This window comes from Acinonyx jubatus, chromosome C1 (assembly GCF_027475565.1).
Source record: "Acinonyx jubatus isolate Ajub_Pintada_27869175 chromosome C1, VMU_Ajub_asm_v1.0, whole genome shotgun sequence".
Taxonomy (NCBI): Eukaryota; Metazoa; Chordata; class Mammalia; order Carnivora; family Felidae; genus Acinonyx; species Acinonyx jubatus.
The window spans coordinates 60,571,832-60,643,920 of record NC_069381.1 but is presented as its reverse complement, the minus strand read 5'-3'; the positions used below and the strand labels follow the sequence as shown (position 1 = coordinate 60,643,920).

The 72,089-nt window shown below is 35.8% G+C and overlaps 1 long non-coding RNA gene across 1 annotated transcript; it reads left to right on the top strand.

The window, feature by feature from the left end:
* The first annotated feature begins 42,311 nt into the window (after positions 1-42,311).
* LOC128313893 (uncharacterized) lies at positions 42,312-50,241 on the top strand. Its single transcript, XR_008294969.1, has 3 exons — positions 42,312-43,279; positions 43,604-43,681; positions 48,179-50,241. It is a non-coding gene; the product is annotated as an uncharacterized LOC128313893 (long non-coding RNA).
* Positions 50,242-72,089: the final 21,848 nt, after the last annotated feature.

Here is a 72,089-nt window from a genome sequence, read left to right as displayed (position 1 = left end):
TACAAATCAAAACCACACTCACATATCACCTCACGCCAGTCAGAGTGGCCAAAATGAACAAATCGGGAGACTATAGATGCTGGAGAGGACGTGGAGAAACGGGAACCCTCTTGCGCTGTTTGTGGGAATGCAAACTGGTACAGCCACTCTGGAAAACAGTGTGGAGGTTCCTCAGAAAATTAAAAATAGACCTACCCTATGACCCAGCAATAGCACTGCTAGGAATTTACCCAAGGGATACAGGAGTACTGATGCATAGGGGCACTTGTACCCCAATGTTTATAGCAGCACTCTCAACAATAGCCAAATTATGGAAAGAGCCTAAATGTCCATCAACTGATGAATGGATAAAGAAATTGTGGTTTATATACACAATGGAGTACTACATGGCAATGAGAAAGAAGGAAATATGGCCCTTTTTTAGCAACGTGGATGGAACTGGATTGTGTGATGCTAAGTGAAATAAGCCATACAGAGAAAGACAGACACCATATGTTTTCACTCTTATGTGGATCCTGAGAAACTTAACAGAAACCCACGGGGAAGGGGAAGGAAAAAAAAAAAAGAGGTTAGAATGGGAGAGAGCCAAAGCATAAGAGACTCTTAAAAACTGAGAACAAACTGAGGGTTGATGGGGGGTGGGAGGGAGGGGAGGGTGGGTGATGGGTATTGAGGAGGGCACCTTTTGGGATGAGCACTGGGTGTTGCATGGAAACCAATTTGACAATAAATTTCATATATTGAAAAAAAAAGTGATGCTTATGCTAATGTATTGGCAAATTGTCACAGACTTTGGTACTGACTTCAGGCTTGCTGAAAGCACTCATTCTTTAACTCTTTGGATTAAATTCAAGTTTCTATATTCTTTTAAGGATAGACATGGAAAAAGAAGCTATTTGAAATTGTTTTTATTAAATGAGAAAATTTCATGTATAAATAAATAAAAACAAATTTATCAGGGGAAAATAAAACCTCTTTTAATAAAAAGAGACTAATGGACATTCTCTAGATTTGAAAATAAACTATTCCCTGAAAACAACATAGTAACTAATAGACTATATCTTTAATACTGAAATAGCAGGGTAAAGAAAAATTGGATTGTGTCTAATGAGAATTACCTTACAAATAATCAGAAAGATTTAAAGGCACTGTCAGTATGGCATATGATAAAATATTTGGCTTAAAAATGGAAAGCATAGGGGCGCCTGGGTGGCTCAGTCAGTTAAGCAGCCGACTTCAGCTCAGGTCATGATCTCACGGTCCGTGGGCTCAAGCCCCGCGTTGGGCTCAGTGCTGACAGCTCAGAGCCTGGAGCCTGTTTCGGATTCTGTGTCTCCCTCTTTCTCTGACCCTCCCCTGTTCATGCTCTCTCTCTCTCTCTCTCATTTAAAAAAAAAATGGAAAGCATATTCAAATGAGTTATTTGGCATTGAGGACAGCTTTTGAGTGAAGATTTGAACAGTGCAGTTCTGTCTTTGGACTAGTGTGCAAAAGGTAAATCCAAATCAGTATTTGGGCTACTGTGTTACCTTGAAAATCACAACAGTAAAAATATAATACGGTTACGGGGTGAAAATGGTGGCAAGTGAAATACCACTGACTGGTCTCACCCAAGGATGCAGGGGTTTTCTCTGTCTCACCCTGCCTTAATTTTCCATTCTCAATTTGGGGGCCCCAGGCGTTGTTTTGGACCATTCTCGGGGCTCAGTTTATCCGTTGGTGCATAGTAAATCTTTGTGCACGGTGTGTTCTTTCTCCTGGATGATTTGTAGAAACCAGGCAGGTGTTGATGGTTGTTCTCCCAGATAAGAGCAAGGACAATCCTTTACTAAATACTAGAGTGGTGTGAGGGCTTGAAATTTATAAAATTTTGGTGTGAAATTTAGTTTCATTCCCAGTCTAATCTTCCCTTTTGCTATAAAACAAACTCCATTCTTGACTTCCCACTAGGCCTTCCCTATTGGTTTCCTATAGCTTTATTTGGAAGCTTAAAAAAAAAAATGACCTTTTTTTTCATTCCTTTTAAAACAATCTTAATGCTCCTCTAAATAAGGAGCATTAAGACTAGACTAGAAGAAGGGTCACAATTAATAAAGGGCAAAAATGTTAAAAATTTATGTTTTAAGAGATTATTAAGATTAAGGGAATTGACCCTACTATAGATTCTTAACTAGGATCTCTTGTCCTCAGAGAATATCCTCTTCACCAAACAATGAAAGATAGAAGGATGATTCTCATGTATGAAACCTCAAAATATAGCTTTTCTTCTGTTCTACCAATAGATACATTTTACCTTTACCTGGTTTCATGTTGTCAAATAATTTCTTCAGGTTTTTAAATATTACCAACTTCAAATTTTATCTATTTTTCTTTCAAAGTCAATTTAGCAAAATCCTCTGAAAAATACATGGAAGACCAGATAAGGGATGTAGGGGAGCAAATTTTGCCACCCCAAGATATGCCCTTTGGCATATTGATCATTTTAGGTTGGTTATTTTTAAGAAACTGCAAATAGGAGGGCCACCTGGGTGGCTCAGTTGGTTAAGCATCCAACTTCAGCTCAGGTCATGATCTCACTGTCTGTGAGTTCAAGCCCCAAGTCAGGCTCTGTGGTGATAGCTCAGAGCTTGGAGCCTGCTTAGGATTCTTTGTCTCCCTCTCTCTGCCCCTCCCCTGCTCACACTCTGTCTATCTCTCTCTCTCAAAAATAAACATTAAAAAAATAAAAAAAAAAAAGAAACTGCAAATAGGATTAGCTCTGAAGATGGAGTAGAAATAATAGGAGGTACTTACAATAACTGTTGATTGATTGACAAATTTATAGGTATTGTATTAGGTTATTAAAATTAATTATTTTCTCATTTTTTAGCTAAAACCTTCAAAGTTGAAGACAAATGATAGTAGTGAGTATTTTTATATTCTTTTGTGAGGTTCAAGACTATCCTTTCAGAACTTGCATCAGAAGATGGTCAAAATGCCTATGGTGCCACAGGTTGCATTTGAATGGAAGTAGAATTAAAAATATGCCTTTTCTGGTGACAGTTTACAAATCTCACTCAGTCGATCTTGCAATTATAGTATGAAATCTTTTTTTTTTTTCTATTAGTTGTATGCTATTACTTTCATTTGACAGATATGGAAACTGAAGGTTTAAAAGGTTAAATAACTTGCAAATTTCCAAAATAATAATTATAAATATGATAGCAGAAAGCTTCTTCTGTGCACATTGCTATTCAAAGAACACTTATGCCATTTTTCTAATCTTGTACTTTTTTCTTACAATGCATTTGTTAAAAAAAAGATAAATGCTTTTAATAATGTTTAGTAACTGAATGATGCTACTGTAACCTGAGAGCTAAGGCTAAATGGATTATTTTGTGATATATCCACTGAACCTGAACATAAGTGCCCTCAGACATTGATAAAAAGAGGTTTATATTTCATATAATAGATAACATACATAGGACACATGTACTGCTTATAATAAATTTGTGGAATTTATCACAGGGACACCCAAGCCTGTTAAGACCTACTAAATATAACTTTAAAGTAATGTTAATTCAGAGAGGGGGGAAAAAGTATGCATCATCTGTCGACAATTTGATAGCCTGTGATATGTGTAACCAATTGTTCTTATTTACATTAATTTGCATTGTGAAAAGCAATTTTACAGTTTCAGTCAGACTTAATAGGCAATTTGCAGCTGAGTGCCTAATGGCATAGTTACTTAAGCCTGCCCCAGGAGGGCTTTCTAGAACTGATATGAGACTAAACCTTTTAAATGTTCAATTGAACATCTTAAAAAGTCAAAAAGTCTTTAGCTATTAGACCCAGTTTGCATTTGCTTTGTCATATTCAGTGCTGCTGCTAAAGACTACCTTACATTCAAAGACCATTTCTCTCTGTAGGCAAGAGATTAGATTCTACAAAATATTTAGTTTTTCTTCAAAACAACAATTAAAACAATACAGACACGAGGTAGGTCACAAGTGTAGGAGACATGCCTTTGGTTCATAGACTGGAAACATTTTTCCCCCTTGAATAAAGCATATATTAATGTGCCCAAAATTATATTTCCTCTCAAGCTCAAGAAAATAAACCTTCTGCAGAAATAACTTATGTTTCCACATCTTTCTCACTTACAAAGTGTTTTCAGTACTCTATCTCATTTAGTCATTTTTATAAATCTTCCTTTACGGTTTGTCTCCTTTGTTCTTATTGAGTCTACCAAATTTCATGACACACAGTGGACATTCAACAGTATTTACTATAATTTTTAATTGCTGAGAGTTAGAACAGGTAGTGTGCCATGTCTTGAAGAAGAGGAAATTCAGTTAAATATTGACTTTGTATTCTACGATATTAAATTGGCTTCATTGATGCTTTATACTCAATGGGGAAAAGCTTATTCACTTGAAGAGTGTGCTCTGTAAGCTTTTCAGCTGTCAGGATAAGGCAAACAACTGAGGTCGCTGGGCTCAGGTGAATGCATATCTTTCTGTGTTCCACTCTTGTGTGATGAGCAAAAGGAGGAGAACTTGATAAAGCTAGCACCAATTTTTAAAAATTATTTATCCGAAATCTGCATAATATTTTCAGAAAATTCTCATAAATAGGCTAGGCAACTCAAATTGCTTCGCTCTACTCTGCAGTGTTTGGTACAGAACACTCATGGGAGAGAAGACAGAGAATCCTGGGCGTGAGTAGGATTCACTAGCAAAGATACTGATATGCTCCAACACTAGATGCTATCTTATCTGCAGGTATTCCTATAGGTTTCATGAAAGAGAGAGAGAAGGCAGAGTGGCTGGACTTGCCTTTGGCTACACAGCTCCTAGAAAAAGTGGATTGCTTCAGACTTCTAGTAGCACATGCTGCTTGGGATTCTCACTTGGGGGTATACTTTTCAGTGTACCGCTAGAAGTAACAGTGACAAATGTTTTTGCAAAAGTTGTCATGGATGTCACAATTCTCCTAAATCAGGAAGTAGTGTGTGAACTAGGAAATATATAAGGTTTAAGAACAAATGTCTCATTTAGAAGATATAAGAGTTCACATTCTGCTACTATGGAGAAATTGATCTTGAGAAAGTCACTTTCCTTGATAAACCTGCAAATGAGGATATTGATGAAGTTTTGGAGTGATGGGGATTCATGGGGTCCAGAGTCAACAGCCAAGAAAGAATTCTTGAAGACATCTTTGGTGCAGAAAGGTGATTTTATTAAAGCACGGGGCAGGACCTGAGGGCAGAAGGAGCTGCACTGTAAGTGTGGGAGGTGACTGTTTTTTTATGGAGTGGGAGGAGGTAAAGTGAAGAGGGAGTTTCCAAAGAGACTTCACATGCTAAAGACTTACTGGAGGCCTACTCATTGTCAAGCTAAGGTTGTTTTTCCCTCTAGCAAAGCCTTAACGTTAAGACAGTAGAGAGTTCCTGGACTTTAGGCCATTGATGGGATTGCCTTTTTCTGGTAAACTGGTGGAGACTCTTATCAGTTTAACAATTTTTTTTTTTGTCCTTTCCTGTTTTTGGGTAGCTAGGAGTGTCCAAGGAATATCCTGCAAGTCCTACCTGAGATGGGGTTGCTTTGCCCCTCAGCCTGCCTCATGCTCCCTCATCAGGTATTAGCATCATTTCATGAGGACATATGAGGATTAAATGAGGCTTATGCCATAGTATTTGGTGAATGATAATAAGCAAGACATATACCTTTTTCCAGTATCTCTTACATTGCCTGGGGCAAAACCAGTGTTGTTTGTTAAATAAATGAACAGAACAAAGGACAGAAGCCAGAGGAGTAATTCCCCCCTGTGCTTCTCCATAAATACGTAGAGATCACTGTGGCCTCAGCAAGTTTGTGAGACATCAGTTTAAGGAGTAAGGCTGGTAGCAACTGGGAGATGGAGAATTTGAGGAGCAGGCAGGAATGCTTCAGGAATAGTGCTGGAATAGTGCAGGAATAGTCCTGGAGTTAGGGGTAGGATGTAGATTTTACTACTGAAACACTTTTCTAAATCCATTGCATGCTTTTATAGTTGTTCCACATATTTAACTAAAAGAAATTGAGGACTACTTACACATTTATAGAATTTTAAATTGGGGTCTGTTAATTTATCAAGAGAACTATGTAAAGAATTTCATTTTTTTTTTCCAAATAATGTTCATGGAAATAAGTTGTTGGCACATAGAAGAAGTGGTTGTGTGACCACTTAAAATGAGTCAGAGCTAAACGTGTAGGTGCTGTTGAGACTTGGCCCTGAATCTGCTCCTGGAATCACCTCTAAAATATCTTCCAGTGCTCCTGAGAGTCTGTGCTCTGGGAGGGCCTGCATCTGTAATTACCAGCATTTCGCCCAAGGAGGGCAAGTGTTCTGCATCCTAAATGTCCATAGACCCCCAAAGCATTTCAGCTTCCTGTGTTTTTCTCTAGATGTGTTTTTGAACTCTTTGTTTCTAATAAGATGGCTATTCTAGTTTTTCAGAACACAGTAATGACACAACTAGAGTTTGGATAAAAGCAGCTTTGTTGGGGTCCCTTGGTTCCTTTTTTTTTGTGGCGGGGAGAGGCAGAGGTCCTGTTATAAGACTTGGGTTTGATACAATGGGATATTACTCAGCCATCAAAAAGAATGAAATCTTGCCATTTGCAACAACATGGATGGAGCTAGAATGTAATATGCTAAATGAAATAAGTAACTCAGAGAAAGACAAATGCCATATGATTTCCCTCATGTGGAATTTAAAAAACAAGACAGATGAACATACGGGAAGGAAAAAAAGAGAGAGGGAAGCAAACATAAGAGACTTTTTATTGTTTATTTTTTTATTTTGAGAGAGAGAGAGAGAGAGTGTGTGTGAGCAGGGGGAAGGGCAGAGAGAGAGGAGAGAGCATCCTAAGCATGTATCAGCATGGAGCCTGATATGGGACTCAGTCTCATGAACCATGAGATTATGACCCGACCTGAAATCAAGAGTTGGATGCTTAACTGACTGAGCCAACAAGACGCCCCAGTAAGAGACTTTTTTTTTTTAATTTTTTTTCAGTGTTTACTTATTTTTGAGAGAGAGACAGAGTGTGAGTGGGGGAGGGACAGAGAGAGAGGGAAACAGAATCTGAAGTAGGCTCCAGTCTCTGAGCCATCAGCACAGAGCCTGACATGTAACTCAAACCCACTGATTGTGAGATCATGACCTGAGCTGAAGTCAGAAGTGTAACAGACTGAGCCACCCAGCCGCCCCAAGAGACTCTTAACCATAGAGAACAAACTGAGTGTTGGTGGAGGGACGTGGGTGGGTGATGGGCTACATGGGTGATAGGTGTTAAGGAGTGAACTTGTTATGATGAGCACTGGGTTTTGTAATAACTGATGAATCACTAAATTCTACTCCTGAAGCCAATATTACACTATATGTTAACTAATTGGAATTTAAATAAAAATTTGAAAAAAGAAGGGGTCCCTGGGTGGCTCAGTCAGTTAAGTGTTGGACTCTTGATTTCAGCTCAGGTCATGATCTCACGGTTTGTGAGTTTGAGCCCCGCATGGGGCTCCAAACTGACAGTGTGGAGCCTGCTTGGGATTCTCTTTCTCTCCCTCTCTCTTTTCCCCTCTGTCACTTGTGCATGCTCTCTCTCTTTTTCCCTTTCTCTCAAAACAAATAAATAAGCTTTAAAAAAAATGAAAAAAGAAAAAAAGGACTTGGGTTTGAATCCAGCTTTGTCATTGTGACTGGTCTGCTGACAGTTTCATAATTCATAGAATATACTGTAAGCAAGCACATGGTACATGATGTTCAATATACATGATGTTTATTTCTTGAGGGCAAAGAAGTTGGAGGAATAGTTTAAAACTAAGTTCAATTTGGGACACCTGGGTGGCTCTGTCAGTTGGGCATCCGACTTCGGCTCAGGTCATGATCTCACGGTTCATGGGTTTGAGCTCTGCATCGGGCTCTGTGCTGACAGCTCGGAGCCTGGAGCCTGCTTCGGATTCTGTGTCTCCCTCTCTTTCTGCTCCTCCCCCACTCATGCTCTGTCTCTCTCTCAAAGATAAACATTAAAAAAATAATAATACTAAGTTCAATTAAATATAACAAAAACAATAAGTAAAACAAAGTGAATTTCAATAGTAATAGTGGGTAAAGTTCTTTTATTTATTTACATAGGTCGTCCTTAAATAAGATTGTCTGAAGAAGTTGAGGAACTTTTGTGATTCTCTCCTTAGCGCTTCAGATGTACTTTCCAGATCAGCAACAGCAGACTGTCTCCAGAAGACTGTTAGAAATGCAGAATTTTGGGCCGTATCCCAGATCAGTTGAAACAGAAGAGCATCCTAATAAGATCCCTACAGGATTTATATACACACTAAATTTTGACAACTCCTACTGTAGACCAAACCCTTTTACTTTATAGGTAAGGAGATTGAGACCTAGAGAAGTTAAACCACAGCCCGAAGGACCAGTCAACTCATCTAGGATCTAGTTGTCTTTTTTTCCTTTACAGCCATGAACATTCTAATGGGTCTGAACTTCACCCCTGTTGTGTTCCGTGGGCCTGTGTCGGAAGTCACCGTACAGGGTAGGACTGGGATGACACTAAAGAGACAACTTAATTCTTTGAAACAGGAGAAAGGATTTTGGTGCTCCAGTCAGCTGAGATGATTTGCTCCGGAGGGAATGAATAGGAAGTGCAAAGAGTCTGCAACAGACAGATTTAAGGCAAGCAAGTGTTGTAGCCAGGTAAAACCACTTTGGATATGGAATTCAATACAGAGCTCCCTTCACTGGGTGAAGAAATAGCAAATCTCTCAAAGAGGTCTGCATTGGTGATTGGTTATTTCCATGAGAGAACAAGGGATTCCAGTCTGAACCTGCATAGCTAAAACCCCTTCTTCCAGAATGATTAGCAGGCAGTATGGGATTGCTTGCTTCAAATGCCTTAATAGAATGAAATCAGGGATGTCATCCCCCTTTTTTTAAATGCTGATATCCATAGAGAGATGTAAATCTAATATTTTGACATGTTGAAATTAATAGCTACAATGGTTATTCACTGATTATTTGCATATGACTGTTTCATGTCCTGGGACCTTTTTAAAAGCTCAAAATATTTCCTGAGAAAAATTAGAAACCTAAGGAAATGGAATTTGGGACATGGATGCATTTACTTCTGTACTTTCATGTCTTTTTACTATAGAACAAGAGAACTTATTTACAGAAAATGGTTTTGCCTTTACTCCTTATTCATTTATTCATTCATTAACTCATTTATTTTTATTTCATAGTTTTTCTCCATAGGATTTTAGGCAATTTCCAGGAATACATTTAATAGAAGATAATAAAATAATTAAGGAATTGGGGTCATAAAGAAAAATGAAAGTGGCAAAATAAAGCAGGGATGGGGCAATCCTCAAAATGTTAATTATAAAGTATTGTATATTTAATAAAACTGACATATAAATGTGTCTTCCAGCTCCTTGTAACCAAGAAAAAATTACTATATAATCAATAAGAGGATTTATGGTGTCTGTAGCAAAAAAAGATGCTCTAAAGTCAAAACAGCTTTTCGTGATTTTGTGGCTAGAATATTCTGACGTTTTTTCTATGAGAGGCACTTTGAGATCAAGCGTCTTATCCTTGGTCGTACAACTCTCTGAATGAGCAAGTTTAATGTAACTAATCTTTATTTTTAAATTCACCATAAAATAAAATTAAGACACAAAATTCACGTATAGAATGAATGCTGTATCTAGGAGAATGATAGAATAGTTTATGAAGTACTAGGAATTTTGTTTGGGATAGGTAGACCTTTCACTACTAAAAAAAAAAATAAATTTAATTTACAAATTTGCTATGAGGAGCAACTGATCCATGATAAGCAGTTTACCTAAAAGGAAAAGGTATGCAGGACACCCACATGGCAATGGCAACAAGCATAAACTAATGCATCAGACCTAACTACCTAAGCAATGTGAACGATCATTCTTCAGTGCACTTAGGTGCCATGCAGCCATTAATTGGCTAGTTGGCTTTCACATGCTGTCAATTAATCCTTAAAACCATTAAGGCCTGGCATGGCACTGGAGGAAAGCAATCACAGTAATCTTTCAAACTGGGAAACAAAGATTATTCTACTAATTAGTATCTTCTCTTTGCTGAAAGCAATTGAAATCTATGTTGGCATAAGTATGCAACTTTCAACAACTCTCCAAGGGCCTGCTTTCAATTTTTTTAAAAAATATTTCCCTTTCTTTTTTACATTTTCCTGCTCTCTGATCTTTTCTTAAATCTCTGTGTGTGTTTGTTTATTTCCAGTACAAAACATGGTATTTTTTGTCAGCCAGAAAGGAGTTTAATGATCACCAGAGATTCTTACTGAAAAGATTTAGATACTAGAAATTCTGTAAATCTCCTGAAATTTTAAACAAAATATTTAGTGTATGTAGATGTGCTAATTCGGTAAACAGCCATGAATATTACAGGCAAAGCACAAGAGTAAATGTAGACAGATGTAGCCATTGCCCTCAGATTAATTTCTAGCTGAGGAAGTCAATATGAAACACATGATTACCTAACTACAAGGAGTGATTTAAGCATAAAAAGCGTAATGAAGGTGAGGGATGAGTGCTGTGGGAACATGCAGCTAAAGGCAAGTGGGGAAATGCTTCCTTAGGAAGTGCCATTGGATCTGAGTTCTGATGAATGCTTGAGGGTTAATGACAGGAAGGGCTGTGTGAGGGAATAGGGGAAGGGAAGAGTTGATAGGGTGTGAGGTAGGCAATAGTAAATTAGATGCAACAGCATCTCTGAAAGGTCTGAGAAGGAACATTTCATGTTCAAGGGTCTGAAGGAAGGCCAGTTAGGTGTAGGCACAGTGTCTCTTAGGAAAAAAGAAAAGAGGGGTGCCTGGGTGGCTCAGTCTGTTGAGCATCTGACTCTTGATTTGGCTCAGGTCATGATCCCAGGATCATGGGATCAAGCCCAACATCAGGCTCTATGCTGAGCATGGAAGCTGCTTGGGATTTTCTCTCCCACTCTCCCCCTTTCCTCTTCGCCTATCTCCCTCTCCTCTCTCTGTCTCCCAGCCTCCTGCGTGTGTGTGAGCTCTCTCTCTCTTTCTCTCAAAGAAAGAAAAAAAGAAAAAAAAAAAGTATCCCACTGAACCCAATGTTATTGATTGCAGACTTTCTGTTAAAGAAAAGTAGGATCTAGTGATATCTGCTTCCTCAGGAATCAGTTAGACCTGATAAGGCCACAGACCAGGATTATCAACTCCCAGCGTAGGTACTTGCCCTTTTCTATACAATCTACCAAGAACTGCTCCTTGAATTTCCCCACTCTCTTTTCTTCCCTCTCCTCTCACCATGCACAGAATATCATCAGTTAGTGTAAAATTATAATTAGAGAAATAGTAACTGCCCCAAGGAATGTGAAACACACTTGTCTCTGTAAGAAGCATGTGAAGAGGGAAGTGTCTTTCTTACTGCAGCATGTTAGCTTTCTGTAAATACAGTAATTGTGGGGGAGGATAAAGGGACTAAAAGCTAAGTCTCTATCCTGCTTTTTACAATGATGGCCAATATGATAGCTTGTAAAATCTCAATTAACAAGATGAGACAGAGAGAGATGCTAATCAATTTTATCAAAGAGCCTGGTGGGACCTTGTTTTGTATCCAAGATTAGCAAGATTAGCTCTCCAATAGTAGAGAGCTGGGATCCTGTGTATTCAAGCCACTAAATCACATTGCCCACTGGCACATAAAATGTTCTGGAACTGGTCCTGTACTGGCAAGAGGTTCGTGCAGCTTTTTAATGCCTTTCATTTCAGAAACAGCAGCTCATAGTTGTATGCTCATAAATACAGTGTCTACAGACTATAAAGCCTCTATAAAGTGGGATCCGTTAAAAAAATAAAATCCAGCTATTTAAGCCTGAAGCCACGTTTCAGGAAGTGAAAATTGGAAAAGTAACCTCTTTTTTTTCCTAACAAAAGACAACATAACATTAAAATCACTGGATTGCTTAAAAATTGATTTATTTTAGGGGCACCTGGGTGGCTCAGTCGGTTAAGTGTCCGACTTCGGCTCAGGTCATGATCTCACGGTCCTTGAGTTCAAGCCCCGAGTGGGGCTCTGTGCTGACCGCTCAGAGCGTGGAGCCTGTTTCAGATTCTGTGTCTCCCTCTCTCTCTGCCCCTCCCCTGTTCATGCTCTGTCTCTCTCTGTCTCAAAAATAAATAAACGTTAAAAAAATTTTTTTTAAAAATTGATTTATTTTGCCTCTGCTTGTTATTGTTGTTGTTAATGAAAGGGAGATACAATGGACAATATTCTTTTCACCTGAGCTTTTGTGGGAGTGTTTTTGTGGAAAGTGCATAAATTAGTCTTGCCCATGTAACTATTGAGAGTCAGGTAATATTTAGTTGAAAGACCTTATCCCAGAATGTGTTGCACACTGGAATATTGAAATTACTAAAGGTGGTTTATAGGATTTAATAACTTTAGGGGTAATATGTCAAAAAACAAATAGGAAAGTGAAATGAAGTCACACACTGGAATACGATATAGCAGTTGAAAGGAATAAGTTCCAGTGAAGGCAACTATATGGCTGAATATTAGCAACATAATAGTAAATAAAAAAGTTCTGAAAGATTAAATACTGCCTGAAAAAGCTTAAAAATTAAAAACAATGAGGGTGCCCAGCTGGCTTAGTTGGTAGAGCGTGTGACTCTTGATTTGGGGGTTGTGGGTTTGAGTACCACATTGGGTGTAGAGATTACTTAAAAATAAAATCTTTAAAAAAATGTAAAACAATTGAAACTAACTTTGTATATGCAATAAAAAAATAATACAAAAATAGATGCCAGAGAGGGACAAACATGGGATTCAGGATGATGGTTACTTTGGGTTGAGGAGAAGGGCAGTGGGGTGATTAGGAAACCATATTGTTAGACATAGGTTGTTGCCAGAGTACTGATTATTCTTTTGGGTGGTGGAGTCCCAGGTATTTATTTCATTTTTTTTAGAAAATAATCAACTATAATAGATTAATTGTAAAAATGTCCTCAGTTCTTTCTCTATATATTTATGCCCTTTGCAGCATGACTTTGAAACTCCACTCAGCAAAGGCAAAGAAAAAAGATCCATGAGAGTTAACAGAGTGAGACCCCTGAGTCTGACTGGTCATTTTAATTGTGCCTCTGCAGAGAGAAGAGAAACAAGCATGGTCTATTTACCATATTGCAGCATAAGGACAGCATGCAGCATTCTGGAAGGAGCTTAGAGGGTCTCAGACTACCTGTTAACTTCCAGTTGAGAAAAGCCACTGTGGCAAAAAGGGAAGCATAGGCATTCCACATTATGAAATTTTCTCAGATTGTTTCCTTACCTTTCAAAGCTGTGTGGTACTTGAAAATTTAGGATTTGTTGAGTGAAACTGATGTATGGCTGTGATAGAAGGAGTGAACTACAATTGTATCGTGTTGGGAGAGGCCTTTTAACAACAACATGATTTAACTTGTGTGTATTTGTATTATATCCCAGGTCTTCAAACAGTTGATCCTGATATTCCAGCTGATATTGAGTGATTTTTTTTCACTATATCAATTGGGGAAATTTGTGGGGAAAAAAAATCTAGCCATATTAAAAATCTACCTGATTAGAACCCAAGGTGGGGTAGTGCTAGGTTACTTGCAGTTTGGGGAAAGCTCTCTGCTCTCGACATATTTCCTATTACAGCTAGTGCAGTCCTTCTTCCACTGTACCAGTCAATGATTCTCCCATTAGCTTCTTTCTTCAGCAGGGTTTATATAATTTTGAGGCATGGGGACTTCTCTGCAAATTATTATGCTTCCCAGGGATATGTGCATTTTACTAAGAAACTTTGAACAATGACCCTGTTCAATACACCTTTTGATAATGAAATGGCAGATATTGGTGGCAAAAGAGGAGCTAGTTTGAATAGAATTACCTACCCAGTATCATTAAATTATACTACATGTGGATGTATATGTACTCTGTTTATATCTGAAGTCAGCCTGTAAACGGGCTTCAAATATGATATTCCAGCTGTGGTACTTAAAAGCCATATTGGTGCTATTTGTACTAAAATAGTGTTAGGGGTGTTACTTCTAAAATGAAGTGTGGAATTTTTATTTTATTATCCAAACCAGCCTCAGAGCTGCACTGTTCAATAGGAAGGCAGGGACTCAGCACATTGTTCTGGCAAGGATCCAGAGAGAAAGATAATAATTCATTGTGTTAGATCCCTATTGCTGGTTCAACCAAACATGAAGTCAGCTCAATTATCTATGCCGATGGAGGGGAAAAGTGACCTAAGTGATCGAAAACTAGGAGGAAAAAAAGAAAAACAACAGTGGATTGCTGTGAAAATACAGAGACAATATTTTTAAAGGAAAATTTAAAAATTACTCAGTTGTTTTGAATTCAACTGTTTTCTGCTTAAGCCAATTGGATGGGGGAGTTAAGCATCACTTTGTATAATGTGAAATAGTAATGCTAATGGCAAAAACGCATATAATATTTAGCATCTATTAACCTGTTTTGTGTCAGATATGTGGGTAAAAAAGAAGATTTGATTATTTCTACTTCATTTCTTCAATATGTGGATTTCTTTCTAGAGTAAAAGCTAACAAAATTTGCTTACATTGACAGGTTAAACACAATCATTCCATTGGACAACTACATTTTCAGTAGTAAATGAACTTATCCATTTACTACATACATAGTACTTATTTTTAAAAAATCAAATAATGTTAAAATCTTATAATGGGTTATAAAAATAATTATAAGAAAAAAATCATAGTAATTCACGTCCTTCCACAAATCTAGAGTCCCGCTCCACAGATAAAATGATTTTGTAATCTTTCAGGTATTTCTTTAGGCATTTATACCAACAACAAAATTAAAAAATAAACAATACTATTCTATTTTACTTTCTATTGTGGAAGACTAGAATTTGCAGTTACCCTTCATATTAGTTGTTTATTACTTCATAACAAACTACCCCAGAATCTAATAGCTTAGTACCAGAAATATTTATTATCTCACAGATTTTGAGGGCCAGGCATCTTGGAGCTACTTAGCTGGGTGGTTTTGGCTCAGGGTCTCACAAGAAATTGCCGTTGAGCTATTCACTGGGGCTGCATCATTTGACGCTTTGACGGTGGGGGAGGTTTGAAGGGTCTGACTCCAAAAAGGCTCACTCCTGGGGTTGCTGGAAAGAAGCTTTAGTTCTTTGCCACACGGGCTACTCCACAGGACACTGAGTGTTCTTAAGGCACAACAGCTGACTACTCCCAGCACAGGCATAGGTGTTCTTGGGTTACAAAAGATACGGTACATTTTTATAACCTAATCTTGGGCATGGCATAATATCATTTCTGCACAGATGAACTTCAGCATAATGCAGGAGGGAGTCACACAAGGAAATGAACATCAGGAGGTAGGGCCACGGGAGCCCTGCTAAGAGGCTGCCTACGCCCTCACAGTTTGCAACACTGTCTCTGTATCTCTAGCCACTCCCAATTTCTCTTACCTCAGTCCATCCAATATGGTTATATTACAATCTTATTTGCATCAATGCTAAATTTAGATCTTTATGGCTATGGGAAGTAAAATTTTGAGATTTCACATGTCTGTGAATATCTATCCTAACTCAATTTGTCTGGGCATAGAATTCTAGGATGAAAATAATTTGTCCCATGGAATTTTAAAGATATGACTCAATTTTTGATTATCTTTTGTGGTTGCTTTTAGGTGTCTTTCTTATTCCTAATTATTATACATTACTTTCTGGAAGATTTTAAGGTTTTTCTTTTATTTTTGGTATTTGAAAATTTTTAGTGTTGTACCTCGTAAGCCTGCAGATAACATACAGAACACCCAATTAAATTTGAATTTCAGATAAATAATAAATACTTTATTATAGAAGTATTCTTAATTATTGCATGTAACATATTATGTTAAAAGATTAGTTTATTTGAAATTTAGATTTTAATAAACACCATGTATTTTTATTTGCTGAATCTGCCAAACCTAGTACCTCAAAATAATAATTAATCTTACTTCTTTCTTGCTTCCTTTCTTCTTGCCTTCCTTTCTTCTTTCCTTCCTTCCTTCCCTCCCCCACTCTGCCCCTCTTTAATCTCTCTCAGCTATGTAGAATATCCTGTTACTCATTTTAAGTAGATGAAAAAAAGATCATTTCTAAATCATCTTCTCCCTTTCATTCTTAGTTCAGTGCCTCACACATATGCTCTCCTCTCTTCTGGTTATAAGTAGTGAGGATGGGACCTGGTTTTACAAAGTCTCTTATTTAGATTTTCATTTTCAACCACTGGTCTTGCTTCAGTCACATCCCAAATACCATCTTCCCTGATGCTTTGTGGCTCTAATTTGTGTACATTTCAATGGTTGTGGGACTTGAACTGGCTTGTATCTTTTTGTCATTCTTGTGCAGGCTTCTTAACTTTGCTGAGTTAAGACTCTGTATTCTTTCCTTTTTTGAAAGTTTTCTGAACTTTCCTATTGCTTGCGTTAGTTTGAGGTTGGCTGTAAGCAGCAGACGCTAGGTTGATTTAGATGTATCAGAGATATATTGTTCCTGATAGGAAATACCTGTGAGGAAGAATGGTGAGGAGGCCTGAGGAAGGCTGGAGAAGCTGTGAGATCATTTTGCAGGTTGAGTACTTTTGAAAAAGAGAGGAAGGAAGGAACGTTGAGTGGAAGGGTCTTAAACAGCAATTCTGTCCTTAGAAAGTTCAGTAAAGTTGATGGAATTGATCAAGCCAAAGTCACCCATCAGAGAAGTCCCATGTCTCCCAGGAATTGACCTGCATTAGTAATTCTCTAAAGCTCTCTCCTTGGCTGAGAGCACCTTATGGGAAATGCAGCCTCAGGGTGAATGCAGGAATGCATTTTGGAGTGCAGCAGCTGAGCTCTTGGTCATTTATGCTTTGCACAGTAGGAGATCTGACAGGTATATTTTCATTTCCACTATACTGCTACTCTCCCACCTTCTCTATTCTTGTGGTTTATGTAAATATGCAAATATTATGTAAATATTTATGTAAATATTATCACAAGATAGAGTATATATGTATATATATGCATACATATATACCAGGATATATGTATATATGTATATAGACATGAATTCTAATACACAAGAATATATATATGTAAATCATATATGATATATACTTTTTTAAATACAGAAGAATTCCCTAATTGTGAAGTTTTCTCATATTATTTATTTCACCTTCCAAAGCTGTGTGGCACTTTAAAAATTTGTATTTATCATATGGAAGTAATTTATGGCTGTGATAGAGTAATGATTGTAGTTAGTACTATTGTTGCCACTATATTGATGAGGAAATGAGGTGCATAGAAGTGAGGTAAATTTCTCAAGGTCACACAGACAGTGGTAAAGTTAGGATCTGAATCTAGACAGTCTGACCAAACAGCCTATATATTTTCCACTATAATATGTTATTCTATCCCCATAGTGTAGTTTTGTTATATAATAAGCTTAGTGCTTCTGGGTTCAAAGGTAGGTTTGGTTAATGTTTAGAGATGTTTATTAGGAACATCTGAATACCTAGTATTTCTGTGATTAGATTTTATTTGTAGAAAATTATACTTGATGAGAAGCCTGGCTTCTCTTCTGTATGGAACAAATTACCCCCAAATCATAGTGACTGGAAACAACTAATATCACTCATTATATCTTATGGATTCAGTGGGTCAGAGATTCAGGCAGCACACAGCATGGAGACTGTCTGTCATCTATGATACCTAGAGTATCAACTAGAAGAATCAAGGACTGACGACTGAGAAGATGTGAAGGGACATAGCTCTCGCAGGTCTAAATGCCAATGTTGTCTGTTGGGTTGGGTGAAAGTGTTCCCAGTTCACCAACATGGGGCTTCTCCATGTGGTCTGGGTTTCCTTAGCAGAAATAGGTGGCTAGTTTCTAGGGCAAGCCTCCTGAGACAGTGAGATGGAAGCCATATTGCCATTTTTTATCTACTTTCCAAAGTTGCATAACATTATTTCTGCCTCATTTTATTGGTCAAGGAAGTTACAAAACTCAAACTCCGTTTAAGTCTTAAGAGGGAAAAAAAAATGTATCTACATTACATGGTAGGAAGAGCAAGTTGGATAGTATCTCGTTCCCTCTCTATCATCTATCTATCTATCTAGACATCTATCATCTAATTATCTATCTTTGTATGTCTGCCTTTGGAAAATACATTCTGCTTTATATCCTCAAATGAAAAACAACTGGAAAACTGGATAACATTATACTTTCTGGAGAGTGCAATGTAAATTTCTTAATGCTCACCAATTTTAGTAACACTTTATAAATACTCTAAAAATGTCGATGTCTTAAAATAGTGAAGATATCAAGGAAAATTAAGCTTTTGTTAAGACTTGTCTACTGTATGGCATCTCCTCTTGATTTAAAATAGCTTTGTTTTGGGGCACCTGGTGATTCAGTCAGTTAAGCATCCAACTTCAGCTCACTCAGGTCATGATATTGCCGTCAGTGAGTTCAAGCTCCCGCATCAGGCTCTGTGCTCAGAGCCTGGAGCCTACTTCAGATTCCGTGTCTCCCTCTCTCTCTGCCCCTCCCCTGCTCACGCTCTCTCTCACTCTCAAAAATGAATAAATATTACAAAAAAAAAAAAAAAGCTTTGTTTTGTCTTATCAGATGCCATTTCTATGGTCTCTGGTGTAATTAATGGTTAAAGAGCATGAAGTTTGGAGCCATACATGCTGAATTTTAAAACTCAGATAATCAGGTTTACTAGTTTTTTTTTTCCCTCGGGCAAGTTATTTAACTTCTCTAAGCCTCAGTTTCCTCCTCTATGAAAGAATAATAATAATACCTCACTGAGAAAGATTGTATGTTTTAATGAAATAATGCATGGTACAGAATAAGTTATCTTTACGTTTCCCTCCATTTGGAAACAGGCATTTGAAAGAAACATTCCTTTTGGATCAGTCCATAAAGTAAGAAAATCTTTTCAACTGTAATTCTTTTATCACAAAGATTTCAAATAGGTTATGCTCAAAAAATGTCACCTGAAAGGCATAAAAATATATAGGCTTGCATTGTATTTCTATAACTTGAGGTATCAAAATTGAGTAACAGCCCAAAATTAATGCTCAGAATTCTCAATTGTGGAACACTCACTAAATTTAATAAATTTTGTAAAATAAAAATCTTTACTGAATACCCAATATATCCCAGGCATCTAGCTAAGAGCTGGATAAAGACAATGAACAAAGTAGATATGCCCTAATAGACATACACATAACAAAACCACATTTATTGCATATTGCTGCTGTGTTAGATGTTCTTTTCTTCTTCTAACCCTGACATTTTGAGTATGCTTTCTCTATTCTACATACTTCCTTTAATAGCTTTATTGCTTCACATGTTCATTCCACATGCTGATCATCTGGGCCTCTCTTTTTCTTTAATGTATTTTAGAACTTGGGAAGGAATTAGAGAATAGCAGCTGTCTTACTGAAAAACACAGAAAGTTTGAGTCATAGATTGAGCAATATCTAACAGCTGCTTGTTTAGACTCTATTGCATTTAAAACACACTGAGTACTAAGGGATTTCTGGAGTAAGTCTGAAGTTTAAAGAAAGAGAGACATTGCACCCGTCAAAATTCAAATACTTCTCACTTCACGTTTTAGTCAGCATTCTGTTTTTTTTGCATCAAGAGGTGTCCAGTAGCCCCCAGGTGAAAACTCAGAAAACCATTTTGTCCTTGGAGTGCCAAGCAGTGTCTGAGGGATGCTTTCTACTACATTCCTGGATCCTGGTGCTTGGAGTACTGAGCAAAAGGGTTGATTTCAGAGGTTTTTTGAGCCCTAACTGTGCATTATTTGCTCTACAACAATGCATTCTACCTAGGTGTTAACATTTTTTTGTGTCCTCTTCTCTGTACATAGTCTTAGCACTTCCTTCATCTCAAAGTTGTCATTTATCAATATTCTATAATCACCAAATGAGCACACAGTGTTCTTCCAGGCAGCAAATATTTCTGAAGGAACTGCAGAGAGGGGTTAGAGAAACCATGCCACTGAAGAAAAGAAAGTAGACTAAGTGCTTTCCTTTTTCTGCTATTGTCGCAGTACACGTGCTGCACCATTTATGTGTTTTGTGGAACAAGACATGAGCATTTTATATTTCAGAGTATAATGCAGCCTCTAACTGTACTTTCTACTGGCTTTGTGTGTGTGTGTGTGTGTGTGTGTGTGTGTGTGGTAAATTAGACTATGTTCAGTGCCTTATTCCTCTTTGTTCATTACTTTGGTGAAATTTATTTTGATTGGGATAACAAAGGAAGAGATATTCATGAGCCAGCGTTGGGCAAACCAACAATGACTCCAGCAAAAATATTTGCTTTCCACAGCCATATAGTTGTCATTTATTAGTGTATTGTGTCAAATGCAGGAGACTTGAAAATGATGGTTCCACTTTAATTAAAACTGAGATCTGAACTGGAAAATCATCCACAATGTTTACTATTTTTTATCTTTTGGAATGACTCCTGAATGATCTGATTTGTCTTTGATCTGATTGTTCTTTGTATTGTCAAAATAGCTAACACTTTTTAACTACATCCTATGTGCCAAGCACTGTGATAAGCACTTTATAGGTAGGACTCTATAAGAACTGTTACTTTTTTTAAGTTTATTTATTTATTTTGAGAGAGTGCACATGCATATGCCTGTGCAAAAAGGGAGGGGCAGACAGAAGAGACAGAGAATCCCAACCCGACTTTGCACTATCAGCAAACAGCCTGATAGGAGGCTTGATCTTGCCAACCATGAGGTCATGACCAGAGCTGAAATCAAGAGTCAGGCACTTACTGGACTGGGCCACCCAAGTACCTTAGACTTTTAATGCTCAAAATTTGGTGCATCAAAATGACCTGGATATATTAAAATGATTAAAGTCTTCTGTTATTGAGGTTGTTGTTTGTTTGATGTTGATAGAAGAGAGTGAAGGAGTAAGAGAAGTCAAGTGCCTGCCATATATACCATGCAATTCTTAATTCCTCCATGCGTTTAGTGCCTACTGCCTACCAGACATTGTGTTGCTTGTAAATTGACTAAAATTGGTGGCTATGCTAGAAAGTAGCATGTAAATACATACTTACAGCATGATATGATAATTGCCTACTGCTTAGTAGATGCTTTTTAAGGATTTATTAAATGAATGAATGAGTTTATAATGCTGTGGGGAAAGAAGAGGGGGAAAGCCCTCATTGTTATTAATCATGATTAATAATTAATATTATTAATAATTAATGTTTTTATGATTTTAGTGCTATAACTGTTAGAGATAGACAAAGCCATGAGAGACATTCAGAATCATAGTGTATGTTATTTAAATATCTATAAATATCTACAAAGACTTTGGCTTTCCTAGGAAAGAAGTTTATAAAAATAATTTAGACATGGATCTAGCAGTAACTAGATTAGTTGGATCCAATCAAAGAATGGAAACTGTAGTATGTCAAGAATATAATTATGCTTAAGAATTAGATAATATGTATATTTTGTTCCAGGAATGTGGATTGTATGATGACTCCATTTAAAATTTTTTTAATGTTTATTTTTAAGAGAGAGAGAGAGAGAGAGAGAGAGAGAGAGCACATGAGATGAGGAGGGGAGGGGCAGAGAGAGGGAGTCACAGAATCTGAAGCAGGCTCCAGGCTCTGAGCTGTCAGCACAGAGACCAACGTGGGGCTTGAATTCCCACGCCTTATGATCATGACTTGAGCCCAAGTCCACGCTTAACTGACTGAGCCACCCAGACGTGTCAGGACTACTCCATTTAAAGGGCATAATGATTTAGTGGGACAAAAAGACAGACCTACTTGTCTCTTACGGAGGTAAAAAAAAAAAAAAAAAAGCTCTGCATGGCTGTACGGTTATATCCGATCCAAATCTATGGCTGACAGGCAGCTTCAGCTAGCTGAGAAGTGAACCTCCTACTTTTTAGGGAAGAAAACCCCAAACTACATTGCACGATAAACCCCACATTGTTGAAAACACATAATTGTCTTTTGCAAATGATCATACTTGATCTTGGGAAGATTGAACATTAAATTTTGAGAAGATGAGGAAATAAATCCAGAGTATTCATAATTTTATGTTATATTCGGAAATAATCTGTGCATGTTTGGTACTTTGAGTACTTGTAACATTTAAAATAATTTGGCTTTTTGAGAGTATAATTTGGCAATTTAAAGTTCATAACAGATAAGACTTATGATTCCATATAAAAATTTGTCACCTAGTAATTTTGAATTTTTTATAGCAGGATAACAGGATTTTCCTAAATTTGTAAAAAGTATTGCTATTTTAATGATAAATTAATATTGAATATAAGTTTAATTTTTTATATTTATAAGAAATCTGTAAGTAATTTGGGAAGGTTTATTAGACAATTAATATACTTAAAGGTAAAATGCAATATGCTCAATTTATAAATTCAGGATAAAACATTTAAGGACATTTAAATAAGTAAATTGCCTCTTAAAAGTAATTGTTGGGGCTCCTGGGTGGCTCAGTCAGTTAAGCGCCCGACTTCAGCTCAGGTCCTGACCTCTTGGTTTGTGAGTTAGAGCCCCTTGCTGGGCTCTGTGCTAACAGCTCAGAGCCTGGAGCCTGCTTTGGATTCTGTGTCTCCCCCCTCTCTCTGCCCCTCTCATGCTCATGCTCTGTCTCGCTCTGTCTCTCAATAATAAATAAACGTTAAAAAAAATTTTAAAAAAGTAATTGTTAAAATTTTCTAGAGTTGTGAATAGAATAAGATTCACATATTTAAATTAAAAGTATAGGGAAGGATTAGAATTGTAAAATTTTAGAATTAATTAAATATTAATTATATAAATATGGAATAATATTTTCCTTATACAAAAGTTACACTCAAAGACACCAAAACCCCTCATTTTGATACTTTTTTTTTCCTTTAAGGGTCAGTTAAATTACAAGAAGGTATCTAGCAAAAGAACAATTCTTTCCATTGGTTTTTGTTGTTTGAAAGGGATATTATTTAATTTGAATATTTATGTAATTAAACTCTTTATGTAAAAAGACTTTTTCTTACATACCTTTAAAAACACTGTCAATCTTCACATAGGTTATTTTCATTATTTTTTTAAATTTCTGAATGTGATTTTGTTATATTCACAAAAAATAAACTCTTTCCAATGGTTAATTAAAGACATTGAGTTTACATTCAGAAACTATACTTCTGACTAAGTAATTTCTGTTGAGGTTATGTTTTCCTAAAACTTTTTATGCCTCTCTTTTTCTCTCCAAACACTCTACAACTAATTTCATGAATACGTTTTCTGCTAGGACAATCCGTAAGTAAACAAATGCAATTCAGCAACTACAGAACATTGTATTATGGAAGAACATCTGTGGAAGCTCTTGGAGGTAATCTCCCAGTCTTCTAGCTTATAACTAGTAATGAAGATATGCTCAAAAGCGAAAGCACTCTCTCCATAAGGTGTTCTGTAATTCAATGACTGATTCTTAGATATTTTGTCAAATTTCCAGTGTAAATTTCAAACAGACCAAATTGCTTGTTGGAAAAGTTTCCTGCGGTGATACTGTTCTGCACACACTGAAAACAATGTCAAATCCCAGATTGTAAGACTCTTCCTTAGTGATATCAGTTATTTTTGTAGTTTTGACTGTTAAGGTGCTGGAAGGTAATCTTACCATTGTATATATGTCCATGAGGAAATAATAATGATTAAAAAAATATAACAGCTTTATTGAGATGTAATTCACATATCCACAACTCTTCCATTTAAAGTGTACAATTCAGTGGTTTTAGCAGATACATATTGTGTAACCATCACCACAGTCTAATTTAGAATATTTCCATCATCTGGGGTGCCTGGGTGGCTCAGTCAGTTAAACGTATGACTTTGGCTCAGGTCATGATCTCATGGTTCATGGGTTCGCATCAGGCTCTGTGCTGACAGCTCGAAGCCTCAAGCCTGCTTCAGATTCTATGTTTCCCTCTCTCTCTGCCCCTTCCTCACTTGCACTCTGTCTCTCTCAAAAATAAACATTAAAAAAAAATTTTAAAAACCCAACATTTTGGATATTTCCATCATCCCCAAAAGAAACCCAGTACCCTTTAACACTCACTCACCATTTCCCCCAATTCCCTACTTCCATCCCTAAGTAAGCACTAATCTACCTTTGTCTACAAAGATTTGCCTGTTCTTGACATTTCATGCAAATATAATTATACCATATTGTTGGAGGAGGTAATCAGAGGACATTACCACCAGTCGACCCATGAGCTAGACCCAAGCAATCAGACTCCTCACCCCCTCCCCTCTACTTGGAATGTATGTTTTGCCTACCATTTCTGCAGTGAGAGCTGTTCTAAGGACACAACCTTGAAAGTAAATTGTTGAGACGTCTGGTTTGTAGGTGTGACTGAATCCAGGTAAGGCCTCTTAACAAACTTTAAAGATTCTTGTGGGCTTGTGTGGAGATCTACTCATCTTGCATCTGTCCAAGATAAGCCTCATAAGTTTGTTCATTAAACTTGCCACCTACCAATTTAGAGTAGTTTGCCTGTTTCTTTGGTCTCTCCTTTCACTTTTTATATGGGGCCAGTTTATGAATCAAAAATATGTGGACCTTCATGACTGGGTTCTTTTACTTTGCTTAATGTTTTCAAGGACCATCCATTCTGTAGTATGTATTAGTACTTCATTATTTTTTATTGCTGAATAATATTTCATTGTACAGATATAACACATTTAATTTGTTCATCAGTTGATGGAAATTTGGATTGTTTCCACGTTTTGTATATTATGAATAATGCTGCTATGAATATTAGTGTAACAGTTTTTGTGTAGATAAAAGTTTCATTTCTTTTGGGTAGATACTTTGGAGTGGAATTGGACCATATATTAACTCTGTGATTAAATCTTCAGGAGCTGCCAGACTGTTTTCCAGGAAAGCGGCACCATTTTACATCCTCACAGGCAAAGAATGAGGGTTCTAATTTCTCCACATCCTCACTAACATTTCTTATTGTCTTTTTTATTATAGTCATCCTAGTAGGTGTAAAGTGGCATTTCATTGTGGTTTGATTTGCATTTCTCCAGTGTCTAATTATGTTGTGATTTTAGTGTGTATTTATTGGGCATTTATTTATGTTCTCTGAAGAAGTAGCTATTCAGATTCAGATTTGACAATTTTTAATTTTTTATGATTGACATAATCTTTATATATTGTATATATAGTTCTTTATAATATATATACTTTGTGAATATTTTTTCCCATTATATGGATTGTCTTTTAGCTTTGGGGATAGTATCTTTCAATCAAATAATAATAAATAATAATAATAATAATAATAATAATAATTTTGATGAAATCCAATTGATGAAGTCTATTTTTTTCTTTGCCGACTTGTTCTTTTGGTGTCATAACTACAACTGTGCCAAATCCAAGGACACCAAATTTCACATCTATGGTTTGTTCTTAGAGTTTTACAGTGTTCACTCTTCTATTTAGCCTTTGATCTACTTTGAGGATCAAAACAAAGGTTTTTATCTGAACTCTTAATTCTATTACCTTGATGTTTATATTTATATTTACCCTTATTCCAGTTCCATACTGTCTTGATTACTATAGCTTTGTAGTAAATTTTAAAATCATCAAGTGTGAGTTGAGTAGATGTGGTAGGAGTGGATATCCCTTCTTGTTCCTAATATTAGAAGGGATACATTCAGTCTTTAGTCTTTTTCCACTAAATATGATATTGGCTGTGGGATTTCTACACATGCCATTTTTCAGATTGGGAATTTTTTTTTTAATCATTAGTGTGTTGCGTGTTTGTTTTTTTTTTAATTTTCATGATAGGGTATCAAATTTGTCAAAAGCTTTTCTGTGACTATTGAGATGATTATATGTTTTTTTGCCCCTTTTTAGATTGATGTGGTGTGTTATATTAATTGAATTTGGATGTTAAATCAACATTATATCCTTGGGATAGATCACACTTGGCCATGGTGTATATTCATTTTTACGTATGGCTGGATTCTATTTGTTAATGTTTTGTTGAGAATTTCTTTGTCTTTATTCATGACAGATGTTGCTCTTTGGTTTTCTTTTTTTGTGTGTTGTCTATGTCTGATTTTGGTATCAGGGTAATACTGGCTGCATGGAATGAATTGGGAAGTCTGTCTTAATCTTTTATTTTTTGTAGGAGTTTCTGAAGAATTGGTATTAATTCTTCTTTAAATGTTTGGTAGAATTTACCAATGAGGTTACCTGGGCCTGGGATTTTCTTTGTGAGAAGTTTTGAAATCACTAATTCAATGCCTTTACTTGTTATTAGAATATTCAGATTTTCTTTTTATTCTTGCTTTTGTACTTTGTGTCTTTCTAGGAAATTAGCCATTTAATCTAAGTTACCAAATTTGTTGTCATACAATTGTCATTGGTGATATCTCTCTTTCATTCCTGATTATATAGATTGGAGTCCTTTCTTTCTTTTTCTTTTTTAGGCTAAAACTTTCCAATGTTGTTGATTTTTGGATCAGCATTTGGATTTGTTTATTTTCTCTATTTAAAAAAATAATAATTTCTTTCCAGTAATTTCTGCCATAATTTTATTACATCTTCTGCTTGCTATAAGGTTTAGTTTGCTCTTTTTTTTCCCTTACTGTTTTAAGGTGGAAGGCTGGTTATTAATTTGATATATTTCTTCTTTTTTAAAAATATAAGCATTTATAGCTATAATTTTCCCTTCTATGCTTGAGTTTTGCTGCATCTCATAATTTTTTATATGTTTTTGTCTTCATTTTAATTCTTTTCAAATTATTTTATAATTTATCCTGTGATTTATTCTCTAATCCATTAGTTATTTAAAAGGGCATTGCAATTTCTACATTTTGTGAATTTCCAAAATTTCCTTCTGTTACTTATTTCTAATGTCATTATTCCATTGTAGTCAGAGATTATACTTTGTATGATTTTAATCCTTTTAAAAGTATTGAGGAATCCTTTATGACCAGCATATAGTTTCTACTGGAGAATATCCTATGTGCAGTTGAGAATAATTTGAGCAAAAAATTTTTTTAATGTTTATTTATTTTTGAAAGAGAGAGAGAGAGAGAGAGAACGAGCAGGGGAGAGGTAGAGAGAGAAGGAGACACAGAATCCAGAGCAGGCTCCAGGCTCAGAGCTGTCAGCGTAGAGCCTAACTTGGGGCTTGAACTCACGAACCGTGAGATCATGACCTGAGCTGAAATTAGACGTTTAACCAACTGAGCCACCCAGACGCCCCTCACTTGAGAATAATTTGTATTCTATTGTCTTTGGATGTTAGTCAGGTCTAGATGGTTTATAATGTTCAAGTCTTTTATTTTCATTTTGATCTCCCACCTAGTTCTTCTCTCCTTTATTGAAAGTTACTATGGTAGTCTCTAATTATTATTTTAATTATCTATTTTCTTTTTGATTCTAACAGCTTTTCTTCATATCTTTTGGGGCTTCGATGTTAGGGGCATATATGTTTATAATTATAATGTCTTCTTTATGGATTGTCACATTATCATTTTAATATGTTCCTCTATCTCTGGTAACTTTATTTACTTGTTTGTTTGTTTACTTATTTATTTATTTTTAGTATAAGAATGCATGTAGTTTAATGTTAAGCCAGTTACATTGCCTAGTAATGTTTTAAATTGATTTCATCTTAGTACAGCCATACCAGCATTCTTATGGTTGTATTTGCGTGATATATCCTTTTACATCTCCTAACTTTCAACTTATTTTTATCTTTGAGTCTAAAGTGTATCTCCAGTGGACAGCATATATATGGGTCTTGTTTTTAATCCAATCTGATAATGTCTGTCTTTTGATTGGGTTTTGAATCCACTCAAATTTAATACTATTATTGATATGGTTGGATTTATGGCTGCAATTTTACTTTTTGTTAAGTTTAGTTGTTTAGTTTGAGAGAGAGCATGTGCACGTGCACTCATGGGAGAGGGGCAGAGAGAGGGAGAGACTCCCCAGTAGGCTCCATGCTGTCAGTGCAGAACCCAATGTGGGTCTCAAACCTACAAACCATCAGATCATGACCTGAGCTGAAATCAAGAGTCCGATGCTTAACCAACTGGGCTACCTGGGTACCCCTGCAATTTTAATTTTTGCTTTCAATAAATCTCATGTGTATTTCATTTCTCCACTCTTTTTTAATTCTTCTATACTTGATTTGTATTAAGTGAATACTTACATTATTTTTATATAACATTTTAATTTCTTTGATGTGTTTTCATTTGTACTTTTAAGTTATTTTCTTAGTGACTCCTCTAGGACTTAACATATGCAGTTACCTTATCAGAATATACCTTTGACTTATTCTAATTCTGGTGAGACAGATAATTTTTTTTTTTAATGTTTATTTCTGAGACAGAGCATGAGTGGGGGAGGGACAGAGAGAGAGCGAGACACAGAATCTGAAACAGGCTCCAGGCTCTGAGCTGTCAGCACAGTGCCCGATGTAGGGCTCGAACTCACAGACCGCGAGATCATGACCTTAGCCGAAGTTGGATGCTCAACCGACTGAGCCACCCAGGCGCCCCCGAGAAAATTTTCTATGTAGCTTTACTTATTTTTCCCCATATTTGTGCTATTATCATTGTACGTTTTACATCTATACATGTGGCAAAAATAACAATCTATTGTTGTAATAATTTTTTTACATATTTTTACATTTTTTAAAAAATTGAGAGAAAAATGAGAACAAGTATGTATTTATAGAGTTTGTTCTATTAATGGCAAATTAAAAAATTTGCCATTTCTTGTTCTCTTTATTTGTCCTCTTGGATTCAGTTTATTATCTAATGTCATTTTTATACTCAGTACAGCTGTGCTCTTTTCCACCTTTGCATTATTATTATCAAATATATTTTTTTGTACTGTAATCCCTACAATTATATTCATATTGTTTTATAGAACTACTTTTTAATTTACTTAAGAAAGATGAAGAGATATGTGCTTATGATGTATTTGATAATTCCACATTTATCTTTACCCATGCCTGAGTATGTGTGTGTATTCTAATTACTACCTGATTCTCTTGACTTCAGCCTTAAAAATTTCCTTTAGTGCTTACTGTAAGACATATCTGCTAGAAATGATTTCTCTTGGTTTTTGTTTATTTTGGAAAGTCTATTTTGCTTTCATCTGAGTCATATCTTTGCTGAATATGATATTTTATTTTGTTTTCTCTGAAGCACTTTGAATATGCCATCCCACTGCATGCTGGCCTCCACTGTTTCTGATGAAAAATTAGTTATTAACCTTATTGGAGTTCTCTTGTAATGACAAGTCCTTTTTATCTTGCTGCTTTGAAGATTTTCTGCTTGTTTTTGGTTTTCTATTTTCTTTTAAATGTTTATTTATTTATTTTGAGAGAGAGAGAGAGAGAGAGAGAGAGAATCTCAAGCAGATTCCAGTGCCAAGCAGATTGAGTGCCGAGCTCAACATGGGTCTCCATCCCAGACCCTGAGATCTTGACCTGAGCCAAAATCAAGAGTCAGATGCTTAATCTACTGAGCTACCCAGGCGCCCCTCTATGTTTTTAATAATGATGTATCTGGTTGTAAATCACTTTGTATTTACTCTCTTTGGAATTCATTTAGTTTCTCTGATGTATAAAGATTTTCCTCAAATTTGAGAAGCTGTCACTCATTATTTCTTTAAATATTTTCTGCTCTTTTCTCACTCTCATTATGCATATGTTGGTGCACTTAGCAGTGTCCCACATTTCTCTATGGGTCTGTTCATTTTTCTTCATTTATTTTCTTTCTATTCTTCAGAATGCAAAATCTCAGTTGATCTGTTTTTAAATTTGCTGATTCTTTTCCTTCTGAATATGAAGGAAGCTTGAATATGCTGTTGAAACCCTCTAGTGAAATTTTTATTGTGGTTATTATACTTTTCAACTTCAAAGTTTCCATTGGGTTCTTTTTAGAATTTTATATTTTTATAATTTTATTTTTTAGTTTTTATTAATTTTAAAATATCTATTGATATTCTCACTCTCTCCTTTTTAGTGAGACATTATGATGCTTTTGCTTACTTTGTTAAACATGATGCTTTTGCTTACTTTGTTAAGCATGGTTTCCTTTAGTCTTTTGAATAAATTTTTAATGGCTGATTTGATGTCTTTATGTCCAAGATCTGGGCCCTTTTACAGGCAATTTCTGTTGTCTGCTGTTTCTCCCTTCTGTATGGGTCACCTGTTCTTGTTTCTTATATAATTCATAATTTTAATGGAATGCTGGAATAATAAATTTTATGTGTTCTCTCTTCTACTCCCGAAATTGTTGATATTGTTTGCTTATTTGTTTTAAGGCTTTGGCGGTTTTCACGAAGTCTATTTCCCCACAGTGGGAAGCCTCTGCCATTACTCCTCAGTGGGGGAAATCTTGCCTATGCACAGTCACTCTGGGGTTATGGTTCTTTATCAGGGCACTCTTTGACTGTTTCTTGCTCTGATCACGCTATTAAGTCAGCTGCCTCTATTGGTATCATACTTGGCTTTTAGGCTCTACTAATTGTTATCTGATTGCAGTATTGTTTCAACAATACCCTGAGGTATAAATTGCTCCACAGTCTGATCCAATTAAATACAAACTCCTTTGCAGATTTAGTTTTTAAGGCTGGTTTCTGAGATTGATTATGACTCTTGAAATACTCTTCTTGTCTCTTTTTCTGGTTCTTTCTGGTAAACTAGCTGGCCTCTGATTTATCAAGGGCTACTAGCCTCCTCTTAATTGCTCACCACCCAAATCTCTGTTGTTACTGAGAGCACTCTTGCGCTTTAACTTTCCCATATTCTGTTCCAAATAAAGTCAGTTTGTTTGAGGTAAGCTTCAGAGCTCTCTTTTCTCATGACTTACCTCCTTCCTCCTCAGCAAAAACCTCTGAGCCACTATTCCATACCTGGGTGTGAGACAATATCCTACTTTTCCCAAAATGACATTACTCCTGATTAGCACACAGGGAAAAGCTGGCAGCATGCTGGTCTATTAAAGGGTGACTGGGGCCTCTGTCTGTCACACATGAGGTACAACCTCTGCCTTATGATCAGCAGCTGGGTAGAGAAATTGGAGCCCCAAATCCCTTGGCTGCACTTGTCTGGAATTTAGACTTAGGAACATGAAACTTGGGATTATGAGAAATGTTAGTAGTCTGCCCATCCACTGTGGGCTTTGGAGAGAAGGAGCATCTTCTTGGTTATACCTGCCAAGACTGGAGCTTTCATCAGGCTACCTGGGACCAGGGAAGGAGGGAGCAGGTAATGACTCAAGTGTAATAGATTCTTACTTTTCTTACTCAGATGTAGTATATTTTCTTGATTATATGTTTCTTAATTTTCTCTGTGCCCTTGGGACTTTTAAAGACCTTAATATACACACACACACACACACACACACACACACACACACACATATGCATATGTGTGTGTGTGTGTGTGTGTGTGTGTGTGTGTATAAATTTTCATCAATTTTGGTTGTTTGTCTGGAGAGCTGGTTCGTGGAAAAGCTTGTATTACCAATCTGGAAGTGATCAATAACAATGATTTTAAATTTCCCCCCAAAATTTATGCTCAACCAGATAGCAGTAGAAAATAAAAATGTTAAAAAGTTCTGTCTTTGGTACATGTGCTTCTATAATTTTAGCATGTGCCAAACTGCCTATCTATTCTGGCTGTATATCAGTGACCATGTCCGGACAGTTTGCCTTCAGTCAACACCGGGTGACAACTTTACCATATTACTAACAGACACAGATTAGTTTAATCAGCTAATTGTCAAAGAGACTATAAGACTAATGGATCTCAGAGCATATTCAAATTTTCTTTTTGAATAGGGGCATTCATTCATTTATTCATTCTACAACCTAAGTTGAATGTTGATGGGTAAGAATTATTCAGAGGAAGCTTGGGGTTTCCTGGGGAAGATGGGGAGGAACAAAAGATCATGACTCTCCAGAGAGAAAGCAGAGGGAGGAACAGTGTCTAAGAGAGCATATGGCCTTGAAGGATTGCAAGAAACTCAGTATGGCTGGAGCAGAAGCTGAAGGGTGAAATGTAACAAGATATTTGACTATATATTTTAAAAGGGCTAGAGCAGGAAGGCAATTTATGTCAGGCTTAGCAGTCTCAATTAAACAGAAAAGTGGCATTGTGCCTCAGTTATGAGAAGAGTTAGAGGACAGTACATTTAAAAAAAAATCTCCTTTGGGTCACCCTTTACTTTTATTTGAATTGAGCTTCTGCTATTCTTCAAGAAACATTCTTGGTCAGTACTTGTCTGAAGTGCAATATAGTGTTTGTGAGAGTGATAAAAAATATCTAAAGCAGAGCTAGGGGGACTGAAAGGATCCCAGGGTATCCTTTATTCCCCTGGCATCATAAAAACAGGTGAATTATTACTAAACCATGGAGAACCTGGCCTCTAAATCATAGATGAAACTGTATAACTGGAACCTAGCAAAGAAATGACATTGTCAAAACATCTACAACTCTATTATGCCATCCACTTTAGCTAGGTCACACACACCCAATTGGATTAGTAACAGCTCTAAGCTGGCTGAGTTAAAACTGGATAGAACCAAAGCAGATTCATAAGGCTTTGGGTCTTTTGAGTATGACAGAAAACCACCCTGGGGACAAAATGATATCCACAGTTTATATTCCACTGGGATATTCATTGTCAGACTAAAGGGGATTCAGAAAATTGTTTATTCATGTTTAATTTTGAGAATTGTTCCCTTGGCCCTTAACTCTCACAGTTGCATTTACATAATTACAATTACAACATAGTTATTTCTGATAATTTTAAGCAAGTGAATGTTGTTGTTCCCCAATGCCCATGCCAAGCACATAATTGGGGCTCAGTAGATATATCTTGACTTATATAAGGATGTAAGTTTAATCCTTCTTATGGTCCTTCTTTTAAGTAGATAGAGCCTGGAACAGGTTCTGTCACATAAAAAGACTCAGCAATCATTATTTCTAAATCATACTGAAGCTCTTTGACTTTTGGTTCCCATTCTGTAGCTGATGTGTTTCTCAAAAGAATAAACTTCTAATGAATAGAGAACATCCTAGTTATTTCTCCTGTCCCTCATCTTCTTGGAGTTGGTATTTCACCCCTAGAAACTAGGGTGATATTCTTAATCCCACACTCTCCCCAGATAAATTTATGTTTCTTAATAACAAGAAAGGTGAAATGATTATTTTAGAAAGAATTCACAAACATAGAAAATCTGAAATTCCTTTCAGTAGAGAAGGATACCTAAGGAATAGTAAGAATATACCCAAATTAGAGATTAGATAAAATGGAGCCTCTGTATGGAAAAAAAAAAGCAATATCTATAGGAATTCTTTTAGACTTTTAAAGATTTTAAAACTTTTAAACTGCATCTTTTATTATAAAAATAATTTTAAAGTATTTAGAAAGTATGAAAAGTACAAAGAACAAAATGAAAATTATATTCTCATTTTTCAATCTCTGTTAACTTGAGATATTTCTTAACAATCTTTATTCTATATATTTTAAATGAGATCATACCTTTTTTCCTCTTAACATTATTTATGCATTTTCACATTATTAAATAATCTTAAAAATATTTTTTTGGTTTTAAGTTTTATTTAAATTCTTTTTTTTTTTAACGTTTATTTATTTTTGAGACAGAGAGAGACAGACCATGAACGGGGGAGGGTCAGAGAGAGAGAGGGAGACACAGAATCCGAAACAGGCTCCAGGCTCTGAGCTGTCAGCACAGAGCCCGACGCGGGGCCCGAACTCACGGACGAACCACGAGATCATGACCTGAGCTGAAGTCGGCCGCTCAACCGACTGAGCCACCCAGGCGCCCCAAGTTTTATTTAAATTCTAATTAGTTAACATATAGTGTAATATTAGTTTCAAGCATAGAATTTAGTGATTCATCCCTTATATACAACACCCAGTGCTCATCACAGCAAAAGCTCTTCTTACACCCATCACCCATTTAAACCATGCCCCCTCCCACCTCTCCTCCAGCAACCCTCCATTTGTTCTCTATAGTTAAGAGTCTGTTTTATGGTTTGCCCTTTTCTCTTTTTTTCCCCCTACATTCATCTGCTTTGTTTCTTAAATTCCACACGTGAGTGAAATCATATGGCATTTGTCTTTCTCTGACTGACTTATTTTGTTTAGTATAATGCTCTCTAGCTCCATGCACATCATTACAAATGGCAAGGTTTCATTCTTTTTTATGGCTGACATATATATATAAAATTCCACTTTATGTATACCACATCTTCTTTATCCATTCATCAGATGTTGGGCATTTGGCTCTTTACATAATTTGGCTATTGTTGATAATGCTGCTATGAATATCAAGGTACATGTATCTATTTGAATCAATACATTTGTGTCCTTTGGGTAAATACCTAGTAGTGCAATTGCTGAATCATAGGGTAGTTCTATTTTTAACTTTCTAGGAATCTCCATGTTATTTTCCAGAGGGGCTGCACCAGTTTGCATTCCCACCACCAGTGTAAGAGAGTTTCCCTTTCTACACATCCTATACATTTCTACAAGTCCTACAGTTTGAAACCGTTTTTTGTCTAAAAACTTCTGTTTTAGCCAATTCAATTCAGGTTTTCAAATCCTTACCTACTATAATTACAAGGTAGTCTAATGTATTACTATCATTTTGTACTAGGTTTTTATTCAATCTTACCTCTTTAAGATTTTGTCCATTCCATGGATGCTTTGTTTTACTTCCAGACGAGCCTTCCTTTTCACATCAATCCTATGTTGTCCATGAAATTTCATTATACCTCTTTGCTAGTAGAATTAAATGCCAGCTCTTAACTGCAGTATTTGAGACATTGTTAGGGAAAGTGGTTTTTGTTTTTATTATAATTATAATGTTTTAAAGAAGTTGAGCAGAGAAAAGTACAGGTGAAGTGTAGTGAAATGTAAGCATTTGTGGCTTTGCTTCCTTTCCATACCACAAAATAAATAATACTTCCCATTAAAGAAAAAAATTAAATGTTTTTGTTTCTAGCTGAAGAAATGGAAAAATCTAACAGCAAAAATTCAATGATGTGTCAGAAGTCTGGATTTCATACCATGATACAGATTCTATTCTCAATGGTCTGCATTCAAGCTACTGCTTTGGTTTTGATACTTAATTTCCTGGACAGTAATGGCTATTGTCCCAACTTCATCAATTTTGGTATTTAGTGCTTTAATCATTTAAATTTAATAGCAACTTTTAAAGGAAATCTTTGGTTAGTTACCCATTCTTTGCTAGCATTCACCTTTGATGGTATTATACATATTTAATGCCTATATTTTTATGCAGAGAAGAGCTATCACTAAAACCAGACTTTTAATGGTAGTGTTTCCAACATAAATTGGAAGATGGTAGTAGTATAATTAAGTTTAGTAGAGTGTGATAGGAGTGGAGACATTTCTGTATTAATCAAAGGTGCAGTGTCAGGAAATTAAGCAAGTCTGTGTTTCGGTAGAAAAATGGAAGAGGATCCCTTGAGTTTATGGTACATTATTATAAAAGGCTTGAAGGCAAAGTTCCCCTTTGTTAGACCTTTATCTGCATCCAAATGTAATTGTTGTCATTTGTGATTCTTTATAGGCTTCAAACTATACTGCAAATATCAGCACATCCTTTTAATGCTATCAAATGCTATCATTATTAGCTCGTGTGTTCAGATTCTTCTGTTTAAAGTTCTCAGTAGTCCTAGCCGTTCAGTTAGTCAATGCCATACTCTAATGTTCACATGTTGCTGTATATATGCAGAATAATTAGATAAGCTTTCTGAGGTTATTTTTATTCTTTTGAAAGGAGTTGAGAATGCAATAAATTTGTTCCATGCTGTTATTTATGGGGAAAGTGACTTGTATTTGATGGTAGTTTACTTTGATGGTATTTGGAGAAAATTGGCAAAGTTTTGACTTTTTTTTTTTTTTTTAATCAATGGGCTTCTGTTTCTGGCACTTTGCTTTTAAAAAGCACCATGCCTGATGTTATACATAATAAATTCATCACATCATGATCCATAGCCAAGTCAACTTGGGAAAAAAAATAGCCTGCTCTCCATGTCTGGGCTGTGTATTCTGGAAATGATGGACTTCTGAATCTTAAACCCGAAGTCTCATTATAGGAATGGTAAGAGCCATATGGCCTAAAAAGCCTAAGGAAAATGGATAGTGAAGTACATCTGGCCCTTTTGGCATCTACCACCACATTGTGGTTGGAGTCACTATGGAAATAACAATGGATCCTCTGGAGTGAGGGAGTGATTTGGTGTTTCAAGCTAGGTTAATAGGCTGTCATTTTAGTTTTGGATGATGTTTACTATCACAAAATGATATTCTTTCCATTAAATTCAACAGCAAATAGTGGGTTCCAGAAACTGTATATAGGTGCTGTGGAATGCAATTGTTGCCCTGTAGAAGTTTGTAGTGGAGTGGGGAAAACTGTTATGCAAATGAATAACTGCGATATCAGGTGGTAAACGCTATCTATGAGCCAAGTAGAGAGGGTGAGCTGGAAGAAGTGTGTGTCTGAAAACCAGAGCAGCTCCTAGGTTGGACTCTGGGCTACTTCAGGGAAGGAGGCCGGGGATCTGGACTGCTAACACAACTCGGGCCCCTCTGTGGGCTTGCAACACCTCTCAAACTCATCATGGACATCCAGGTCTCTTACTAGGGAAAGTTTATCAAAGGATATTATAGTGCCTAATCTGGACATTATCCTACCTTTCCCCACTCATCAAAATAAAAATGTGCCTTTTTAAAGAAGTTATAGTTATGCTTTAAGTGTATACTTGATTTTACTTGGCATCTGAGTGGTTAACCAACTGATCTTGAAGATGGATCCCTAAGATGGATACAACAGGAAAAAATATGTCTAATATGCAAGATATATTACATCTTATGTTACATTTTGTGTGTGGTCTTTGATTTGTCTGTCACACTCTCATTTAAACTTTAAATGACACCTTCTCAGGTATCACCTTTTTGCTGAAACTTTCCTTGCCTTGTTGTAAATAAGGGATGAACAAATACAACTCTATTTCTACTATTTTGACATAAATCACATTATATTCAGGCTTTATATCTTATTAGCTGTGTGGTGATGGACAAGTAATTTAACTTCTCTCTCCTCGGTTTCCTTATTTGTAAAATAGAAATAATGACCCCCTAACTCACAACTTTGCTGTGAGGGTTAATTGAACTTTGCGTGTAAAATCTCTGGCGTAGTATCTGCACGTGGTGATTTGTAATCATTGTTGTGTTTGGCTCTTCTGTAAGGCTATACACTTCTCTATGTCAGGAATGGCACCTCACATACAGTAGTATCTCTATAAATCTTGGCTTAATTATGTCTCAGCTCTTATAGATCTCAGGATCTTTTAGGTAAGAATGGTGGTAAAATGTTTTATTGCTTCAACTAATCTGTCAGAGGAAGAATCTCCTTGTAACTTACGGAAATTCTTTAGCTTAGAAGATCTTTAAAGAGTAATATCAAAGTAGGAGGCTTCATGATCCTATTTCAGGGCGATGGTGGTCTTAAGAACCCATATGATGTCCTCAACTGCATATCCTCCTATAATTCTGAAGGAAAAGATATTACCAGAATGGATAGAAGGATAGGATGGATAGAAGGCATTCTCTCTTTCCAGAGAGAATATCCAAAGAAGTGTTTTATAACTTATGTAGCCTATCCAAGGATAGAAAGCACAGAAAACAATATGTGTTAAAGGCTATGTTAAATGAGAAAAAAGTTCAGTTTTGATTAAAGAATCCATTGAATCCCATCCCTACGTCCCAGGTCACTGGGCAAATCATTTATTTTAAGGTTCAAGATTACCATGAGGAAAGTGAGGTTAATTCTTTCTACTCTCAGGAATAGCATGAAATTAAGAATATTATATATGAAAGTACATTACACAATGCTTTCTTGAAGTAGCAGACTCTCATGTCTGTTAGCAAATTTTCCCAAAGGCAGTGGTTCTCAACTTGACTACACATTAGAATCTCCTGGAGAGATTTAAAAGCCCAGTACCCTCCTGCAGCTTTGACTAGTGTTTGGTATTTAGATACTCCTAAAATTCTGTTTGTGACTCATATGTGCAGTGAAACATTGTCTGACATGACCTTAACTTTGCCCTTGGAATGGTCATTATTTCTGTGAACTTCCCAACCAGTTATTCTATAAATTCTTATGCCGAACTTTGGGGATGTATGCAAAAGTCTGTGTTGTGCAGAATTCAGAACTGAGCTCACACCCTTGGTCTGCCTAACTATGATGCACTGCTCTGTTTACTTAGGTATACCCTCTTCCAGGCTTGGGTAGGAGGCCAGAGTTCCCAGTGAGAAAGACAACCATAATCCAACATTAGCATTTCCTGCTGAAACCTCTCAGACACATAGGTTGGGGCAATAGCCTGACCATCTACTTCCCTCTCTCTGCCTTTATCTCTAATCTTTCAATTCCATCTGGGTAGTGCAATCACCCTTATGTAAAATTCTATCATCAATTTGGTGCTCATCTTGACATACTAAAAAGGGTGTCAAAATATCATCAACTGCATATTTATGTCCCCCCCAAATTCATATGTTGAAACCTATTCTCCTAATGTGATGGTATTTGGAGAGGCAGACTTTAGAAGTTAATTGAAGTAACTTCTTTAGAAGTTAAAAGAAGTAACTTGAAGGTGGGATTAGTGTCCTTATAAAAGAGACCGAAGAGAGCTCCTTCACCCTTTTCACCATATCAAAACACAGTGAAAAGATGGCCATTTATAAAACAGGAAATAGGCTCTCATTGGACATGAAATCTGCTGGTAACTTGGTCTTGGACTTCCCAGTCTCTAGAACTGTGAGGAATAAATTTCTGTTGTGTTTAAGCCATCTAGTCTATGGTATTTTGTTGTAGTAGCCCAGACTAAACCACAAATAAACTTAGAAAACTTTCTTTTTCAACAAAGACTGGTTTTGAAGCCTATTGTTTACTCTTATTTTCTAGTTAGAATAAGACTCAACTCTTACATTTCTTCCTTGTTAGTCATTGTTCCATGTGTTTTAAAATACTTTTGTTGGACTGAACAGTAGATCTCCCGTGTCCACATCGCAGGTAAAAGAAGACACACTAATTCTCAGCTTTTATTTTTCTTTTGCCGCAATGTTTGGGAAAAACAACACTTAAAAGCTTATAGGAGAGGAATAGCTACCTATCCTAGCCCCAGTAAAGAATAACCCTTCCTATAATTATTGCCCTCCTTTTATTCTTATTTTACAACCTAATTTTAAGCCAAAATGCTTTTGATCAATATATTATATGCTAAATTCTAGAAGTTTTATTCCTAGTCCTTTATTATTAGTATAGTGCCTACTATTGTACTAGTAATGGTATTATTAGTAGAGTGCCTGTGTCTATTCACTGTGAGAGACTTTTAAAATGCTAGTACCTAGGGATGAGAATTTCTAAGCTCTGTTGTTCTTTGCAATGAGAGTAGCACTTTATGAATCACTATATATGCAGATCATCTGTGATCTACAACATAATTATATCCATCCTTTAAGAAACTGTTTATAGAAAAGTCTTATGACTATATTTCTATGTTACTTGTAATTTGCAAATCCAAGACATTAAAAAAAAATTATGGCAGATGATTCTCTAGAAGGTAAAATGAATAGAGGGGGTATCACACAATTTGACATTTTCTCTCACTTCCATCCTAGTCATCTTACAGGATTTAGAAATTTAGGAAGGGAAATTCTGGCTCTAGCCCCTATATCAGAATTCTTGGTTCATATTCTACTTGGCCATTGTGATGGAACCTCTCATTGCTCACTGATGGCTGTGTTCTCTTCTTAGACTTGTAACTAGACTGTATTTTCCCACCCTCTTATAGCAGGTGTGGGCTTGTAACTGAGGCATGGTCAATTAGATATGAATCATTTCCACATATAACTCATAGTGCATCCTTCCTATTTTTTTTCTTTCTTTTTTTTTTTTTTTTTTGCCATAGTGACGCAACGGAGAGGATTCTGAGGACCTTGGGGGTGAGGAAAGGGCAAAACTATAGAGTGGAAGGAGACCTTAGGAGAAATACTCATTTGCTTTAGTTTTCCTAGCCAGAGGAGTTAGAAGAGGGTAAAATAATTGTAAAAATATTCTTCTTGGATATGGGAAATTTACAAATTTTTGACTCCACCATTACATGATCCTATGAGGGCAGAGAGACATTGCCTATTCTTGTTGTTTTTTTTCCCCATATATGTTATTCCTCAAGTTTCTTACAATGCATCTCTAGATAACTGATTTTGTTTTATTTTTAAAAGTTTTTTAAGACATAAAAGAGGAATCATTTGATTTGGTAAAGGTCTTAAGAGTTTCCATATCAAAAAAAAAAAAGTTTCCATATCACAATCATTTAGTCATTTTTTAATTCCCATTTTAGGTTTTTAGGAATGTTTATGCTTGCCATTATCTCTGACCTCATCCTGTGTTCCAAACTGCATTATCCTTTCTCCCTTCCATATATAAAGAATAATTTTCTTCTATCAATTATTTAAGCTCACATAAAAATTATATATAAAATATTCCAAGTATATTGTAAAAGTATACTTAAACAATAGAAAACATACTACTTATTAAATATATATTATAGTATAAATTTTAAAAGTATATTTAAAAAGTGAATTTAATGAATACCTAGCTTTTTTCCCTCCCACTCTTACTCTTCCAGGGTAGCCACTGTTAATAGTTGGGCATATAGCCTTCCAACTGTTTTCTATTTATATATACATAAGTGTTAAATTTTTTTTTAATTTTTCTTTATTTTTGAGAGGCAGAGAAAGACAGAGCACAAGTCGGGGAGGGGCAGAGAGAGAGGGAGACACAGAATCTGAAGCAGGATCCAGGCTCTGAACTGTCAGCACAGAGCCTGATGCAGGGCCCAAACTCATGAACCATGAGATCATGACCTGAGCTGAAGTCGGATTCTCAACTGACTGAACCACCCAGGCACCCCATAAATGTTAAATTTTAAGAAAAAAGGTTTAAATTTCTACCACATTAAACATAATTTTAAAAACCTACAACTATAAGATTAGCGAAATGTTGTTTTACATAAGCCCTATTTTTCTTTACAGACCTTGAAATTAAAATATTAATTCCAAATTTACAAAAAAGTTAATTTTTTGAGCAGAGTTTATGAAAAATTTACATGCCTCCATGTGTAATTTCTGATGGCCCAAGGTGATTCAGAGCAATCCATGGAACCTGGATTGGGTTCATTGACTCATTTTTGTCATAATATTGAAAAAGAAAATGATGCTTAATTGTATGGTTAAATTGATACTGTTTCAATTAGTAAAATATTTCTGTACTTCTAATGTGATATGTTTTCCTTTTCCCCCCCTCTCCTCTTTTCAATTATTATTAAATCAACAGCCTTGAAATTCTTCAGGAAATTCAGAAATTATAAGCACATAAAATTTAAAGCTATTTTTATTGGATTGCATTATTACAGAATATATTCTATTCTGTATATTATTAATTTTGTAAACTTTTGAAAATGCAGAAATACAGGCATCTTTTTATGTTCTACGCATCTTTCTTAACACATTTTTAGTTGACCTTTCCTTCCCTTCCCTTCCTTCCCCTCCTCTCCTTCCTCTTCTTCTCCCTCTTCCTCCTCTTCTTCTTCCTCCTTTTCCTCCTCCTCTTCCTCCTCCTTCTCTTTCTTCTTGCTATTATTAATAAGTTTCTGGGCCTATCTTATAGATATATTCTTATGAACATGTGTGTATACATCTGCTGGATATATTTTAATAATATTTTCTTTAACGTTTATTTTTGAGAAAGAGAACATGAGAGGGGGAGGGGCAGAGAGAGGGAGATACATAATACAAAACAGGCTCCAGGCTGGCTCTGAGCTGTCAGCCCACAGCCTGACCTGGGGCTTGAACTCATGAAACTCGAGATCATGACCTGAACCAAAATTGATCACTCAACTGACGGAGCCACCCAGGTGTCCCTGCTGGATATATTTTAAAAGTAAAATTGATAAAATTGGCCTCCAAAACCACTGTGCAATCTTATACTCCACTGCCTTGTATGGTCCGATGACTACTTTGGTAGATATTTCATGGGTTGTTCATTGAACTCTATTTTGAAGGCAGATATAAATGTTAGTAACACTAGCATCTTGGGGCTAATACCATCATTCAATTCTAGACTAAATGTTTGTGTCTTCATAATTTTAAGCCCTAACCCCTGGTGTGATGGTATTTGGAGATGGGTCCCTTGGTAGGTAATTAGGTTTATATGAGACCAAGAGGATGGATTCCCCATGGTGGTATTTGTGCTCTTAGAAGAAGAGGAAGACACTAGAGACCTCTTTTGCTCTACCATGTGAGCAAGAGGTGACCATCTGTAAACCAGGAGGAGCACTCCTGCCAGACGTTGAACATGACAGTATCTTGATCTTGGACTTTATAGCATCCAGAACTATGAGAAATAAATGTGTGTTGTTTAAGCCATACATTCTATGGTATTTTGTTTTAGTAGCCTGCGCTGACTATGACACATTCTATCGTCCTTTAGTTATTTTGTATTTCAAAGAACTAACTACAGCCCGGTCTCCCTTTCAGTTCCATTTACCAGTAATTTTGGGTTATTTCAGTATCTTCCTAGGGGAATTCCGTTTTTGGTGCAATGTCTTTTATTTATATTATATCAAAGGTTTGTCAGCTTTTTTGAGATTTCTCACTATTTTATGTGTAACAAGCTACCCCAAAACTAGATGGCTTAAAACAACCATTTATTTATTTCAAGATTAGAGTCAGCAGAACACAGTTCTCATTATCTGTGGTAGGCTTAGCTGATACTTACTGGGCTTATTCATGTGTCTGGAGTCCGTTGCTTCAGCAGTCAGGGGGCTGGCTGGATTCAGACAGCTTAGTTGAGACCGTCTCGATGCTTGTGTCCTCCCTCATTATTCCACAGCCTAGTCTGGAAGACAGAGTCCCAACAGCAAGAGGGGAAGTGCTTAAACCTGCTGATTCCTGGGCGTCACATCATATTGCTTCCTCTACATTTGATTGACCAGACTAAGTCCTAAGGTTAGTTCAAAGTTTAAGGGATGGGGAATAGGTGCCAACTCTTAACGAGCTTCACAAAATGGAAGCCAGTAAGCAGTATACTACAGAATCCATCTATACTGTTTCTTGCGATTCCTTTTATGATTTTAAGCTGCCTTGCTTCTTGTTGAAACCAATCCTTTCCACTCCATCTGCACTAAAGCCCAGTTGAACACAGGATTGACTTTCCTTTTCTTTGCTATTTAATGGTCCTCTTTTTTCAATTTTTATATATAGTTTTCAGATATATAAATGCCTCTTTGTTTCATTAAAATTAGAGGTTTTGCTTCTGTTTCTTTCCCTTAGGTTGACAAAGAAATGAGAATCATCTTTATTACCTTCAAATTGAAAGTGGGCGGCAAGTTCTTAATACGACTGAAAATAGTAAGTCCTTACTCCATCTTTTTATTGCATCTATTTTCAAAAGTGTTTGAGGGCAAATCAAGCCTTTCCTTGAGAGTTTAAATTTAAAGTCCAATCCCTTTTCTCATGTTGCCATCTTTGTATATAAGAAGCAGTATTCAAAACAAGCTGCCTGAAACAAATTATCTCACAATTCAGTGTTCTAGCTTGCATTGCCTTTCACTGTCTATTTTAGAGAAGAAAATGAAGGAATCTTTTATTGCATGTGTCACAGTTAGTGTAATATTTCATTGCTATAACAAATAATAATTATTTCACTCTCATAATAGTTTACATAGAGGGCTCTTCAAAATTGTAGGTTCATTCCTACTATCTTATTTCTTTGCTGTATTGAAGGGCATTATTCTTTTTTTTTTAAGTTTATTTTTGAGAGAGGGAGAGAGAGAGAGAGGGAGAGAAAGATCACAAGCACAAGCAGGGGAGGGGCAGAGGGAGAGGAGATAGAGAATCTGCTGACAGTGCAGAGTCCCATATGGGGCTTGAACTCATGAACCATTAGAACATGACCTGAGCCAAAATTGAGAGTCAGATGCTTAGCTGGCTGAGCCACCCAGGTGCCCCTGAAGGGCATCATTCTCATTTGAAGGCTTATGTTGAGTCCTAGGACTGCCTATGAGTCTGCAACAGTTCACTGCAGGGTGTATGAGATAGGTCTGGAAGTGTACACACCATTTCTGTTCATATGTCATGATCTAGAACATAATAATGTGCCCCCATTAAGTTGCAGGTAAGTCTGTGACATAGAGAATAACTGGACAACCATGTGCTGGCAATACTCCCTTACTCAGGAAAGAAGGTATTCTAGTTACTATTGCTTCATAATAAAGCACTGTAAACTTCATGGCACCAAAAAGCCTTTTATTATGCTCACAAATTCTGCAGATCATTAAAGCAGAAAGGATCAGCTACAGGAAAAGCTATGCTATGGCCCACAATGTATGAGAATTCAGCAGGGTAGACTGACATATCTGGGGGTGACTTGAGAGGGAGACTGAGACAGCTGAGGCTAGAAGATCTATTTCCAACATGGCTTTTCAGTCCCATGTGCGGCACCTGGGCTAGGAGGACTCAGGCTGGGATCACATGGTACTGTCCACTGAAGTACACACATGCGACGTGTCTGTATCACTTGAGCCTCTCATGGCCTACCAGCCAGGTTCCAGGAGGGAGTATTCTGAGAGCAATTGTTGTAAGAGAACCAGCCAGAAGCTACATGGCCTTTTCTGACCTAGCGTGAGAGGCCACGCGGCATCACTTCCTCTATGTTCTATTGGTTACAAGCAAATTGTAAGGATAGCCCAGTCAGTGGGAGAGAAATAAAACTCCATCACTTGTTTGAATTGTGGCAGTGTCACACTGTAGGAGAGAATGTACAATGAAACGTATTGTGAGCAACATTAGAAAAAACATCGCCACACAAAACAATAGATTTTTGCAAATGACAAATAAACTCGACCACAGTCTACATTAAAAGACAAGTAAGCAGAATATACAACACAGCCAATTGAAGTCAACAGCCAACACATCAGAAGCTCAAACAAGTTGAAGCATATTATTTTTCCTTGTAACCTACACTCCCTTTGAAAAACTCACTCCTCTCGCTTTTCCAAAAACAACATGCAATTTTCAAGTTTTTTGCCTTTACTCATGCAGTCTCTCAGTTTGAAGTTATCTCCCCTACATTATTTATTGAAATCCTTCAAAAGAGACTTAAATACTATCTCCTTAGAAAAGCTGTCACTAACAATGATCTCTCCAACAGCAGTTAATCATTCCCTCTCTGATTGCCACAGTACAAGTATGTCAAATTCTAGTTAGCACTTACCCTATTCTACTTTTATTATGATTACATATTTATAGATGCAATTTCCCCATTAGTCTGTATAGTCCTCCAGAGATACATCTTATCTGTGTTCACTTTTGTTTTCTCAAAAGGCTTTGGTTACAATAGGCTGCTTTATTAATCACCATAATAAATTGAGATGCAAATGGTCCTAAATTAAATAAGCATATATATTTTAAGTGTTAATCCATAAGGAGGCCTACCTCTAATTTATGTGTGATCTCTTGTATGACTGGAGAAGGTTAGAAGTGGACAGAGTGAAGCAAATGGAGGAAGATTTTGGAAAATGGAGGGGATTCAGATCTTGATATTTTAGCATATTCTAAGGAGGGGAAATATGCATTTTCCCTCTGGTGCAATCAGTTCCAATATGAGTGAAAGCAATAGTCTATAAAAGCTTCCTTATTAGTCCTATTCAATCCTGACTGCTTAGTGATTAGAAAGTTAATAGCTTCTTAGCCACATCTGGAAATTCAGGAAGAATTAAATCTTTATCCTCATTAGATTCTTATGCTCCCAGATGCTATGGTGTTTCCTTACAGTTTTGATTCTGGCTTTAGATACAACAATCCATATCAAAGGCCAAGGCCTCTGTTAACATCCCTTCCCTCTGGAACCCCATTGAGGTTTTACTTTGCCTTGTGAATCATAGCCCAAATGTTCATTCTTTCCTTCAGGTTGATTTAATAGATCTTCCCCCATTACTGTCTGTCAGACTGTGGCTACAGCTGGCTAACATGGAGCTGTAACTGCTTTTGGTTAATGTCACCCTAGAGTCAGGATGAACCAAGCTCAGAAGCCACAACCTTCTTTGTTAATTTTATCTCCACCACTCTCTCTGTGGCCCCTGAAAATAGCTAATTATTGAAACTTTTCTTCCTCTATAAGCTAGAGATAAACATATTGATTCATTTCTCAGGGGTGTTGAATGGTTTAACTAGGACTATAAAGGATATAAAAAAATGTAATTCGATGCTATATTAGGTGCTGTTAGCAACATATTACTAATTCCATGAGTCATCACATTTGTATCACACAACTTAGCTATTCTTTGCTTTGATAATGATATTTTTTTCATGCCCACATTACATTCAATTTTGGAATCTTCATGCCTGTTCAGTATTCCTGAGCAAATAGTGATCATGTGTTGTGTTTCCTTTTCTTCAGTTTATAATGACTTAGATGATTCCCCTAAGATAAAACATTTTAACACTTATTCATCCCAGCTATGCTGTAAAATCAGTTTTTCAACCAAACTTTTAACAAAAATGATTTGCTGATTTTAGAAAAAAATCTATAAAACTTATGCTTATAATTTTTTTTTAAGTAAAAAGACCTATTTCTCTGGTAACCTATAAATTATAAGCGTCTAATAGTTAAGTGTTGAAAATATGTTCTGGGTTTTGATAAATCCTTAAGTAGGTACTATTATTTTCTATGTGTTAAATGTTGCCTTTTTTCATAGCAAAGTCTGTATTTGACTCGCCTTTCCTTTAATTTCTGTCCTTTTCACTTCCTCGTGATTTGACTTGGGACCTGAGTAAATATAATCATGTTTTATAGATTCTGAGAATCACATCTAAAATTAGGATGCATCTTACAATCACTGATATTTTACAGCTGCTGTTGATCAGATGACAGCCGTGGCACGGTGTGTTAACTTGATGGTATTTGTCATACTGTCATTACATAAGTAGGGCTTGTATGTTTCTCACAATAACTTGTTTGGAGTTTAGTTGACATTTCAGATAACTTTAAGAAGTTTGCTCTATGGCTCAGTATTTTAACAAAGGTTATTTTGTATACTGAAAGTTCCGGGAAGAGAACCATGTGACATTAATTTCGTATGGTTGAAAGAACTATTTGTCTTTAGAGAGATGACCACAGTTCTACATTTTCTTGCAAATTGACACATAAATGCTTTCAAATACCTAGGGGAAAAATTTTTGTGTGTCCCAATACACCTCCTTTTATTTTTAATTTAATTTTTTTAAAGTGAAATGACGTATCAATTTTAGGTATATAACATAATGATTTGGTATGTGTATATATTGCAATATGATTACAAGTTTGGTTAACATTCATTACCATAAATAGTTATGATTTACTTTTGTCTGTGATGAGAACTTTTAAGATCTACTCTCTTAACCATTTTTGAATATACAATACAGTATTATTAACTATAGTCACTATTTGTACATTATACCCTCAGGACTTCTGTTTGGAAGTTTATATCTTTTAAGTGCCTTTACCCATGTTGTCCACCCTCCACCACTGACTCTGGCAACTACCGATCTCTTTTCTGTACCTATAGGTGTGTTTATTTGTTTTTCAGATTCCACATATAAATGAGATCATACCCCCCTGACAGTGAAACTGTCTAACTTATTTCATCTAGCATTATGCCCTTCAGTTCCATCTGTGTTATCAAAAATGATAGGATTTACTTTTTTAATGGCTGAATAATATTCCATTGTATCTATACTACAATTTCTTTATCGAGTCTCCCATGAATGGAAACTTAGATTGTCTTTATGTGTTGGCTATTATAAATAATGCTACAGTGAGCATGAGATGCAGATACGTCTTTGAGAGAATGATTTCATTTCCCACAGATAAATACCCAGAAGTGGAATGGCTGGATCATATGGGAGTTCTTTTTGTAATTTTTGAGGAGCCTCCATGCTGTTTCCACAGTAAGTATAACAATTTACATTCCCACCAACACTGCACAAGAGTTCTCTTTTTTCCCACATACTTGCCAATACTTGTTATTTCTTGTATGTTTGTTTTGTATTGTTTTGCTCTTTTTTTTTTTAGGCTTTTTTTGTTGTTGTTAATAGGTATGAGGTGATATCTTACTGTAGTTTTCATTTTCATTTCCCTTATTATTAATGTTAGACACTTCTTTATGTAATCCTTTTGGTCAGTCGTATGTCTTCTTGGAAACATGTCTATTCAGACCACCTGCCCATTTTTAGTTGGATTATTTTTTTTGTGTTGAGTTGTATGAGTTCTTTACATGTCTTGGATATTACCCCCTTATCAGATATATGGTTTATAAATATTTTCCCCATTCGTTAGGTTGCCTTCCATTAATGGTTTCCTATGCTGTACAGAAGCTTTTCACTTTTAGTTGATTCGTAAATAGATGAGGCTGTGTTACATTTTTTTAGTGGGATACATGCAAAAAGATCATCTACCATATATTAAGCAAGGTTTGAAGGCAGGAGAAATCGACAATCCCATGGAGCAGATGAAAAATTTCAAAACAGAACGAGGCTGGTATGATCAATTCATGCATTGTACAGGACAATGTTGATATGGTCTCCTATTATATTTTGTCAGGAACTTCCTGCTGACTTTAAACAAAAACTGCTTAACTTCTAGTGACATGCAATTCAGTGAGAAAGATGGTGAAATATTGTGTGTCATAGTTGAGTTTTTTTTCTTAAAAGTGCATAAAATAATGACATCTTACATTAGATAGAATCTAGATTTAAAGATTATAGTAATAAAATTATACTGATAAATATAGGAAAAAGAAGTTAAAGCAAGATTTTTATAAAGCTATTTTTAAGGTACCATTTTTATGTTTTTTTTCTTTCTAATTTTCAATAATAAGGCACCATTACTGTGTGTTTTCACCTAAGACATTGTACTAATCACTTTTATTCATATCTCTTTTATTATTTGTTTCTGTTCAGTAAGGCAAATATTACTATCTACATTTTATAGATAAAAAATTGAAGGCAAATATTACTATCTACATTTTATAGATAAAAAAATTACAAAAATTACAAACAAGGCCTATAGCTTGGCAGACCCAGAGTGGGGACCAAAACTTATGCTCACGTTATATTTTCTGTCAATCATTCATTAATGATTCTAAGGAAGTATTTCTTGTTCCCTTCTACCTGAAAGTCTACCAATAATAGATGTATTTACAGAAATCTAGCTTCCAGACTTTACAGAATGTGTTGCGTTAGGTCTTTAATCATTTGGGTCTGATTAGATTGCTATGCTGGTAAACTCCCTGTTTGCTTTCAGATTCATGCTCCACCCTTCCACTGCTTTCCTTTAGATTATAAGACCCAACATTTACCAATTTCATTTCCCTTTGATTTCCAGGGAAGCTCTGGCAGAAGGCTAGGGGTGTGTGATGAGGGGAGAAACCAGATATTTATTCCCCTCTCTCTCTACTTATTCAGGAAGCTGGTTTGTTTCCTCCACACCTCCAGCACTAGCTGCCCAGGCTGGCTGTGTTCTGACAATACCATCTCCTTCCTTGTCCTTTTGGTGCTAAGGGTGTAGCTCTTTCCTGATATTGCTAATCTCTGTGTTGTCTTACTGTCCTTGATTCATTTCTTAGCTCTTGCATATATCTCTTGTATAACCAGTTTTTTTGTACAGATTCTCTCCTTGAAAGATCTAAAGTTATTTCAATGAAAAAACCCATTAATTGCCTTAATACATTTATTAAGGACTTTCATTAAAAGACAGCAGGTCCTCTTGTTACTGGATCTACTTGGTCTAGATTACTATTGGACATATATTCAAAGAGAAAAGATGACAATTTAGCTCCCTGTATCTGTAACTAATTTGTTAAGTCATGGGAATCTTAGCACTTTTCTTTCTTCCTTTCTCCTTTTCTCTCTCTCTTTCATTTTTACATACAGAAAAGTACCTATCCATATATATATATATATATATATATATAGAGAGAGAGAGAGAGAGAGAGAGAGAGAGAGGGAGAGATAAAATGAATAAATGATTATTCATACTTTTTAAAATCTTATTTTAGTTTTGTGAGTTATATTTTTCAAGAAATGTATCCATTTTATTAACATTTTTATGCTTATAAAATTATGCAAAATACCCTATTAACTTTTAGTAACTGTACAATCTATAGTGATAGACCTTTAACTTTTGAAATTGGTAATTTATTTCTTCTCTCTTTTCTCTTGATTAAACTTTGAGTATATGTGGTTGATTATCTTTCAGTCAACCAACTTTTTTTTTTTTTAAGTTTATTTATTTTGAGAGAGAAAGAGAAAGAGCATGAACAGGAGCAGAGAAAGGGAGAGAAGGAATCCCAATCAGACTCCACATTGTCAGCACAGAGCCTAAGATGGGGCTTGATCCCATGAACCCTGGTGATAATGACCTGAACCGAGATCAAGAGTTGGACACCCAACCAGGGTCCCTCAACCAAGTTTTGACTGATCTCTATTTCATAATGTATTTTTACTTTTTATTAATTTCCTCTATTTTCTTTTTATTTCCTTTATTCTATTTTATTTGGGCTTAATTTACTCTTATTTTGTACTTACAATGGCTCCTTGGATAACTGATTTTAAGCCTTTCTTCTTTTCAAATATGTACATTTTAGGCTATAAATACTCTTATACACATAGATTTATCATATCTGTCAAATTTCTATATGCCATATTTTATTATTTTTAATCAAAATATTGTTAAATTTTCTTATGACTTCTTTGAGTCATGTTATTTGGTATTGTTTAATTTGAAAATAGGGACTGTCTAGCTATCTTTTGGTTATAGACTTCTGGCTTACAGCCACAGAATCAGAGAATCTTTAGAATTTTATTAAGGCTTTCTTAATTACCTTGCATATGGTAAATTTTGTCAATGTTTGGGTTTTTTTGCATATTTGAAATAATATGCATTTTCTTTCTTTTTCAGTGTATTTTTTTCTCTATGTATCAATTAGATCAAATTTGCTAGTTACCCTTTATACCAGATCTTCTCTACGCTCCTAATTTTTTTGTGTGCTCATTAAGAGAGGTATGTTACAGTCTCCCATTATGTTTCTTTTCATTCCAATAATTTCATTTGTTTTATAGGTATGGTTTCGGATGTATGGTGATTTCGACATGTTGTCTCTCCATATTTTATTTCTACTTCCCACATCTATTCTTCATATTTAATTAATTATAATTCTAAACTAATGAAGTCACCTCTTTCATCAGTGAGATATGATTGCATACTACTCAGAGGGCCTCAAGAGCTTGCATGCTTCTTCCTCTGCTGGCTTCTAGTTTTATGGTACATCAACCTTTGTTTTGTTTCTGTAGCTGATTATGTGACTTTGCCTTTGCACTGCGTAATCACCAGTTTTTGCCACTGCTCATGGCCCTGTATCGACTGTCTTCTCTTACTTGCAACACTCTTTTGATCCGCTTATATCCTACCTGTAGGCAACTCCTTGTTATCCTTTGAAAATATCAGAACTTAAGAAAACCCCCATTACTACCTCACAGACCTCAGACTAGGTTAGGTATCCTTTGTTTGAAATCTCCTGGCTCTCTGTAGCCTTCTACTTGAACACTATTAAAGTTGTAACTTTATGGATGCATTTGATTATAGGTCCAGAAAAATATTCCTTTTTTTGCTTATCAGCATCTATTACAGTATTTGATACATAATAAAATAATAATATTGATAGTAACAATATTTTATGGGGTGCCTGGGTGGCTCAGTTGGTTAAGTGTCTGACTTTGGCTCAGGTCATGATCTCATGGTTCATGAGTTTGAGCCTTGCATCAGGCTCTCTGCTGTCAGCATGCACCCTCTTGGTATCCTCTATCTCCCTCTCTCTCTCTCTCTCTCTCTCTCTGCCCTTCCTGTTTGCGTGCACACACTTGTGCTCAGTCTCTCTCTGTCAAGAATAAATAAACAGAAAAAAACAGTTCTTTAAAAAATAGTAATAATATTTTACTTCTCATATATTTCAAAAAACATAATAAGTATTTTACATGTGTTGCCTTAATTTTTCTTCACGATGATCTCATAGAGTTTTATATTAGCATCTTAATTTTATAGATGAAGAAACTAAGGCATAGAGAGATTAAGCAATACTTCCAATACTGCAAAATAGAAAGTAGTAGAGCTAAGGTATGATACAGTGTGTTTGACACCAGATTTTGAGCTTCTAATGAGCACATAGTGCCCCTTGCGTAAGAGATCAGCAAACAAATGAACACCTCAATACTTTTGTTGGCGTATATAACATAGCATCTCCCCTATCAACATAGTCACTAATTTTAACCTACTGTATGCTAGGAATTAGGATTTGTATCATAATTTCCTACTTACCTGGCCGTTGTATTATCTGTGTCTCATTTGATTCTCAAAATACACTCCTGCTACAGATAAGAAAGTTGAGGTTTACAGGGTCACTGTGATATCCCTAGACGAAAGTAGGTAAGAGATAACAGAGTAAAGGCTAACTTCCCATGTCAGCTTATTTTGAGTTTCATCATTATTTAACTACCCTATGAATCCTACATACAGGTCAGTAGATGTCTTATACCAAAGTACCTAGAATGCTTGTTCAAATAGCTTCCCAGATGCCACTCCAGACCTATTAAACCCAAATCTCCTGAATGTAATACTAGAAACTATATTTCTTATAATATAGTGAATCTGCTCCACTTTGGTAATCGCAGCCTAACCTATATGCCCTAAGAGTAATAAAAACACAAAAGAACAGACAACCGATATTCTTAGCATCTCAAAGCATTGTGTACCTTAGCCTAGTATTCTGTAAGAGTCATATTTTGTTTCTCTTATAAAATAATAAATTGATAAAATAAAAATAATAGACAAAAAATTTTTAGAACACCTAGAAGCTTAGTTTCTTGTATCCCAATTCTCATATAATTTTATAACGCTGTACTTTTTAGATAAAAATTATGACTACTTCCTTTAGACACATTCTTATCATGGTAATACATTGTTTCTTATAAACTTCTGATAGTTATAGTTGAGAAGAAATGTTATGTTTGCAAATGTGGAAGTTACCTTGCATCTTCCTCATTTAGATTGGAAGGTGTCTGCCAGTTGACTGGCAGTTTTATTTTTAAATTTTCACAAAGAAGAACTGTTGGAATATAACACTTTTAAAATGATATCATGTTGCTCTGTTTGAATCACTGTCATTTTTGTTGTTGTTGCATATATTTTGTAACATTAAAATCTGCTTATAGTTTCTGTATTTCAAATGCATCTATTGGTAATATAATTCTAAGGCATTAAAAGACATAAATGTGTCCATTTGCTTAGGAAATAGAAGCAGGTCTATTCAGTATTATTATTTGGTTAGGACAAACACATTTTTTGTTTCTATATTCAAACAAAATAGTCAGTGAGTACTTAAGTCTAGGTAAATTTTGCTTTCTTCACACAAGAGTGATCTACGTGAAGAGAAAACAAAGACCAGGAAGGGTATAATTTTCTATGTAAAAAGTTTACAATAAATGCATTACAGAAATGTCTCCTCACATATTACAGCAAAATTCCATATAACTTTAATTCTTAAAATATTAATTACCAGAAAGACACATTAAAGATTCAATACAAAGTCTATGTGCTAATATTAGCACTTGGATATGTTATAAGATATACATTTATAGACTTCGGGGGAAAAAAAGTTAGAAACACCATAATGAATTCATTACTCTAGTCAATATTGCATGTCCTGTAGCAGGAAAGAACATTTTAACAAAGACTTTTAAGATTTAAAATTGCATATAAATGATAATTATTTTCATGGTCACGCTAATCAAGACTAGATTAGCATGGTCATTAGAGTAAAATGTGGCCGGAACAGAAAATTATTTTAAAAGTCATCATTTGAATCTAGGTACTTTTCTCTTTTCTCTTGGTTCTTACCATCTCCCAGGTGAGGGATTGTGCTAATTGCATCCTGGAGGTCATTTATTCCCAAAGTCTGAGCACTACTGGTGGAATTTTTTTCTTGACCCTGAGTACCTCATTTTTAGCAAAGCTTGAAGGATAATAAGAAGGTTTTCCCAAGGTTGGAATCAATAATAGATATAAAAAGAAAAACTGATTTCTGGAGAGGTGGCTGTATCATATATGAGGACCATTTTGTTCTGCTTGTGATGGTTCTCTGGTCTTTTAAAATAACTGTAAATAAACAATATATAACATATTGGCCCAGAAATGAACAGCCTTTCCATGATCTGTGACATTGGACCAAAGATGTATGGTTTTGAAGTTTCCTTCTGGCTCTAGAAAACTGTAATTCTATGGCTGATTCTCAAAGACACAAGTAGCCCCAGGCATCTCTCAGAGGGAAACTTTTGAGAGTAGGGCTGTCCTGAAGATCCTCCAGAAGAAACTGGGATTTAAAACCAGATGGGGCGCCTGCGTGGCTCAGTCGGTTAAGCGTCCGACTTCGGCTCAGGTCTTGATCTCATGGTCTGTGAGTTTGAGCCCCGCGTCGGACTCTGTGCTGACAGCTCAGAGCCTGGAGCCTGCTACAGGTTCTGTGTCTCCCTCTCTCTCTGACCCTCCCCCATTCGTGCTCTGTTTCTCTCTGTCTCAAAAATAAATAAACATTAAAAAAAATTAAAAAAATAAAAAAAAAACAGATGGACAGCTTCTTGGGCCTATACTGACTTTTATAAAATAGACGGCTCCTTTTGTGGTTTGCATCTCTACTTGAATGAACATGTCTCATACTCCACTAGTTAGGATAGTTGTAGAATAATTTATTGTTCCTTCCCTTATTTCTTTATTGCTCTTCCCTCCGTGCCTCTATTCCTCCTGTCATTCTTCTCTTTTTTTAATTCCAATCAGCAGCTGTAATTCTATTTGTTTTTCTTTTTTATTAACATGGTATTAAAACATGCCTTGGGATTTCGTGGCATATTTTCATAGTTCGTTCTTCACTACAAAAGAGCATAAATTCTTTTGTTAATGCAGATATAATTTAAATCCTTCCTGTCATTAAATCCTTAGGTCATTGCTCCTATTACATGGTCAGTTACCAACATATAGCATTCAATTAAGAAGGCACAAAACACTTTCCAGTGAGACACAATGTGATTTGTTGTGAGATTGGATGTCAGAGTGAAGCTGCTGAATTCACCTAGATGTACTTTGCTTCCTGCTTTGGCCGTGATAAGTTCTTCTTGGTTCCAGTGCCCATTTCTGGCAAATGCTGGACCTACAGACTTATACTTACTTATCTGGCATTTGATCTATTTTATTTTCTTCAAAAGCATAGGTTTTTCAATCCTACTAGGCCAGTGGGGTCTTCGAAAAACTTCTCAGCAATACTGCCTCTCTCATATTTTGACTTCTTTCATGTTACTAGTTGTTTTTGATCCGTGCTTGGTATTTATTAGTTTAATTAATCTAATCTTGACAGTAGCATCCATGCTAACTGAAATGATTTCTAGCAATGTCTTGTTGATCCCCGTAATCACTGAATGAGAATAAAGATGCTGTTGCACATGGCAGCATTTCCTTATCTATGGGGCTTACATTTTAAGTTTGAGATCACCCTCCAACAACCCCTCCCCAGTTCAATTTTAATTGGAGCTGTATTTTGCCTCTCTGATAAGGTCAGCTTTGCGTGTTCACTCCTTGAGAAGACTATGTTTAAAAGATTTAAAAAAAAATCATTCTGTGTTACTATGGACTGCTGCAGAATACAGCTTTGCCTTTTAAAACAGATGATGAGGTTCATAATACTTGAAACTGAAAGAGTGTGGCTGAACTTAATCCAAAGGAATTGCCCCTGGAAGTTCAGGTGACCTTGAAGTTAAGGTGGAGAGGCTCACAGCCCAAGATGTCAATGATGACAGATACATTTTTTCTACAAAATGCTATGCTAATATAATGTGATACAGTACCGAAGCTCAAGAAAAAAGCATAATGTTCCCCTAAAAAGCTTTATGCATTTTGTTTTCTATATAAGACTTTTCATTATCTAGACAAGAAAATGAATTTCTCCATGGTGTTTTTTCCCCTTTTCAATAAAAAAAATGACCTTCATTTTGTGTGACCTGCTTGATGTTACTGTAGTGCTTCAAAATACCACTACTTCCTTTCCAGAGAAAAGGTCAATTACTCACAACATCCTCCTTTCTTTTAAATGTCTTTCAGACTATGTTTACACAGCAAAAAGTCAAGTGGAGATTTAGTTTACCTGGTTTGTTGAGTTGATATTCAGGTGGCCAAGAAAAGATAATTTATCATCTAATTTTGCTTATTTTGATCAGCTTCACTTATATGTTAACTATCATATATTTGTCTGTTTATTTATTTGTACATTCATTCTTTTACCATTCACATGAAATTTGGGAATTCTGGTTACAAACTATCTTTCATTCTTTCTCGTACTTTCCCCCTACATTTATCAAGTTTCCATATGTGCATGGGTCTGTTTCTGTTAGCCCTTTAAATCTAGTAGTTGTTATCACTGTGCTGACACCACAGTTTATAATGGCTTTATAATAAATCCTTATACCTTACACAGAAAGATCCTCACACTGTTCTTCTTTAATAGTGCTGTGGCTAGTCTTGATCCTTTGTTCTTCATATTCAATATAAATATTGAAACTAACATACTTAGGAATAAATTTAACTGAGAAGATGAAAGATCTCTGCTCTGAAAACTACAACACATTGATGAAAGGAAATTGAAGAAGACACAAATAAATGAAAATGTGTCCCGTGTTCATGGATTGGGAGAAGTCATATTGTTAAAATGTCAATGCTACCAAAGCCAGTTATAGATCAATGCAATCCCTATCAAGATTCCAGGGGAATTTTTTATAGAAGTAGAGAAAAAACCACTCCTAAAATGTATACAGAACCATAAAAGACCCTGAATAGCCAAAGAAATCCTGTGAAAGCAGAACAAAGCAGGAGGGCAGGTGGTGTCATATTTCCTGGTTTCAAGCTACGCTATAAAACTATACTTACTAAAACAGTATGGAATAAAAACAGACAAATAGACCAATGGAACAGAACTAGGAGCCCAGAAATAAACCCAGGCACACATGGCTAACTAATATTTGACAAGGGAGCCAAGAATACTTGATGGAGAAAAGAATTTTCTCAGCACCATTTAGGTGCTGGGATAATTGGATACTCACATGAAATAGAATGAAACTAGACCCATATTTTACACCACTCACAAACATTAACTAAAAATGGGTTGAAGACTTAATTGTAAGACCTGAGTGCATGAAACTCCTAGAAGAAAAAAGGAAAAAAAACCTCCTTGACATGAATTTTGGTTATAATTTTTTTAGCTATGATGTCTAAAGTACAAGCCACAAAAATAAAAATAAACAAGTGGGATTACATCAAACTAAAAAACGTCTCCATGACAAAAGAAACCATCAACAAAATGAAGAGAAAACCTATGAAATGAGAAAAAATATTTGCAAAACATATATCTGATAAGGGGTTAATATCCAAAATATATTAAGAACTCATATAACTCAATAGCAAAATAAATACAATACAATACAATACAATACAATACAATACAATACAATACAATAAAATAAAATAAAATAAAAATTGAATGGGCAACGGACCTGAACAGACATTTCTCCAAAGAAAATATATGAAAGACCAAACAGGTACATGAAAAGATCCAAAACATCACTACTCATTAGAGAAATATAAACAAAACAAGACAAAACAAAACAAAAAAACAAAAAACAAAACAAAAAAAGCACAACACAGTGAGATATCACCTCATGCCATGCCTGAATGGCCATCACTTAAAAGACAAGAGATAACAAATGCTGGTGTAGATGCAGAAAAAAGGAAACCCTTGTGCCCTGTTGGATTGTAGATGGGTACAGTTACTTAGAAAACCATATGAAGTATCCTCAAAAATTAAAAATAGAATTACCATATGACCCAGCAATTCCACTTCTGGAAATATAGCCAAAGACCATGAAAATACTAACTAGAAAAAGTATCTGCACCCCTATGTTCATAACAGCATTATTTACAGTGTCCAAGACATGGAAGCAACCTAAGTGTACATCATGGATAAATGGATAAAGATGTTATGTTTTGTGTATGTATGTCAATTTATATATACATGTGTGTGTGTATAGGCATACACACATATACATATACACATGTATGTATGTATGTATATATATATACACACACACATATATACCAATAATGCCTCATTTTATTGTGCTTTGCTTTATTACATTTTCCAGATACTGCATTTTTTAAAAACAAATTGAAGTTTTGTGGCAACCTTGCATCAAATAAGCCTATTGTATCATTTGTCTGATAGCATTTACTCCATGTCTCTGTGTAACATTTTGGTAATTCTTACACATTTCAAACTTTTTCTTTGTAATGATGATCTGTGATCAATGATTACAACTTGCTGAAAGCTCAGATGATTAGCATTTCTTAGCAAAAGTTTTAAATAAAATATATATATATATATGTATTCTTAGACAAAATACTATTGCACACTTAATAGACTATAGTATAGTATAAAGATAATTTTTATATTCACTGGGAAACCAAAAACTACATTTGACTTACATTATTGCAATGATATGGAGCTGAATCTGTGCTATCTCCAAGATATAACTGTATCATGGAATATGACTCAGCCACAAAAACAAACAACACACACACACACACACACACACACACACAAAGGGAAACCTTACACGGTGACATGGATGGATCTTGAAAGCACTATGCTACCTGAAGAAAATCAGAGAGACAAAGACAAATACTGTATTATTTCACTTATATGTGGAATCTAAACTTCTTTCTTTCTTTCTTTCTTTCTTTCTTTCTTTCTTTCTTTCTTTCTTTCTCTCTCTCTTTCTTTTCTTTCTCTCTTTCTTTCTCTCTTTCTTTCTCTCTCTCTCTTTCTTTCTCTCTTTCTCTCTTTCTTTCTCTCTCTCTTTCTCTCTCTCTTTCTCTCTCTCTCTCTCTCTCTCTCTATTTTCCTTCCTTCCTTCCTTTCTTTCTTTCTTTCTTTCTTTCTTTCTTTCTTTCTTTCTTTCTTTCTTTCTTTCTTTCTTTCTTTCTTTCTTTCTTTCTTTCTTTCTTTCTTTCTTTCTTTCTTTCTTTCTTTCTTTCTTATAAAGCAGTCCTATAGAAAAAGAGATCATACTTGTGGTTACCAGTGGAGAGTGGAAAGGGAAATTAGAGGAAGGTGGTTAAGAGGTACAAACTTCCAGTTATAAGATACATCAGTACTAGGGATGTAATGTACAGCATGATGACATTATAGTTACCGCTACTATACAAAATATAGGAAAGCTGTTAAGAAAGTAAATCCTAAGAACATGGATGTTAGTGAATATAAAAATTATCTTTACACTACACTATAGTCTATTAAGTGTGCAATAGTATTTTGTCTAAGAATACATATATATATATATTTTTTAATTTAAAACTTTTGCTAAGAAATGATAATCATCATCTGAGCCTTCAGCAAGTTGTAATCATTGATCACAGATCATCATAACAAAGAAAGTAAATCCTATAGTTACCGCTAATATACGAAATATAGGAAAGCTGTTAAGAAAGTAAATCCTAAGAGTTCTTCTTCATCACAAGGAAACATTTGTTTTTCCTTTTTTTTTCTTTGTTTTTCCTTTTTTTCTTTCTTCTCTTTTCATTGTATATATGAGAACATGGATGTTAGCTAAATGTGTTGTAGTAATCATTTCACCACATATGCAAATCAAACCGTAAGTATAAAATTGTGAGAAGCATGCTGAAAATAGTCTAAGAGGTAGATCTACTCATCAATTTGTATCTCTTCTTTTTTTCTACCTTCTCATACTCATGATTTAACTCATTTAATGAAGTTTTATAAGATGAAGCAAATTATTCTTTTGTTTCTCATGGAATATTTTTTCACTTAGTGGTTTATACAAGGTTCATCCATGATCCTGAGGCAAGCAGTGGGTTGGAAATAGCAGACCCACCTTATACCTGAAATGGTGACATTGCCTGCATTTTCAGTTATGCTATCACTAACAGCTCAATGTTAAGTAGCCTGGGCGTTTTCCCAACAACCTTATACCCTGAATCATTCCTAATTATTCTACATTTTGGCATTTTGGTCTTCCAGCAGTGGCAATGTCTTATAAGGGTCCCAATGGAGACAGATCAAAGAGAGATAAATTATTAATAATGGATACTTGAGTCTGCTAAGTAAATTCAGGGACAGAGTCAAAGGAGGCTAGTTGAATAATTATTGTTGATATATATATCACTTGTATATGTCAGGTAGTAACACTTTACATTTATTGTCGTTTAGTCTTTACGACATCCATTAAGTAGGTACTAATATCTTATCCATTTTACAGATGAGAAAATCAACTCATAACAAAGAAAAGGATTTGTTGAAGGTCACTCAGCTAGTATGTGATAGAGCCAAGACTCTGACATAGGCATTTCAGCTCCAGAGTCCTCCTCGTCTTGGGTTATACAATAAGAACCATTCATACCATAGCTGATAAAGATACATTTCTCTTCTGAAATTCACAGGTGTTCCAGTTAGGTTTAGCTTCTTAAAAAGAAAAACAAACACACTGTATTTAAGAATCTAAATCTCTAAGTGATAACTGTCAGTCACAATAGTCTTTGCTCACACTTCAGGAAAACAATTAACTCAGTGATGTAGGGGTGGAAAAAAGTCTTCTCAACTCTGTTAGGATCCTGGGTGGGTCTGAAAATTAAAATGACAAAAACAGATTAGCAGAAGAAAAGCATACACATTTATTTAATATAAGTTTTACGTAACTTGGGAGTTCAAAAGGAAATGAAGACCCAATGAAATGGTGAAACTTGAGTGTTTTATGCTCTGTTGAAAAGGAGACAATAGGGAAGAAATAAGATAGATCAAGGGGTAAGAGGTCAGTGTAGTAAACTGGGGAAAGCTAGTAGTAACTTAGGAAGTTACTTAGGAAGTCATGTTTGGATTCTTCTCCATGTCCCTTTGTCCTCAGAGATAAGGATGCCCCTTTCCTCTGGGTATAGGGAAGATACCTCTTACATGAGATATCTGGAGCTTCAACCTCTGGAGCTTTAACCTGTTTCTGGGCAGAAGGGTGAAGGGAGAGTCACTCGAGTGACTTCCCTGTTTCTGCTGTTTCATCAAATTCCTTCCATTTAGCATAGTCAATATACCAAGGGGCATCTTTTGGGATAGTACATCCTGAACCCTGTCAGGATGAAAATAAGAACCCAATAAAATGAAAACAAAATGGTCTATTTTGACCTGGAAATGTAAAAATTTACAAAGGGTAAAATATGTGTATAAGTTTGATTTTAAATGAGATAAACTTAATTTTTAGTGAGATGTATTGTTTATTTTTAATGTTGTCTAAGGTCTCAGTCTTTTCTTTAAAGCTTTCTACAAGACCCATTCTCTGACATAGCAATGACTGATCTGTTCTCTAAAATCTATCCTCTCTTTGCAAATTGGTGTTAAAAGCAACTAGTGAGAAAGTTTTCAATAACTGTCCCTGGACACCAAGGCTATTCAACCTAGAAAAACTCCATCGGAGAAAAGGACCATAACTAGAGCTCGTAGATTATAAATTGGCTGTCAGAACTGATATTCTATACATCCATGCTGAAGCTCTGTAATGTTTGATAGAAAACTGCAGGAACAGCTATCCACTCATTTGGTGTCAGACATAAAATATCTACTATCTTAGGAAAAAGAGGCAGCTTTATTTTCACTTATTTGATGAATTAGTTAATTTGTTAGCATAATATATATTGAAAGGCGTTTTTAAAAGAGAGAGGTATGGACACAACATCTCCAAAGGGGTTTTGCTCTGACTTCTCAGTACCCTCCTTCAAAACATACATAGCTCTGCCTGGCTTTCAGATATTTATTTTTCTAAACTTTGAAAAGTTAAAAAAAAAAAAAAAAGGCCAACCGCAGTTTAAGTACACATGGCAGAGGCACTTGTAGAAATCTGTGGTCGCTTGGCAACCAGAGGCTGCTATTTGGAGAGCTCAGAGAAGTACACAATGTGACTTCAGGATGGATGGAGGGCAGCGGGAGGCACTGAGTCGGCTGAAATGATTCAGAATGTGGAAACGATATTCGAATAATATACGTCTCTGTATGTGATTATTCCCAAATGATAATAATGTTGCTGCTCAGCTCTCCTCTGTAGATATAATAAGAACCAGAGGGCTGCAGGTGCAATTGAATCTTAGCTTTTGAGTTTTACTTCTTTGACTGTGCCATGTGCAGTCAGTTTTGTGGTAACAATACTGAAATAGCATGTTAATGACCAGAGTACTTATCGCTGCTTCCTCGGTCAATTGGTATGTCAGTTAAAGAGATTTGATTTTTGAAAAGTCTCACCATCCTTAACAAAGATCAGCAATCATTAGAATTAACCACATGCTGATTTAATCAACATATAGCTTTGTTAATTACTAGTTCTTTCTCCATGTCCATCTGTTTTTAAGATTTTAGTGAACCTGTACCAGATGTTCATGTAAATATAATAAGCTGCTTGCCATGTAAATATAACATTTTCAAGTGTGTTGTGTAACAGCCTTTCAATTTATGCATACTGTTGTCTGTGTTTTGTCTTTAGTGGCTTAACTACAAAACTGATAACTGTTAAAAGCCCCATTAGGCACAGTTTCTACTTGAAGGTGTGTGTGTGTGTGTGCGTGCGCATGCGTGCGTGTTTGGTTGCTACTTAGTTATTGTAAATTGTGTTAGGTGTTCAGATCTTTAAGATGTAGCAAAGCATTTGTCAGGGTGTTCTGGGAATGGCAGCATAAAAGTGAGATAGAACTATTCCATTTTCACTCAATTCAATAGTGTAATAAAATAACTACCAAATTCACAGTAAATATGATCCATTCATCTTGCATGGTGAAATTGTAAAGTGATTCATGTATGCAGATGCTTCAGTTATGTGACTCTTAAGATCATCTCAGCCTCCAGTCTCGAAAACTCACTTGATGAATTGGAGGGCAGACACAAGGCATTTCCACATTTCTACATAAGAGATTACTGGAATTGATCAAACTGAACGATGATGGAATTGGTCAGTAGAAAGATTGTAAGAATCAAATTAAAACGCATTTGGGCTCTTTGAAGAAGATAGTGCATTTTAAAATACTTCCCTGTACAATAGGCTGAAAAGAGTGTTTCAGAACCTGTTTTATGGCAACAAAAATGTTTGAACCCAGGTGGTTATGGATATAGCAATCAAGAGGAATCTAAATCACAATGTAACATTGAAAAGGAAGTCAATTTAAGGAGGTTTGGATCAAACACAAATTGTAAAATGAGCATTAATCCTTAAGACTGCTCACATTCTACCTGAATTTAAGAGGTCGATAAATTAAATCCACAAACTAAGTTTACTGGCAGAATATTTTCTGGATGACCAAAGAAAACAGATCTGTGGAATTTTTTAGAAAGAAAACCAGGTGGAATAAACTACAAAAAAATCAATTTAAAAGGAAAATAAAATACACTGTGTGAAAAGAGGGTGCTGTCCCTTTGTGACATCATAGGAAGGAACAATGCAGATCATACTGATGTTCTTGACAGTATCTCTCAAGCAAACTATAAATCAGAATTCTCAGCATTGTGGGCCCAGAATGAGAATTTAATTACACAGACAGGAAGAGAAGATGAAAACTCTTGAATAAATGTATGGTTACACAGTTTTCACCATTTTATTAGATATCCATTTTTTTTAATTCTAAATGGGTGATATAGTCACATGGTTCTAAGCATATGTTAAGAGATATGTAGTATAATTCACTCGTCATATTTCTCTTTTTATCCCATCTGCCCAGTTCCCATCTGCTCCCTCCATGTTACCATTTTTCTTAGTTTCCTAAATATCTTTCTATAATTTAGTTGTGTGTATAACAAACAAATCTGAATGAATATTTCCTATGCCCCCACCAAAGATGACCACACGCTAATTCCTGGATTCTATGAGTATATTACCTTACATGGCTAGGCCAAGGAGACTTTGAAGATAGAATTAAGGCCACAAACTTTAAAATAGGGAGAATATCCTGGATTATTCTGGTGGGCCCAGCGTAATGACATGGACCCTCAGAAACAGAGGAGGAAGGCTGAAGAGCTACCAAAGGGATGCACCCAGGGAAGACGAGGTGGCAGAGATTCAAAGAGTAACAGGGACTTGACCTGCCCTTGTTGGCAAAGAAACAGTCCTTTATGTGCAAGCAATTGAATTCTACCAACAACCTGAATGAGCAAGAAAACAGACTCTCCTTGTGAGCCTCCAGAGAGGAACAGAGCCTGCTGACTTTGATTTTTAGCCTAGAGAGACCCATGCCAGATTTGAGATGAGTAAAGTAATAAATCTGTGTTGTGTTAACCTACTCAATTTGTGTTAATATTTTATGGTAAAAATAGAAAACCAATGCATCCCTGTTTCTTACACAAATATAACCTACTATAAATATCGATCTGGACTTTGCTTTTCTCACTTAAAAATATATCTTGAGGGTCTTCCCACATCAGTATACAGAAATATCATCCTTATCTACATATATTTTTCGTATTTAACAGCTTCATAGGATTTCATTTTTGGTACCTATCTTTATTTAACTAGCTATCTATTAATGAATATTTATATGGTTTCCAAACTTTTGCTTTACAGATAATGCTGCAATAAATAATGTGATACGTGTCAGATATCCATGAAGTAAATTTCCAGAAGTGGAATTACTGAATCAGAAAGTACATAGATTCATAATTTGATATATATTCAAATACTATGTATCCTCCACTCTATAGATTGTGCCAATTTGAACCTTCACCAGTAATGAATGAAAATGCTAGTTATTGGGGCACCTGGGTGGCTTAATCATTTAAGCGTCCAACTTCAGCTCAGCTCATGATCTCATAGTTCATGAGTTTGAGCCCCTTGTAGGGGCTGACAGCCTGAGCTTGGAGCCTGCTTTGGATTCTGTGTCTCCCTCTTCTCTGCCCTTTCCCCACTCATGCTCGCTCGCTCTCTCCCTCCCTCCCTCCCTCCCTCCCTCCCTCCCTCCCTCCTTCTCTCTCTCTTTCTCTCTCAAAAACTAATTTAAAAAAACACTAAAAATAGGTTTAAAAAAAGAAATACCAGGTTTGTTAAAGAAAAAAAGGAAAGAAAATGCTAGTTATCAAATTTAGATAATTTTGCCAATAAAGAAAATGAGTAATGGTTTCTCCTATACTTCAAATATGAATTTCTCACAATGAGTGAAATTACACCACTTTTTTTTTCCCTGGCATGAGGAATAAATTACATAGTCATCCTAATTACTGCTTCAATCTCTACATTCCCTACTATTTCCTTTACTTCTATTTTGTCTTGTAGTTTTTAGAAGATGACCCCTGATTTTGGTAGCCCTTATGGTTGGATTAAATATCTTTCAGTCTCATGGAAAGTGGAAGCTACGCTGTTTTGTCTGGTTCTGTTTCATGTGTGATCTCCTTATTGCTTTTATAACTTTTTCAGAAAAAAGGGAAAGATACTAGTTGTCACTTGTGGTAGACAGCTTCTGAGATGATCCCTAATCATCCCTGTCTCCTGATATTCACATCCTTCTGTAATGCCTTCCTCTTGGGTATGGGCTGAACTTACTGACTTCTAATAAAGAGAATATTGCAGAAATGATGGGTTGTCACTTCCAAGATTATGTTGTAAAATATTATGATTCTGTCTTGAGCTTTCTCTGACTCTCTGTCTCTGTCTCATTTTCTCTCCACCACCCCCCCCCCCCGCCCCCAATCACTCACTTTTGGGAAGCGAGCTCCCTTATTGTGAAGTAGCACTATGAAGAGTCACATATAAGTAAGTATGGAAATGGATCTTCTGAGCCCTGACAATAGCAGTGTGAGTGAGCTTGGAAGTATATCCTTCCCCAGTCAAACCTTGAGATAGAATGCAGCCCTGCCTGAATATTTGATTACAGTCTCACTAGAGACTCTGACTGAGTCAGAGCCATCCAGCTGCACTGTTATTGAATTGCTGACCCACAACAACTGCAAGATAATAAATGTTATTTGATTTAAGCTGTTAAATTTTAGAGTAGTTTGTTATATAGCAATAGATAACCACAATCAGTGCATTTCATACAGCTAACATCCAATTTACCATTACAGAGACCAAGAATAAATTCTAGTATGGCTTGGAACTAAAAGTGAAACAGGAAACATGCAACTATTAAAGAGAAAGAAGCTACAGTAACATAAATTTAGAGACTAAAGTTGTAGCATAATTTACAAGCTACTCAAATTGCAGTAAAAAACCTTTTTGAATTGTAGAAATCTCCTATTCCTTTTATAAGAAGCATCATATCACTGAATTTGTTAATACCAGATCCAATTTAGGGAAATGAATGGAGGGGAGAATGATAGGTTCCCAAATGCATTATTTTCCTTTTCTAGTTTTGTACTTGAGGACTTTCGTTGCTTATGACAATTCAAGTGAATGGATATAGGTGGAGAGTCATTTTTTCCCCAGTGTTTATGACCAGAAAACCTCAAGAGTATTCTTAAAGATATGATGTAAACACCTGAAATTAATGATGGCATATGAAGCTTCCATTCTCTTAATTGAAATTATAGCTTGGGAAGAGGACACATCACAATTTATCTTTTAAACTTTAATTCTTGAGCAAATGACATAAGAACAATTCAGAACTTAAATCAATGTCTACCACTAGGAATAATTAGAGGCCTGATGGAAACCAAATCAGATGAACAGCTTTGTCAAATTTTTAAATACCTTATTGGTTATATAATATTATGTCCTCCACAATCATAACCATGATGGGACTACCTTTCTGTGGGCAACCCAAAAATATTTCCTTCCAATGTCTCCATTCCTTATTATTAGTTCTTGAAAGCAAATATCATGTATAAAAATTGTTGATAAAATTTTTTACTTTGGAATAACTTTAGATTTACAGAAAAATTGTTAGGATAGTGCAGAGTTCCCATATACCCCCCACTAGTTACTTATTATTAACATCTAACATTAATGTGGTACATTACATACATTAGTATGTAACATATGTAACAATTGATGAACAAATCTTAGTATAAGTTTATTAACTAAAGCTGTCACAGGTGTGAGTTTCTTAGCCTTCTCTCATTTTTAATGACTTTGACAGATTTGAGGAGTGCATGTATGAGTAGATGGAAATGGGATATTTTCCAATATACACTCTTAGACCACCAAGACCTAGATTACTGAGGACCAGAGTGGAAGGCAAGCATCCTCAAAGTTTGTATGAATTGATGGTTACTCTTAAGGGGTTTTAGAGATGAAGTGAACAGAGCACAATGCAGAAACCAGCGAGAGGTTGTGAGTGGAGAGTGGGAAAATGAGTTCAAATAGGTCATCTTCATGTTTTTAGCATCAAAACTGTAAGTCTACATCTAGAATTTTGATGTCATTTTACAAAGTGTGTGAAGTACTTTATCTCTTATTCAGTTCAACACTAGGCAAATTTTAGATGGCTTTCCCTTTCAGTTTGATTACTTTCTTTAAAACCCTTTTCGTTTACTCTTGACAATCACTGTCTAAACAATTAGAGGTCTTAATTATTAAAAACAATAAGAACATGAACAATGAAAGGAAAAAGAATAGCAATAAAACTAAGGGACAATGAAAGAGTCCCTTAAAAAAGAGATTAGGGTTAAGAAATAAGAAAGCCTTCAATACAATAGTATAAGGGAGGTCATACTGGTTTATTTTTCCCATGTTTATTATAAGACTGTTAGAGTATATAATTCCACAGGTATGTTTTTTTCTGAAAAAGTAGTGTAATAAACTATGCCAAACTATCTCGGTGAAGCAAGATAGTTGTTGCTTGGTAGAGCAACGTGGCGGAGAGATATGGGGTGGTGGTGATGGGCTTTGCTTTCAGTGAGAAGAAAGAGGTTTATTTTACGGAAGCAAGTAAAAAGCAGTTGGCACTAAAAATTGAAACACTTCATTGACCTCCTGTTTTTACTCAAACTACTTCTGATATATAAGATGAGAGGTTTTCTTTTTCCTCTTGATACCAAATACAGGTGTCTTTTCCAACACTACTTCTCCAACTCTCTGAACCAACTGGGTGTCAAATGATTCAATTCAATTCTGATAATACCTACCTGGAGTTAGCCTTAGATCCCAATTCTTAGAGAGCTAAATGCTAGAAGAGTGCCCCACTTCAGATGCCAATTACAAGTCATAGGCTCCCACTGCTTCTAACTGATGGGTTAGAGATTGGGGGTTCCCACAGCCCTCATTCATGACCTAAGGAACTCAGAAAAACACTTTACTTACATTTTCTGGTTTATTTTAAAGGCTACAACCCAGGGACAGCCAAATAAAAGAGATACCTAAGCACTATATGGGGGGAACATGCCAGTACACAGAGCTTTCATGCCCCTTTAGGGTAAACCACCCTCCCAGCACCTTGATAAATGCACCTTTTAGTCTCATCTTACCAACCTAGAGGGGATAAGGATGAAAGTTCCAGGCTGTTAATCAGGCTTGGTCTTTCTGGTGGTCAGGTTCTATCCTGAAGTTATCTAGCACCCCTGCAAAGAGTTACCTCATCTGAATACCAGAAAATAAAGACACTCCTATTACAGTTCTCACTATGAAATTCCAAGAGTATTTGGAAAAGACCAAATATCTTCCTATGATACATGGATGGCATTAGGGAATTTTAACTGAATCATTTAGGATAGTATCAAAAGTCTATCTTTCTGTCTTGTTTGCATATTTAGAATCTTATGTTTTCTTGATGTTTTTCTCCTTTTAGGAAGAAAGGTTTGCATCATTAATTCTTATCTAAAATCTTAGGGCATATGTATTTTCAACAAACTGATTCTATTCCACTCCATTGTTGTTAAGTTGAACTGGCTAAAATGATGAAGTAATCTAATAGGTACATGGATATTTATTTCTGATTATGTTCATAGTAAACACAGAGATTAGTTATTGTTGTTGTTGTTTTGAGGTGTATACTTTAAGAAAGGGTGTTTTGGGTGAGATTTGCCCTTCTATAGACCTAGGAAGCAGTCCTAAATTAATAAAAGCTCTATGTGTCATGACTGAACATGACAAACTCACATGGGTAAATTAGGCACCTGTTTACATGGTAAAACAAACAAACAAACACCACAGAGAATTGAAATAAAATTCTAGCCAAGGATTATTTTTTTCTTTTTAAGTTTTTTGTTTGTTTTGAGAGAGAAAGAGAGAGAGAGAGAGAGAGAACACGCACATGGGGAAGGGGCAGAGAGAGAGGAGGAGAATCCCCAGCAGTCTTTGCACTGTCGGCACAGAGCCTGACAGTGGGGCTTGAACCCACATACTGTGAGATCACGACCTGAGCCGAAATCAAAAGTGAGATGTTTAACCGATTGAACCATTCAGGTACTCAAATAAGGATTATTCTTTCAAAATTCATTTTATCATCTCATAGTCCTTGAGAAGAAATTACTTCTTTAACCTCACCTAACCAGTTATGAGAACATAATTTGCTGTGCCAAGATCTACAGCCTCTTCCCAGATGTTTGAAAATTTATGAACAAGCACAGTAAGGAGACTTGCACAAATCAGTGAACATGTTAGGCAGATTTCAACATCCTGGAAAAGAACTTGGAAGTATATGAGTTGACATTATGCTGAGAGATCACTTTGAAATGATGAAAATCATGAATTTTACTTGGTGCCAGAAATGTTAAAGCTGGCCTGCCTGAACTGCTGTGTCCTCTGTAAGCAAGTTTCAATATCTGAATGCCCATGTCTGATATATTGTCTTCATCCAAAATGAGCTAAGTTAGGATTTGTTTAGTAGTTCTGGAGGACTCACTGGTTTTCCTGGAGCATCCGTCTTAATGAGGCTTTGAGCTCCAGGAACTCCTGAGGTCATAGAAGTAATCGCTTGGAACTCAGTGACACACCTGTTATTCAGGGGCTGGTCTGAGAATGCCATTATTCTACTTAAGTTGAGGAATACCTTATGTCCCCACTGATCTGTGTCTTCATTACCATTTGGCAACTTTGCCTTTGTTTGTGCATTTTAAGGCTTATTCAATCTTAAGAAATGGCCACTAGAAAATCCCAACAGCTATAGTTGACATTTACACTCCGCCATTTATAGTTGCTCCTAAATTGTGATGCTCAGTTTATAAGTTCGTGGTAGACAATAAAACTAGAATAATGTAGACAAGCGATCAAAAACTGGTAACTAAAGAAGATTTATCTATTGGAGTGTTTAATGTGTGTCTTTTTTAAATTTTGAATACCTTTTCGAAGATCATGCTGTCTTCTATTCCTAATGGCGTCCATTGTTCTGATTCTGGCACCTGAAGTTATTTGAGTTTACTGCCCCTTCATTAGACAAATGGAAATCACAACTTCTATGTGGTATTTATAATGATCATCAATTAAAGTAATAAATACACAGCTTTCAGGGTCTCTTCACTCTAATATAACAAAGATTATTTGGGGGACATGTCTGCACTTGGCAGGTCTATAGAAAGACATGTCCTTAGAAGGTCTGACAGCTGCCAAAGGAAGTGAAATGCGGGTCTTACTTTTCTTCCTTGGTTTTTTTGACTTTGTTTTACTTCATTTTCCAATGGACATGAAGCTTATTTATCTGGGGTAGAGGAAAATGTATCAATGAAAGCTGAATTCAAATTAGCATTTCAAATTTTCTTTTGTACCTCCTAGTTTTCACTCCCTCACTTACCAGTATGTACTAGAGTACAGAGTGGATGTGCTAAATTAAAAAAACAACAACAACAACAACAACAAAAACCAGACAGTATCACTCACTGTTATTTAACCATTAATGTTCAACTTGCATCAACAGGATGATGAATATTTGGCATTTTCAATTTTATTTTTATTTGTGCTCTTAGTGAAGTAAGAGGGACTGAGGTCAGCTTCAATCATAGCCATTTTAGTAATGGTAAATTATCTGGAATTGAAAAATTAAATAGTAATCATAGATAATATAGGATTTTATCTGAAGCAGCCTCCTTTGATTATCTATATATAGCTGTATCTTAACATTATCTAGCAGTCTGGGCTTGCATTTTATTAACATTTATTCTGAATAAATTCTTTCCTCAAATATGAATTTGTTGAGCACCAGCAAAGGTTCTATTTTTTGCTGTCACATTGAGATGAAACCTACTGTGATGAATTATTAGGACAATGAAAATTAAGCAAGAGTGAAGGCTGTAATTTGAGAAGGAAATAAATCTGCAACTTGCAGAAAGAATAGTAGCTTGGAAGATTTATTCTCTCTTTTGAAGTTGCCTGTCACAATATGGTAACACTAGGAATCAGGATTTGAAAGATGGTTTCAAAATCTCCTCATTGACAACATATCTAAGTGGCCAACTTTTCAAGTGTCACTGTGGGGGGCCTTTGTGCCTATCTTTTATCCTTGCCGTGATTTGAAGGAGCCATTCGTAGTAATTACTAGCTGGGAAGGTAGGAATAGCTTGCTTTGCAAACCGTATGACTGTATAGTTAAGTGAGAACAGTGAAATAAAGGCCAGGCACACACACTATCATAAGCTGGTGTTGACATTTGGAGCAATGACAGGCAATGATGGGAAGACATTTCAGGATTCCCATAATGGGGGACTTAGTGCACTATTCCTGACCTATCTTGTCC